Source organism: Diceros bicornis, chromosome 15, assembly GCF_020826845.1.
Source record: "Diceros bicornis minor isolate mBicDic1 chromosome 15, mDicBic1.mat.cur, whole genome shotgun sequence".
NCBI classification, from domain to species: Eukaryota; Metazoa; Chordata; class Mammalia; order Perissodactyla; family Rhinocerotidae; genus Diceros; species Diceros bicornis.
The window spans coordinates 31,014,676-31,085,534 of NC_080754.1; the positions used below are offsets into that span (position 1 = coordinate 31,014,676).

The following is a 70,859-nucleotide window of genomic DNA, read 5'->3' on the forward strand; positions in this document are numbered from 1 at the left end:
GAGGGGAGTCTCAGAGTTACTGGGAGGGGTTTGTAAGCTCATCATGCCTATATGGTCTCTCAATCAGCAGAAAGAAAAGTAAGACTACTATATTTTAAGGGTCTAAGAAGAAAGTTGAAGTTAAGTATAGGAATTACTTGAGGTTGGAACATAGTGACCTACAGGATCTAGCCCTCCTTATCCAGCCTCCCTCCTCCCCCTCTCATCTCCTAATGCTCTGCCTCCCTCCTGTGGTCCAGCCCCGAAGGAGGGTCCAGCTCCAAGTCATGGTGCCCTGACTCTGCCATGCTGTTTCAGGGCTCCGTGCTTTTGAAAACATGTTCCCTCTGCTGGAAGATATCTGCCACCCCCCACCTCCCGTCTTGTCCAACGAATGAACTCCCACCCCTCCTTCAAATTTCAGAGCTGCCACTCCTGTCCCTGCCTCCCACCACGGGGCAAAGCTAAGCTCTCCCTCTCCTGAGGCCTCCCTGTGCCCTGCATTCCTTTCTGTTCTGGTGCCCAGTAACATACCGGCTGTATTTGTTTATGTGCTTTTCTCCCTCCTGGACTGTGAGGCTGTCCCTAAGCTCTGGGCACAGTGACAGGCACAAGGAGGAGACAGAGGCAATATTTGTCAAGTACATTCATTCAATAAATATTTACTAAGCATTAACTTTATTCCAACTGTTACATTGCAGGGGACCCGGGAGTGCATGAAACAATATCCCTGACCCGGGCGTTACAGCCCAGTGGGCGAACAGCTGTGGTGTGAGTGTGGACCGATCTGTACACCATACCTGTGTGTGCATGTGTATCTGTGCCAGCTCAAGGAGATTTCCTAGAACCTTGGGTTCCTCTCAGGAAGCCAAAACACTTCAGAACAAATCAGTCTTTTTCCATGCAGCTTCTTTGTGAATTAAGCAGCATAAATCTCTGATCTATTTAAAAACAGGGAAAGGGAAGTCTGTGGAGGCTAAAATAACTTTCTCAAGGTCGCTGAGTTGCATGGTTGGTCTCCTGGGAGAGAAGTCTTATGCCCTGGACCCAGCTTAGCCTGGGGTGAGGGTGGCTGTGAGCACAGCCTGACTGTTTCCCACCAAGCAGGCCGTTCATCTGGGAGGCAGGGGGTCCCCATGGCTGAGTGTTTGTGAGAGGCAGACTGTGATGGTGCCTGTCACCAGGCAGGGGCCCTTCCCAGGAGCCGATCCAAGGCCACAGAGGCTGAGTAGAAGCCTGCGTGCTGTTTGTGGTGAGGAGGGCTCTGTTCTCAGCGGTTTATTTGTGCAATTCCTGGAGTGTGGAGGAAGACTTACAGCTGGGGCTGAAGTACATACCAAGTCCTGAGGAGCTTGGCAGACGCTAATGCAAATCACGAAGAAAAGAGGAGAGAGATGGAGAGTGGTATGGGGAAGGAGGGAGGCACGAGAGAGATTGAGATATTGAGATTCCCAGGCTGAGCCCTGACATCCAGCCGTGGAGAGGGAGGAAAGATTCTGTTTGTGCTCAGAGTACTGTAAACCAGTCTCCTTCTCTCTCTCTCCACACCCACCACCCCACTATCTCACCCCAATTCATTTCTGCCTTTAAACAATCCTCTCCACCCCAGCTCAGAATTTTTCTCCTTTCATTCGGAGGTTGCAGAACATTGGGCTGCCCTGGGTTCCCCATTCAACCCTCCCTCTTCTTGCCTTCACCACCTCCTTAATTATATATATGAACACTCCTCAGGACAAAGAGGAATGAGGCTAAGATGGGGCCTCTCAAAGGCCAGAGGGAAAGGCAGTGGCTCCCACGGGGGAGGGGTCTGTGGGTGGGGGGGTTGTTAATCTCCAGATCAGGCTGGGGATGTTGGGAGGGCCTTAACCCCAGCAGGAGCTCAGGCCTGCCTGCTCTGTCCGTGGTCTGGGGGGAAGCTTGCCCCATCTCCTCTGAGGTAAGTGTCCTCCAGCTCTGAGCATGGATTAGAGTCCATAACCACCTCTCCCAGTTCAAAGCAAATAAGGAGCCACAGGGAGGGGAAAGAAGGTGGCTTGGAGGTGGCAGAGAAATGCCAGCTGCTGTCGGGTAACCTGAACCCTAAAACCCAGATTACTTAGCTCGCTGCAGCAGGCTTTGCCAGGAGCCTCACTCAATAAGCCCTGGGCCTTCTCTTCCCCTCAACACAAATTCCTTCCGCCACTTTAATCCTCCGCTGGTGGGCTAGGGCCCCCTCCTCGCTTGCTTGTCACAACCACACTCGCCCTTCCGCTTCTTGGGGTCACTTGCTTCCTCTGTGGCCCATTAACACACCCAAATATCCTTGAGTGTAGGGAGGCCAAAGGGACTGAAATGGCTTTAACTGGAGAGAGGAAGGAGGGCTATTCCTGCTAACTGAGGGGAGAGGGATGGTACGAGGGGGAGGGAATCTCGGCTTTCATTTCCACATGCTGAGTCTGAGGTGTGGTAGGAACTCCTGTACAGTAACTCCCCTCTCTCTCCATTCCAGGAAATCTGGACGAAAATCCAGAAAATGGATGGCTGCTGCAGCGGGGCCCTCGCACGGTAGGACAGGGCCTGCCCCAGAGCTGAACATCAGATTCTTGGGACAGCCTGACAGCACAGGAGGGCCTAGTCTCCCGGACCCCTCCCTTTCCACCGAGAAAGTTCACCTCAGAGTGGGTTTCGGATAGACTGTGGTGCCTAATATAGTGCCCAGTACATTGTAGGTGCTAAATGTATTTGTTGAATGAGTGAATGATTAAAACATGAACCAAACAGAGAGGGGAGTAGTGGTAGAAATCAGGAGTGGGCAGAGACTGGCGACAAGGGTGGATAGATGAGAGATTGAAAGGGGTTCTCTGTCCTGGGGCACGTAATGTATACTTGCAACTCATGAATCATAACCATCTAATTGCAACATCTGGCATAAATAGTTCCATAGTTCACCTTATCTGCACATGTTGACACCCAATCAGGGGTAGGCCTATTGGGAGGGCAAATCAGGAGATTCTGGTCTCAAAGTTGGAGGATCCCTGAACCATAGGATCCAACACTCCTATTTTACAGGTAAAGAAACTGGAGTTAAATGAGAACAAGCAACATTGCCAAGGTCACCATGAGTTGGGGCAGGGCCCCGCTCTAGGTCAAGTTCTTCTGTCTTCACCTGGTCCCCTTGAGGGTATTTAAAGAGGCAGCTTTTCCTGGACAATTATTGATTGCTGGCTGTGACTCATTAGCTCCTGAAACCAGTCAGACCTGGCCTTTCTCTGCCCTCCTCCTCGGAATCACACCCAGCCCTGGAGCCTCTTCTAACTTCTTCTCTACTTCTCCCACTGCTCTCACCTACCAGGCTGCCTGGAATCCCCAGCCTTTAAAAAACAAAGCATTCATTTTGCTTGAATCACCGCAGGGGGTCCCTTTTAAAAAATTCTTTATTTATACCTAAATTCCCCAGAGATTGAGAGGCCCATGTCTCATTCATCTGTCTCTCCACAGGGCCAGCGCATAGTAGGTGCTCAGTAAAAGTCTAGTGTTGGGAGGAGGTGGGAAAAGATGGAGACCAGAACTCTAGGCAGCTGGGGAGCCATGAGCTTTATGAGCTTTGTTTGTGAGTTTTCTTAGCAAAGTCTTGGACCCCATGGTCTGGCAAGAAGTGCCCTTATGTGCCTGTTAGATAAGCAAAAAATGTTTGCTAATAGACCTTCATTTATACTCAAACATATGCAAAAGACTGAAGTAGCTCCCAAACCAAATTAAAATCAAGCCAAATCAAATTGATAGACAAGACTTAGGGAATGGGGACTCCAGCTGGAGCAGGCTTGTGAGCCCCTTGCCTTTTAATATTAATTTCCAGAGATGCAAGTGCAAGCTTCCTTCAATAACAATTTATGACTCAGTTCACTTCCAGTCTAATTCTGGAGTTAATATCACACATCCATAAATAGTCAAGAGCAGCTGTCTGACATGCGCTGGCATGTGGACATCATGTGACTTTTGTTTTGATGGCTCTTTTGGAGTGGGATCAGCAAAAATTACATGTTCAGTTACTTAAATGTTTCAACCAAGGGGAAAAAGAAGAACACGAGGAATGGCCTTCCACCATACTTCAAAGATGGTGGCTAAGTTGCTCTTATAAGGTCATAACCAGAGTCAAGGTGGACTTTCGAGAGTGTCAGCCTGGACTTGTTATATCACATGGTGTTTCCTGTAATTTCAAGTGATGTCATAAGTTGTTCAAAATACAATTCAGTATACTACAGCTTAAAATTTTGTGCACACACATCTTGAGTGACACCTGATTATGTGCATTTGCTGTTCATCACTTTCACTAAGAGTTGGCTTGTGAGACGAGAGCAAACAAGAAATCAAGCAACATGCAGGCAACTCCTATCCAAATGTTGTAGGTCACTGGAATTGCCTTTAAAAGAAAAAAGACTTTACAAAATAAAAACTGTCAAATAAGAAAAAATAGTGAACACTTTTGTACAGAGAGGAAAGCTATTATTCAAGGGAAATAATAAACAGAAACAAATCCTGAAAGCTTTCAACGTCTGACTACAATTGTTCCATGGTGTTTAAGAATATTTTGGGAAGTAAAATAACATTATTTTCATTACTTCTTAAGTCACTTGGGCAAGTGCGATGAAGTGGACCAAGCTGGGCCCAGGGTTTGAACTACGTTATATAAAGGGAAAGAAGGCTAAAAGGAGGGGTGGGACTACTTTATGAGGAGTCTTTTAGCCTCCTTCCACAGGAGTTTGAACTTTAGGGGGCAGTGGGAGCTATGGAAGATTTGAAGGGGAGAAGGGAGAAGATGGAGCTGAGCTTTAGCAGAACACATCAGTAGCCTGGGGGAGAGAAACTGGGGGAGGTTAGAGCAAGGCAAAAAGCCCAATTCAGAGAGTGTAGCAATAACTGATGTGCAAAATATTGAGACACTTGAGCTGGGATAAAGATGATGGTATAGATGTGGTGGCATTTAGACGAATTATCTAAGCTCTTGGTGGATGATGATGACAGGTAGCTGTGATGGGAAGGAAGAAATGATAGATAGCTCGGAGCCTGGATATCTGGGAGGACAATGATCATTAGGCCTTCCAGTGCTCTGGCCAGTATGGTAGCCACTGGCCACAGGTGTCTATGGAGCACTTGAAATGTGGCCAGTCTGAATTGAGGTGTGCTGTAGGTATGATACATACACCCATTTCAAAGACCACAAATAGAATGTAAAATATCTCATTAATAATTTTGCATATGGATTACAAGTTGAAATAATATTTTGGATATATTGGGTTAAATAAAATATTAAAATTAACTCCACCTGTTTCTTTTTACTTTTTAAAAATGTGGCTACTGGAAAACTGAAAATTGCACTCAGGGCTCGCAGTTGATCTCTACTGGGCGGCGCTGCTCCAGTGGTTTCCTGGGGCACTTAGATTCAGATCCAAATTCCTCATGATGACAGCCAAGGCCCTACGTGATCTGACCTCCACCAGCCTTTCTAGCCTCCACGTGGGCCCTATTCCCTGTAGTCAGAATGTTTTGGGCCCACTGGCCTTTCTGTTCCCTAGAATGGCAGTTCTCTTCCTGTCTCATGGACTTGCCCTGGCCGTGCCCCCGCCTTAACATTCTCTCCCAAGATCTTGACCCTTTGGGTCCTTCCACCATTCACATGTCATCCAGTGCCGAGGTCATCTTCTGAAGACTTCTCTCACCACTGTTTCTCAAACAGCTCTCTCTCCCTCCCCCAACAACACTCTAACCCATTGCTCTATTTTATTTTCCTCAGAACATGTCATCAGTATAGAAATTACCCTAACTTTTGATTTAATGTTTTATTGTCTATCTCTTCCTGATTATAATCTAAGCTCTGAGAAGGCAGGGACCGTGTCTATCTTAATCCTCCTTATATCCTTAGTGCCTAGCACCATGCATGGCAGATAATGGGTGTTCAATAAATATTTGATGAATGAATGAATTGAGAGATACAGAAACATTGAGAAGCGCAAGATTGGGGGAGTGTCTCTATCGTTAATTGCTGTGTAACTTAGTGGCTTGAGAACTGAAACCAGCTAGTCTCACACTCAGCCTGGACATTGAGAACATAAACCACATCTTATTGTCTATGTTAACATGACTTCATGCTATTTCTCTGTCTTCATTAGCAGAACTTTAATATTCCTCTGTCTTCATTAGTATAACTTTATTTCTCCAAGAGTCCCCTGCCTCCCCTGCCCAGGGAAATGGTTTGATGGTTCATTAAAGGAACTTCCCAACTCTTCCCAACTCTCCGATGGGAAACATCAACAGACAGACAGCAGACAATCTTGTGCCCTAACATTCTTTGAATTCCTCAGCTGGAAATCCTCCTGTTTCTGCCAATCTTGGATTGTTACATGATGACTCTTGCCCAATTCTAATCCCGTCCCCATACTGAAAGACTGCCTTAAATCAAGCTTCCAATTATCAATAAATTCTGACCTTACTTTCTCCCCTTGGAGACACTGACAAAGCTTTGCGAAGTGGTATTCTCCCTTACTGCGGTAGGCAATAAACTCAGTTTTGTCTTATCACCAGGTTGTGTTGGTTTTATTTGGGGGCTAGCTTTGATAAGCTTAAAAGAACAATCATTCTGTTGTCTCTCATCATTCTGTGGGTTGACTAGGCTCAGCTGGGCAACTCTTTTGCTCCACATGTTGTTGGCTGTGCTACAGTCATGTCAAGACTCTACCAGCTGCAACATCCAAGATGGCTCCCAGGCACGTCTGGTACCTTGGTGGTGATGGCTAGAAGGCTGCCCTCAGCTGGGATACTGGGATGGCAGGGCCACTCTCTCTCCATGTAGCCTTGAGGCCTCGCCCTCTCCAAATGGCTGCTCCGCCTGGTCTCATCATCAGTGTAGCTGACTTCTTACACGGCAGCTCAGGGCTCCCCAATGTGCAAAAGCGGACCCTGCCAGCTCTTTTGTAGCTTAGGTCTGGAACTGGCACAGTGGCACCTCTGCTGCCTTCTTTTTGTTAAAACAGTCACAGGGCCTGACCAGATTCAAGAGGAGGAGAAAAAACTCCACCTCTCCGCTGAGGGAATGACAACAAATTTGCCTCCACCTTAATCCACCAGAGAGCTGAATTCAGAGACTTAGACACGTGTTAGCCATTGTGATTGGGAAAGAGAGTGGAGCCAGAGGTCAGGCAGGGCTGAGCAGGAGGGGAGCCTTCTCCTCAGTCCTCAGGCTGAGGCCCTGGGGCTGACTCAATCCTGTTGTACGAGCAAAGGTGCCCAGAAATGTTTTCTGAGCAGCCACAACATGCCAGGCAGGCCCTGGTTGATCCTCCCAGAGGGATGCAGAAAAATCCTCACATCATCTCTGTGTGCCAGTCTAGCAGTGAGGGACCCGACAAAGACACTCAGGACTCAGGAAGATAGTAATTAAATGCTGAGCTGAACTCTACTGACTATTAGTACAGCTGGCGCTCAGAAAAGGGAAATACTTTCTCTAAGCTGTTGTCAAAGACTCATTTTTAAAAATCTAAACATTTCGGCAATAAAAGTAGCATAACCACTTTACAGAGTATTTGGAAAACGGGGGAAGGATAAAAAAGAAACCCCACGCATATTCTCCTTCCTAACACGCCACTCTGACCGTTCCGGGGTGTCCCTCCCGGTCTCACTCTGTAAGTGGGTGCTGTTGGGGTGCTTGGGAAACTGCTAAGGAATGGGTGGCTATGTGGGGCTGACCTGTGCGTACTCACAGGGTTGCAGAGAGGACTTCGCAGTCCTCTGCAAGGGATGCAGTTGGGAGAAATGGGCTCCGTCAGGGCTCTTCCTGGGTCTCCTGTTGCTCACCAAACCAGAATGCCCAGATCCGGTGGCGGGTAAGCGCGGTATGAGCAGTCTCCCGGGCACTTCGTGGGACAGGTCTGGTGGAGCCCTGGTGGGGCAAGCAGGTGCACTGGAGATATGAAAGGGAGAGAGGGAGGGAGGCAAGGAAGAAAGGCGGATGAGCAAAGACAAAGGTTGCCTCTGGGTGCATGGTGGGGGCAGTACACTCCATGTATTTGCCTGTTGGCCTACTTATTCAATAGAACTTTATTGACTCCTACTGTGCGCCAGGCATTGCAAAGCTCCTAAGGATGCAGTGTGACCAGGAAGGACAGCTCCCAGCCCGTGCGATGAGCAGGCTGATGGGGGAAATGCCAATGGCAGCAGAGCACACAGTGAGACCACAGCAGGGGAATTCATGGGGAGGAGGCTCAGCAGGGCTTCTGGGGAGGAAGAGTTTAAGGTGAGACCTGAAGGCTAAATACCAACCAAGTGGACTGGTGAGGGTGGGCTGGGGACAGGGGAAGTTTTTCCAGGTGGAAGTCACAGTAATTACAAAGCTGACAGATTTGAAGAAAAAAAAAAAGAAAGAAAGAAAGAAAAGGAATTGAAACAGAAAAAGCCCAGGACTGGAAGTCTGGAACCCGGGGTTCTAGTTCTGGCTCAGCGGCACCCCAGGTGGGGTCCTGGGATAATGGCTTTCGGCACTTTTCCTCCCAGGTGGTCTCCACACCTGTTCCTCACTAGACTGTGATCTCCTTGAAGGCCTTTCCCATTTTGCTCATCTCTGTGTCCCCCGGGGTTCCCAGCCCACCACCACGCACAGTGCGAAAGCTCAGAGGATGTCAACGGAATGAGCCAATGAATGCAAAGCCGGCCAGGGCCACAGACCCCATTTCTTCACGCAGGAAACAAAGGGATGGAATGAGCTGTCTCTGAATTAGCTTCTACCTTGAATATTTAAAGTGCTTTACAACCGTAGAGAAGTCTGTAGTGATTGTATTATCGTAACAGCAGCAGCAAATGACATTGGCCCTGTTTGTGGCCCTGGGCGCCATGGTCAGCCATTCATAAACCTTGCCCAGGCTGGCGAGGGGTAACAATTTCCGCCTTCACTGATTAGACCAGCAAAATCGGTTTGGGCTTTTTGTTGTACTGGCCTTCACAGCTTCAGGAGTCCCCTCCTCAGTGAGGCCTTCCCTGACCATCCATTCTAAGTTGGACCGCCAGTCTCACTTCGGTTCTCTTCTCTCACAGCACCCTATTTTAGTGTCTTCACAGCATTTACCCTGAGCTGACATTCTCTCCTTTGTTCATTTATTTTCTTTTTTATTGTCTTCTCCTGCGGAATGTGCACCCTCAGAGAGCTGGGGGCCTGCTTGTCTCATTCATCACAGAGACTCTGCTGCCTGGAATGGAACCTGGCATAGAGTAGGCGCTGCACAAAGCCCTGAGGAATGACTGACTAGCCGGCCCCCACCGGGAGCTGTTTCATGGGCCGGTGACCCATGCTGGTGCAGGACGCCCCTCGTTCCAGGTACCGCATCCTGAACTGTAGGTGACCTGACATACTGCTGCATCTCTTCTAAGGAAACCCCTCGGTAATAAATGCTCACGGTGATTTACCACAAAAGGGGAATGCAAAACATTGGCAGTCACAGACAGGAAAGAAAAGCCCAAACAAATTATATCTGGAAAGTCAGCAACCACTTAGTGGCTGGAGGACATTTTGCTTACAGACTGTATTCCTCTTATTGCAAACAGCCGCACTGTATCGGCAGCTTTTCTAGGGGGCCTCACCCATAGCTGGTGCTCTCGAATCATGCATTACACCCTTATATGCTTTTCCCGCTGGTTTCTCTGGGTCAAAGTGTGACTCACTGACCTGTTAAAGGATGACTCTTTTTCAAATCAGCCACACAAATATGATCTTCAAAATCTGATATTTTTCTTACCTCTAAAAGTTTAGGATTTATTTTCCCATTCTCTCTCTATATAATTTCTGATTCTGAAAAATTCCTGGTAATTCATTTGTGCTGAGGATCATTAATCTTTATGTTTAAAAAAACTTGCCTTCAGTTGCATTAATTCTTATGCCCCTTGAGAGATAGGAGGAAGGGAGGAATCTGCAGCTCTCGTGCCCTGAGAGATTTTAGTCATGCGTGTTAAGACAGCAAAGAACGAGTGAGGAGAACAGATTTCCAGCCGCTCCCAATCGGTTCTGGTTATCTACGTGGCAAAAGTGCATGGACCATGGAGACTGAGTCTAGGTTTATTTGCCCTTGGCAGTCAGCAGGGAAGGGTACTCATGCAACCACAGAGATGGGCTTTAGAGAGTGGGGCTCAGTCCTGCCCATTTCTGCAGAGAATGAGGGAAGTCTGGCACTATAGCCAGAAGAGTGGGTTCCAGAGACCCATCTCTGTCACTTTCTAGCTGTCACCTTGGCTAAACTACCTACTCTCTCTGAGACTAATTATCCACATTTGCTATGAGGATAACATTACCAGTCCCAGCTACCTACAGGGATTGCTTTTGGGATCAAATAAGACGGTGTTCATGAAAGCATTTTGTGAACCTTAAAGTATTCAAATGTGAGTTGTTATTTTTATTAATATCCTCCTTCTTACTGTACTAGTAATATATAGCTTCGGGAATGACTTCTGTATGGCAGGCACTGTGCCACAGGCTGGGAGTACAGAAAAAATACATTGTTTTTGCATCCAAAACTTGCAGTCTGGGTTGAGGTGACAGATAAACAGACGTTGTAATCCAGTATCATCAGTGCTGTGTTAGATGCCCCAAGAGGAGGCAAGAGGGATGGACTGGGGTCAGAGCAGGGAACTAGAGGCATGAGGATGGGCTTCCAGAAGCAGGTGAATTGAGCAAAGTCTTGAAGGACACACAATGTAGGAGGCCTCTGGATGGAGAAGTGGAAGAGCGACAGTTCCAGCACAGGGACAATGTGTGCAAAGTGACAGAAGTCAGAGAGAGCATGGAGGGTTCGGGGCACCTCAGTGCAGCTTTGCAGGCAGGCGGACCATGAACGGGATGCAGCTTTCTTGTAGGGAGAGGGCAGGAGAGTAGGTCAGGAGCAAAGCACGAAAGTTTCTCCAGTCGTGGAGGCAATAGGAAGCCTTTGGAAGTTTTCTCACAGAGGCATGATTGTTTGGATATGTGAACTGGAGTGTGACTGACAGACTGATGTATTGGATGGCAAGACTGAAGGTGAGGAGATCAGTCTAGAGGAGGTGAAAGCAAAAAACTAGAAACTCCCGCACAAAGGCAATGACACTAAGGGTTGAGATTCATAAGACAGGGAAGCCTGATGGTTCCTGGCGACCAGTAGGATGCAGGGAGGAGACAGGTGGTGGGGCTGAGGAAAACACATTGAGCCTGGGAAAACAGGGGTAGGGCACTTCCTAGAGATGGGGATGGGGTCACGAAGTGAGTTTAAGATATACTGACTTCCATGTGGAGCTGTCCAGTGGGCAGCTGGGTCCATAATCTGGAGCTCAGGGAAGAACTCTGGATTGAAGATACCAGAATTGGTGGTCTTGTTCATGCAGATGCCGAGCACTGTCATGGCTAGCTGAGTGACAAGAAAAAGAGGACGCAGATCGAATTTTCAGGGACAGCGGGGTGGAGGATGGAGAGAATGGGTGGGTAGAGGGAAAGAACCCCATGGCAGATGTTGAGAAGTCGCCAGAGAGGTTGGAAGAAGTCAGGAGAAAGAGGTGCCACAGGGGCTAAGGGAGGGGGGAACTTCCAGGATGGAGTTTGCACGTGGTCACGACCTCACGAATGTTGACAGAGGAAAGGACAGAAAAGTGACCATCTGGTTTGTTCACTGGGTTTCCCTGACCAGAGCATGTTGGCAGAAAGTGGGATACAGAAGCCTGGCTGCAAGGGCGGCAGAGAGAGAAGTGAGGCAGTGGAGGCTCCGAGCAAGTGAGAAGTCAAGAGAAAGGAAGTCGCAGGGAGAGAGACAGGCACAGCGTTGGAGAAGTTGGCTCTGCAAGATTGTAGAGAAAGAAACGTGTTTATATGCTGAGGAAGAAAGTAAAAAAGGTAAGGGAGGTTGAAAATTCAGGAATAAAAGCAAACGTTTTGTGGGCCACATCTCTGATGAAGGGGCAAGGGGTGAGATCCAGAGCACAGTCCCTGAGAAAGGAGGGAAGGAGGGAGCCAGGTGAAGGTAAGCCGAAGGGGAGAAGTCAGGGGATGGCTAGGCCCAGAAGGCTCAAGAGTGGGAGAGCTGGATGGCCCCAAGCACAGATGTTTAGCTGAGGAATGAGGAGACGGGGTTTGGCAAGGGTATGGGAGGGAGATAAGTGTCCTCACTCCCCAGTCATGCTCCCCTGCCAGCTCACGGCACCCCACTCCCCAGCCAGGTACCCATTCTCTCCATCCTCCACCCTGCTTCCCACCATACTCACACCTGGAGTGGGGAAAACGAAGAGTCATCAATCCAGCAGGCTCAAAAGAAAGGCAGAACCAGGCACGAGCGGGTTCATACCCAGGCTGCAGGTAGAGGGCATTTATTTACAACAGAACAAGTTTCCAGAGAGTGCAGTGGAAGGGCTGAGGAGAGACCCATCGGATGAGGGAAAGCACAGAGCTGAGATCTGGACACCTGGCTGGAGGTTGCATGCTAAACACAAAAACTTGGCTTTTTGAGAATTAAGTTGAATTCAGCTCAACATCAGGTTAGAAACTGATTGCTATATCTCAAGATAATCGATTGTTTGAAATCCAACTTCTATTTGTAAACCAGTGTATGTGTGTAAATATGACGATAGCCTTAGGTTTTTGATGTAGGAGCTGTGAGAATATGCGAGGCAAGAACAACATTGGAAGTTACCCTTTTTGAACGGCTCCCAGCGCTAAACTGTTTCAAAATGTCTCTCCTTTGGATGGACACTCCCTGTTTTGAACTTAAAATGAAATCTCAAAGAGATCCCACTAAAGCAGTTTCAGAGTTTTCTGGAGGATCATATATTAAGCTCCCCCCCAATCTTGGCGCCCCATCCCGCCCCTCCCCCCAAATCCAAAAGAAGAAAACCAAAATAACACAAGTGAGTCTTTAGTTTCAGGTTTTTTAGAGGCTTGTTCTCTGGAAGGCATGAATGGCCAATTCCACCATTACTTTGTTATGTGGAGTTTTAAGGGAAATATCTATCTGATCCTGCAAGATTCTATTGGTATGAAAATAATCATATGGGTCCTAATTATGAAACAAACACAGGAAAGAATAACTTGGTGTGTTCACGAGTATTCGTTCTTCACAAATCTGGGGTGTGGGAAGCCTTCCTTTACGTTTTGTGTCCCATCTCGACCCCAGATACCTACTGGGTGTTCACCAAAAGGATGAAATGCCTTAAGCATCTTTACACTCACTTTTAACCCTAAATGTCATATATGGGAGATGCTTCTGAAACTGACTTGACATTGCATTTGCCCTCTCCTGGCCCTGTTAAGGAATAATATTCTTGTTTTACATTTTGATGCCATGGGACAAATTTTGTGGCTAAGGGGAAAAGCTGATAGAAGAGAAGCTCTGTAGCAGAAAACATGAAGTTTTGGGTGGCAGTGTTTGTCCAATCGCCGTCCGTTTTTCTCTAGGCTGGAGTTTTTTTTTGTCAGCTGGATTTATGAAGTTCAAGTCTCACATTGATGACTAAACTAGCAAAGTTAGTTTAACATGAAAACAGATCACATTTGTGAATAACAAAATATTGTTACAAACAGTGCTCCTTAAATACCATCGCTATCATTAAGGGATACTTGCAATTCTAACTGAAAAAAACACATTCCTGCTTGACTAAAGGCAAATTACAACTGGAAACATATCCAGGCATAGAGAGAATAGCTACAGTAAAGCCTTATTATTAATGTGGATTCCAGTTATTTACTTGGGCTGCAATCATGGCTCTTCTTATTCTTACTATAAAGATTTATCGTATAAATAAAACTGCAAGAGCTATGTTTAACCTGCTTAAGAGAATACATTCTTTAAATGACTTTAATGCATTAGTTTAATGAAAGCAAGTACTTTTGTAAACTATGAATTCCGACTCACTACAAGTATTCGCAAAGTTTATTGCTTTACCTATAGGATATTTAAAACTCAGATTTTTCACTAGTTCAGACTGACATTCTTGTTTAATCAGACTAATTCAGTAAGTTTACTTAATTCAGTAAGCGGACTAGTGTAAAAACTCTAAGGAAATACCTTTCCTAAATGCAAAGAGTCCTGGTAACCAACAGATCACATTTTGTTTTCAGAAAAGAAGTGGGCAACTGGAAAGGGTGGGAAGAATTTCTTTAGGATGGAGAGGGAAAAGTGGCGATATTTTTAACTCTTGTTACTCTGTTTTCCAAGTAAGATAACAAGACATTACAGCAAAGGATAGGGTCTTAGCAGCAGATACGTGAGCAAATCCTGTCAGATGAGGTCTTCCTTTGATGTGTCACGCAGGGAACACGATTCTCACTCACACAGTGGGTCTCGAAGAACCTAATGAGTGTCCTATACTCTTGCCACAGTGGAACTACAATGCCCATCCTTCAGGTCTGTTTCCACATCTTTAACTGCAGATGAAAATACTTGATTGTAAAATCATCCCAGGACCTCGGTTGAGAGGTCTGAAAGACACTCAATATTGAGTCTTATAGCTGCAGAGCCTGTCAAACTGCAGAGGCACATAGGAGCCTGTCGGGGAAAGAGAACCACAGCCCACGAAGTTGCAAAGGACTTTGATGTCCAGTGCAACCTTCTCACCCTGTCAGTGAGGAAACTGAAGCTCAGAGGACTTAAGAGGACTTTCTCAGCATCTCACAGGTAGTGGCCAATTTGGAACCAGGACTCTCTGACTCCCAATCCATTTCCTTGACCACACCAAGGTGACTGTGCTCATTCAGAAGATATTAGTATTGTAAAATGATTAATCTTGAAATTACCGATTTGACAATAACTTTTCTTAGATGGAATTAGACTAGTTATTTGCTGTGCCAACAATTTCTACGGTCACAAAAATTCACATAGATTAATCATAACTTGGAGGACCCAAAAGTTACCTGGTATGACATGTCACATTCTTTTGTACCACCAACGTACATTACTTCTCTTTTATGGCACTTAACGCAGAGTAATTAATTTTTTTTTTTCCCCTATCTGTCTGGCGTACTAGACTGTGAGCTTTATAGCCTCAGAGATCATGTCTTTCTCCTTTCTTTTATTCCCATAGTGCCTGGTTCAATAATTATCAAATGAATACACGAAATTCAGAAACTAAGAAAGAAGCAGTGGTCCTTTCACAAGGGGCCTGGAGCAATTACAAGCAGATCCTGAAACCACTGGGCAGTGGCCAGGGTTGGCTTTCTTTGGTGAACATCCCTCCCTGTGGTTGTTTAGGAATCATAATAGCTGACATGCATTGAGGGCTTATGTGCCAAGCACCATTGTAAATGCTTTACGTGCATTTACTCCTTCCATCCTCACAACCCTATGAAATACTATCCGGTGAGCCCTAAGTTACAAATGAGGCATGGAGAAGTTAAGTAATTTGCCTTGGTCTTACAACCTAAGCAATCTGAAGCCAGATCGCCAACGTTGAACCCCTGGGCTATTCTGCAGTAAGCCAAGGGCTGCGGCAGACAACTTGGCCCTCTTTTCTTTGACCTCTAAGGCAATTTATATATTTGAAAATTTAAATACAACAACCATGGCAAACTTCCTGAAATTTCCCCAAACTGGACCTATATGTTTACCTGTCTCAGCGTCTTCCTTCACCCTCCTATTCCTCTCCCTGTTGACCTCATCTTTCACCTCTCGGCTCCCAGTGCCAACTTTCTGAAAAACTTACTTGGTTTCCTCTCAAAGCAGAATTAATCTCTCTGTTCTCAGGTGCCCTTTGTTTAAACTTCATTTTGGGACTTAGCACATCACGCCGGGGCTGAGTCACTGGAGCGCTTGCCTATCTCCCTAGCTAAACCGAGAGCTCTGGGAGGGCAGGGGCTGTGTGGGAATTAGCGGGATCTTTAGCGCTTGCAGTGGGCTTGCTGGGCACTTAGGCGCTCCGGGGTTTTCGGAAGTGGGATTCATTTTTTAGGAAGGCCAGAGTTGCTGTCTAGTGGCTCTTTTTCGGGAAGCCCAGCCCTGTGGGCTGAGATGCCCTTGCCCCCACCCTGCCCCTGCCCCTCTGCCCACTCCTGCCCTGGGTTGGCCTCACGCTTGGCAGTGCTCTGCAGGCCGCGAGGGCCTCTGGTGCCCTGACACTGGCCTCGGCCCAGTTTCCCCGGCTTCTAAATGCGGCCCGGAGCTACCGGGGGGACTGGAAAAACACTGGCAGGCGGCCCCACCCCCAGGCCCTGGCGGGGCCGGGCGGCCACATTTCTGCGGCTAGGGCCTGCTGCTTGGGAGGCGCTGGGGCCCGGGGCAGGGGAAGCGGGGGAGGCGGCCGGGCGCGGGCGGCTGCCTGCCTGTCAGCGGGAGCGGGCGCGGGCTCGTGTGTCAGCGGCTCCCTGCCCCCTCTCCCCCCGCCGCCGCCCGCCCGCCCGCGCGCCCGCCCGCCGGGCCTCCCGGCCTCCCGCCGCCGCCGCCGCCGCCGCCGCCCGCTCCCCCCGCGGCCTGGCAGGCTGCCGGCTGCACAGGCGGGGGTTCGCGCCGTTCTCACGACCTCTCAGGTTGCCTGAGCTCATCTGGGAGCTATTCATTTCCTGCCAGAAAGCAGCCGGGCCTGCTAAGCAAACCACCTTGGCCGCAGGGCCGCCGGGGCTGGCCCGGCGTGGCCGCCCTGGCCTGCTCCCGCCCGGGCCGCGGGCCGCGGCGGCCTCCCTGGAACCCCCGGGCCGCCCCGGCGGGCGCGCGGCGGGGGCAGCTCGGCCGCCCATCTGGTTGCGCTTAGGAGCCGAGGAGGAAGCTAGCAGCGGGTTGTTACCGGCCAAGGGGTGTGGGAAAAGTTAATTGACTTTAATGACAGGTTTCCCGGGACGGTGGTGACGAGGGGGTCCAGTTTAACCCCTGGGTCCCCACTCTAGGGACACGTGGGGTGGAATGGGGCGCGAGGAGGGAGCGTGCCTTCTGGTCGCGCTTATTCACCACTTAGAGCAGGCTCCCGTCTTGACCGAGGAGAGCCCCCCTTCCAGTTCAGCGCCTTTCCCGCTCCGGATGCTGCTGGGGACGGCGGGGGTCCGGGATCCCTGAGGGTCTCCATTGAGAGGCTAATGCGCACGGCGGCGGAGGCCGACGGCCCGCATCCGGACGTGGAGCTTGGAGCCTTATCTCCTGCAGCCATCGGCACTGCCGCGGGCGGGGGAGAGGGGCTGCTGGGTGTGCTCTGAGGACATATAATTAGGCCAGGCCCGGGGGGATCGGGTAGGGGCTGGGAGTGGGGGGGGGGGGCGCAAGATTGAAGTCGTCTTTGAAGCTTCGCCTCTCCCCCGACTAATTACTCCAGGTACAGCCTGGGTGCAGGAGGACACAAGGTCTTAGAAATAAACCCGCTCATTTTAGGGACTTGGAAATGTCCCAGAGAAGGGAAATGACTCATCCAAAGTGGCACAGTGAGTTTAGTGCATAGCTGGCCCGAGAGCCTGAAAATCCCCATTAGGGCCTAGGGTCTCCCCCTTGTCCCCATATTGTACAGAACAAATGCCTCCTCTAATATAGTCTAAACCCAAGTTTCAGGGAAAAAGATCATTTCAAACTACCAGTTATTTTCAAGTGAACAGATGTTTACTTCCTTTCCATAAATGTATTACTCTCTCCCCCAAGGTATCAATGTACTTTTCATGATATTAATAAAAATTCACCTTTTCAGTTGTTCCCCTTCAGCACAGGGAAAAACAAAGAGATTGAGTTTTAAGTTGGTGTAGAGATTGTACTGGGCTTGTGTGTATGTGTGTGTGAATTTTTAAGAACATGAATGTACTTTTATAAAAATGAGACCTTGATGTCTCCATTATTTCTGCCAGGACAGTTAAGGACTCCTAGTGGGGCCAGAGTACAGGGTTACCAAATGAAGTATTTGAGCTTGGGGTGGGTGTCTTAATAGAGCAATTGTTATTATATTTGTGTTTAAACAAGAGGGAAATCTCAGGAAAATATGATACAAAAGGGTTTGTGTGCATGTGTGTACCTGTGTATATTTCTTTGTGGGGAGGGTGTGTTGGACACCTTTCACATACACAAAATGAGGCAAGTAGGGGCCAAATTTTAAAAAGTATCTTTTAAACCTCTCCCCTCTGGGTCTGAAGCTGGGTCGAAGGTATTTGAGTAGTAAACTGACTGCTGTCTGCGAGATCATTCTTGCAATAGAGCCGCTCTCCACACCGGCCTGTGGGAAAGGACAGAGCTACGCGGGGGAGAGGTAAAGCTTTTGAAACAAGACAGAAAATCGTTGGCTTATCTTTGTTAGGAAGTCTTCAAAGATTGATCTCTCCCGCCTCATCCTTCTCCTCCCAGAAGCCGTTCTAAGAGAAGGGGGGCGAGAGGAGGCCGGCGGGAGGGGCTGGCGCAGGGAGGAGGACTGGCCGGCGGTGAGGGAGGAGGGCGCGCCCGCCAGACCCACAGCGCGGCTGATGTGTCTGGTCTCGCAGGGCTCGTGGTTTTCATTTCCCCAACACCTGGATGCAGTCAAACACCTGGCCAAATCTGACAAAATCTGACAAGCCTTTGTGATGGGATTTGGAAGAAATTCCCTGCAGATCCTGGCACAGTTTAAAGCTGTCCGCTTTGAGTTAGGACTTGTTAAGGAGGGTTATGTGAGCTGAAACCCGAGACAACCCTTTTGCTTCTATCTGGAGCCCACATCTTGCCTGGAAATGGGGCATGACCAAGTGAAGGGGTCGCTTGCTGTTTGTATTAAAAGGGGAAGATGGCCTGTGTGCCTGCCAGCGCAGCCCCCACATGCTTTCTCTATTAGAGCCAAACACAGAAACTTATCAAAAACATATGTCTGGTGTTAATCATCTGGACTCAGGCTCCACTGGGGAGTCTAACTAGCTGTCCCTTGGCAGAAGGAATCTGTTGACCTTCTCAGCTTGCTTGAAGAGGGTGCAGAGAGGCATTTCAAACTTTTGGATGCTGGTACCAGTGAATGTCTAGCTGTACCTAAGGATTGACTAATTAAACAAAGACTCCCAACACTTGAAGGCTTGGAGGTTGCAGTGGTTAAGAGTGTTTTTACTCTGGATGTTGGTGAGCTACCCCAGGGCAGCAGTGCAACAGGAGCCTCCCTTAATGTGCAGTGGGCAGTAGCTCTGGATCCATTAACTTTCTGAATTCAGTCCCCTTCAGCCTTCCTCAGAAGGAGTTAGTGTGAGAACCAGGACTGAATGACTTACCCAACTGCAACTAAAGAAAATTTTGAAATCCTTGAAGAGATGGACCACGAATTGATCAGGGAGCCATATCAGCTGGGTTCTTCCAAATTAAATGGAATTTAGTTCATGGTGGGTTGGTAAAAGGTTTGATGGATTTTAAAAAACGTTTTTTTGATAACAAAAGAGCCAATTCCTGAATTCTCAGATTGCATGTGATTTGAATTCTGCCAAGAGCCTTTTCTTTACATAATCTGAAATAATCAGTTCTAAGACATAAAAGCCGTCCATCTCTTTTCTTTTATTATATTTTCTCAAATAAACTTCCCAAAAGGAAGATATTTTAAGAGCATTTTCAAACATCTTTGGCATCACATAAAAAAGAAATCTCGTGTAAAAAACGAAATGTCATCTGAAGTTTTATCATACAAAGGCGCAATCCAATATGAACATATAAAATATATACAAATATAGTGCATGGTCAGTCACTTAATACAGCTCTCTACAAAACAGTAACTTTTTAGAAATTAAAAAACCCAAAATAACCACTTAATCACAAAAGTCCTCTTCTCTCCCAGCGTCCAAGTTCCTGTTTAGTGTCTTAAGGGGAGAGAGGTGGGTTGGGGAGTTCGGAGAATGGGTGGCCTGAGCCCCTCAGTTCCGCCACGGCCTCCACATGGAGTCCGCCGTGAGCGAGGGGCCGCTGGAAGGCGACACTGCGTTGGGGCCCACGGAGGTCCCGCTGTTGCTGGTGTAGACTGGGATGACCGGACCGCTGTGGGCGAAGGCCCCGTTGGGAATGAGGAAGGCAAACTGGCCGTCAGGAGCCGGCACCACCTGGAAGCCACCGAACACCTTAGCCGCCTCTCCAGCCGGGCTGCCCAGCTTGCAGGGCGCGCCGCCGGGAGGGGGCGCCGCGCCCCCGGGGATGGGCACGAGCGGAGGCGGCGGCGCGAACGGCGCGTGCTGCGGCCCGCCGGGTCCTGGTGGGGGCGGCGGCGGCGCCTGCAAGGCAGGGTGCGGCTGCCCGGGGTAGGTCATGGCGTTGATCTGGGTCATGCAGTTGGCCAGGTGGCCGAGCAGCCGGGTGCGCACCTCGGTGTTAACGCCCTCGCACGTGGACAGGAAGCGGGTCACCTCGTTCATGCACTCGCTGAAGCCGGCGCGGTACTTCCCCAGCACGCTCGGGTCTGTGCTTAGCGCGGCTGCGGGCCAGGAGGAGACAGACGGGTCATCGAACGGCCCTGGCCCCGAGGCCATCGCCTCCGCCCTGGGAGGTCCCCGAGGCAGCGCGCCTCCCTGACTACCGGCCCGCCGAACTGCCTGCGGCTAGGGGGTGTGGGTTTAGAAAAACCCTCCACGGCTCCGCACTAGCCTGGCGACCGAAGCCGAGACGCTCCCTTTCCATTCCCTGTCGCTCCAGCCCCAGATCTGCCCTTCGCCCCACGCGCGCGATGTGACCTTGGGTAATGCCCTTCCCCCCTTCCTCGCCATCTGAGCTTCATTTCCCCTTCGGTAGTAGGGGAGGAGGGAGTGCTAAACCAGATGACCCCTAGGCTCCACGCAGCTCAAAACTGCCACCGTTCTAAGTCCTTTCGCCCCCACCCGCTTCCCCACTGCCAAGCCGCCCGCCGCCCTCGCCGGTACAACCTCTCTCCCTCCCTTTCCGGAACAGTAACAACTTGGAGTTGTGGCTATAAATAAGCCCCAGACCGTGGGAACGCAAGAGTGAGCCAAGGCAGTAAAATGTAGCTGAATGCCTCTCACAACCACGGGCGGAAGTCTGGAAGAAATCACCGCGGGGCGAGAGGGACGCCCGCAGAGGGGGACGCGGCGAGCCGCCCTCACCCGTCATCTGCGCCCGCTGCAGGTTCCGGAGGTGCTTCACTGTCATTTCCAGAATGTCCGCCTTCTCCAGCTTGGAATGCCGCGAGCTCTGCGTAGAAGAGGAGGCAAGGGAGGAAAGTGAGAGCCCCGCCAGCGGCCTCGGAGTGCTGGGGGTCCCTCCCCCCGGCCGCGGCGCCAACATCCCCAGACCCGGGCGACAGGGGCCCGGCCCTCCCGCCTCAAAGAACGCAGTGCAGGCAGGGAAGATCCTGCCGGCAACGAGGTTTCATTCTTAGTACCTGAGAAATAGTATTTCATTTTTTTAATTAAAAAAAAAAAGGCAGCATTACCCACTTACATCTTTCTTAAGAGCATCCAAAATCAGTGTTTTCAGCTGACTCAGGCTTTCATTTATTCTTGCTCTTCGTCTTTTCTCCATGATAGGCTTTGATGACTGTAAAGAAATAAAAGAGCCCTGAGTTCCCGTGGGATCTGCCATTTCACCTCAGGCTTTTAAGGGAGAAAGGAGCCCCCAAACCCGACTTAATTTCTTGGGGCTGCAGACAGGCACTGCCCTTACCTTTCTGTGCTCAGATGCTGTCTTTGGCTTATCCGGTGTTGTGTTGACACTGGCTGGGGTAGCAGCCACCGGGGACGAGGAATTTTTCTCCATTATATCAGCTGGCATTTTCTCTCTCTCTCTTTTTTTTTAATCCCTAGAGAATTTTATTTTTGGAGTCCACACAAAAAAATTTGTTTATGTCCCTTTTATTTGAGACTTTCACAAAAGTACTGAGCAAGTGCTGAGGTTTTATTATAATATCTTATGGCTACTTGGTGATCGGTAGCGCTATTCCAGGACCAAGGAGAGAGGTAGACAGGGGATTCCGCTGTTATCAGCACCAGCTCCGGATCCTGTGTGATCCCCAGACCCTGGCGGCCTCTATATATATCTGGGACTGCACGCGAACGGCTCGTGTGAAACTTCCCAAACTTTCTTTCCCACAGTAACTTTCAGCCAATGGGAGGAGGAGACACGCGGCACCGCTCGTGGACCGCGCCCCCCCATTGGCCGCCAGGCACAAGGCCTGGCGGCCAATGGCGCGCGCCTGAGCCCGGGGCACCGGAGGCTACAACGTCAATCAAAAGGATTTTAACCCTTTGCTACTCGCCCTGCTGGGCTTTGCTTTAGAGAGGATTTTTACGCATTGGTTTTGCTCTAGTCTAGTTTATTTTGGGGAGTTGAGGGGGCTAAGGTCTTTGCTCTTTATTTACTTTCATATGTGTAATAGAGCTGCTTTGACACTAAGAAGTTCGTTTGAAATATATATATTTTTCAAAGGTTTAGAAGGACAAGGATAAAAGATTATACTTGCAGTGGTTAAAAGAAAAGGGAGGAACGTGTGCAAGAGTTTGAGTTACCGAAACATCTAAGTGATTTCCCGCTCAGACTCTATACATTGGGAGGGGGCGGGTGAAAATCGATCACGTAGAAAAAGGACAAAAAAAAAAAATTCCTTTTTGGATGCAGAAAAAGGAGAAAATGCCTTCCACCTTACATTTGCAGGTTTTTCAGAGTGAAGTGGTTTTTGATCCCCGCCTCTCCCCCTGTCCCCTCGCCTACCCCTCATTTCTCTTCTGGAGTTGGGGCCTTGGACCCCGCGCTTCCCCAGGAAACAATCAGAATAATTTCCAACTGGGCAGAAAGGAAATGGAATTTCAAATGAAAGATGAATAAGAGGGGCTTTGATGGCAATGCCTCAGGGATGCGCGCGCACCCTCGCCACCCTTTCCCTTTCTACCCGCAGGCTCTCGGTTCTGCTGCACGTTGCGGTGGCGGGCCAGGCAGCAGCCTCTCCCCTCCTTCTCGCCCCGCGGGCGGCCTGGGCAGCCTCGGCACCCAGCGCGCGCGGGCCCTTTAAGAGCTACACCAGCCGAGCTGCAGTTTGACATCAGCCGGCCGGCGAGGGCGCGCCTGGAGCCGGAGCACGTGCCAGGATGTTTTATTGCCGCCGCGGCTGCGGCCAGGCCGGGAGGATGTGTGTGTGCGTGCGTGTGTGAGTGTGTGTGCGCGCGCCCCGGGGGCAGGGAGGCGGGGGGCGGCGGCGGGCGGCGGAGCGCGGGGGCTGGTTCCTGGTCCCCGGGAGAAGCCAAGAAGGTAAATAGCAGCTGCTGTGCTCGAGCCTGGGAAAACCCCGCCCCCTGCGCCTGGCCGGGGCTCATTGGCGCGCGCTGCGTGTGGGGTGTGTGTGTGTGTCCGGGGCCCCCTCCTCCGGCCCCCGCCGGGCCAGGAATCCGAGGGGGCGGAGGGCTGGGAGCCGAGGCCCGGCGCTTACCCACCACCGCCTCCCTCTCGCCTCCCCCCGGCCAAGGTCAGCCCTTCCGGGCGGGGAGCGCACGCCCCAGGGTGGAGAGTGGGGAATTATTCCAGTGCCCACTCCACCCCTGATTTCGGGCTTGGGGTTTTAACTCGACCGAAAGCCTCACTAGCGACAGCCCAGGGGAAGGGGGGGGCCTTCTTGTTTGCTCCTTGCCCCGGCCCTCCCTCCCTCCTCCCGCGGGGCCCCCGGCGCCCGCCGCGGTCACGAGATGCCTGACCGCACTTAGGAAGCGGCCGGGTCAGCCTCCTGCCTCCGCTCGGCGGCTGCGGTTAAAGCGGCTTCGCGCCGCCCGCCCCGTCTCGGGGTCCAGGGCGGCCAGGCAGCTCCCCCGCGCTGCGCCCGGGAGGCCGCCGGCGGGCGGCCGGGAGGAGGCGGGCGGCGCGGGCGGCTGCGTGCTGCCGGCTGGCCGGGCCGCGCGCCGGGAGGAGCCGCCGCCGCCGCCGCCGGGTGCCACGTGGCGGGCGCCGGGCCGGGAGCGCCAGGGCTCTGGCGGCGGCCTCCCTGGGGGATTTGCCGCTCGGGGCGGGCGACGCGCACTGCCCCGGCCGGCCGGCCGCCGCCGCCTCCCGACCGCCCGCCCGCCTGTCCGGGTCGCCGGCCCCCGCGCCCCCACCCCCACCGCCCAAGAGCTCTGCGCGCTGCTGCTCGGGCGGCTCGGGGCAGCCCAGGAGCCGAGCGTCTTGTTTGATGTCGGTCCCCCCGCCCTCCCAGCCTTTCCCTAGGCTTGGAGGCCACCGGAGGCCTGGCACACATTTCTCAGACACTTCATTCCTTCCTTCCTCCGAGCTCCCCACTGAGATAATGTTGTAAATGATTTCACCAGATCTCGGATGAGATTCAGTGGTTCCTGACTCTGAGTGACCCTGGGCGAGCCCCTCTCTTTCTTTCATTATGGAACGCACGCTCTGTGCCAGACAGTGTGTTAAACCCTGGGATTATCACGATGAGAGATACAGTGGCAGCCTGCAAGGAGTTTACAGTCAACTCTGGAAGCAGACAGACCCTGAGTTTTTGATTGATGACCGGGCATTCCTCTATTATTCCTTTCTCTTAGGGCTTAGATGACGGCCTGAAAGAGCAAGAGAACCTCAAAGAAACACTAAACCACACCTGTATGGGCAATACTATTGCTAGTCTACAGGGGATACAGGGATGAAAAAAATAGTTATTGCCCTCAGGAAACCTTCAGCTTACAGATACTTTACTGGTGAGTTCAGCTAATACCTATCTATTTCCTGTATAGTCCTCTGGTAGGTTCTAAGTTTAAGAGAGACAGTTATGTGTCTAGATAGAAGTAAAATGCCGTGAAGGTTTAGGATAATTAAATTACTCGTAAGTTGGAGTACCCAGGAAAACTTCCTGGAGGAAGTGGACTGTGCTTTGTGTCTTGAAAAATAGGTAGGATTGGGGCATTGGAATTGTGGTGAGTCATGGGGCAGGGGAGGATGGACGTACCCGTGACATTAAAGGCCTAGACTCTGGGGCTTGAGGTCCCAGAGTCTTATTCAGGGAACATGGGTCTGGAGCCCAGGGTGGGTGGCAGGCAGGAGTATAAGAAGGAACCGAAGGAGGAGGCTTGAGGCCATGTCACAAGACCCTTAACCATGTCGCTAAAGGACTTTGGACTTATCTGTAGACAGTGGAGAGCTGTGAAATGCTCTTGAGCAGAGAAGGGACATCAAGGTTCTCCTTTAGAAAGATGGCTCTGGCAAAGGTGTGGAAAGTGGATTGGAGGCAGAGAGTCCAGTGAGGAGGTTCAAGGCAGTAAAGGAGGTTCCTAAGTGACAGGTGTAGACTGACACTTACCTGGAAACACCTGCCTAGAACCAGCTCACCTGGGCGTTGACTGCACACTGTCCAGTGTTCCAAGTTCAGGAGAAACCTGCCTACCGTTTAATGCAGTTCCCCCACGACCTGGAGTCTAGCTAAGGAATTGTTGTGACTCTGACTGCATTTAGCTTCCAAGCCTCATTTCCAACTTCCAGGACAGCCCTCAAGTCTGCAGCCAAACCTTTACATCATTGCAGGCTTGGCTTACTCACTCTTGCCCCTCAGGCAACTCTCTGGGATTTTTTTTGTGTTTTCTTAACACGCTGCAGAGTGGGCTGTGCCCTATCATGTTCTGAAGAAATGATGAACAATGCCTCCTTTGTTGACCTGCAACCTGGGCCAATGGGGTAGTCTTATTTTAAACAGACAGAAAAGTGGTGATGACAGAAAATTGTCTGTTGCTTTTGAAAAAAGTGGAGTTTTCCTGTGTGCCTGAAATCCTCTTGGAGAAAGCTGAGCCTGTGACGTTACCCTCCTTTCTGCCATGCACACTTTGCAAGCTTCTTAAAATGCTTCTGCTCAGTATCTGACTTTTAAAAAACTGCATAAATCCACTGACCCAGATTCTTCCAGGAAACTAAACTCTTCCCAGGGAAGCATGTTAACCTTTTCTAGGTTCCCCCACAAAGCCATCAGAGCCAGTGACTTGCTCCACTATGCTCTGCTATCACATTGACTGCTGTCTGCTCCTGGGCCCTAATTAACTAGCCAGGTATGCCCCTTCTAGCCTGAGAGCCTTTTTTGTCTCTGACTCTGTCATCTCCTCAGGATTTGGCCCCCTGAAGGTGCGTGGAGAATGTTGCATATAGTCAAGTTAGGGTCTCACTGAACTACCTAAAGCAGCCTCATTGGTCAAATAGTTAATCAGCAACTCGTTTATTGCCACTATAGGAGTGCTTAGACTGGTAGAATGCACAAATAACTTACACATACACACACACACGTTTTTAGATAGAGAGACGGAGGGGTCAGTCAAGTAACCGAAAATTTGGCATGAATTTGAGTCTGGGCCAAACAAACCAAAATATCAACCCAGGAAATCTCTGGCCCTCCACCCTCATCGTTCAAGAAGAAAGTTTCTTTGCAAATGTGCTCATCGACTACTTTTCAGTATCCTTATCCTGGGCAGTGAAAATATCATCAGTGGACACTCTCTCCACCCCTTCTCACATGGGGAACTGAGCTCCTAAACTCAGGAGAAGACTTTTGGATTTGGAAGGCTCTTCTGGGACAGAAACCGCCTTTATTTTTCAGTCATGCTCCCTCCCTCCCGAAGCAAAGAGAAAATTGAATCCTGTTCATCAGCAGAAGTCACATCTCTGATCCCATTGTATCGTGCCCCATAAATACAACCGTGTCTCCTTCCCCCCTTCTGCCCCGCGAAGGGTGATTTTTCTGTCTTATTGCATCACCTGTTTGCTTTAAACCATAAATACCTGCCTCTGGTGAGATTCTCCTTTGTCCTTAGGTATCGGAATGGTTTGTGGGTTTGGTTGAAAGCTATGGAAAGGAGAGAGAGTGAGAGAAGAAGAAAAAAAGGTATTTTGCCTGAGGACTTGAAGCTTTTTTTCCCTTTTCCTCCGCTTCACTGACTTTCTCACACTCAGATTCCCTGCAGCCTGCCAGAGACGTGGTGGCTGCCCTGCCAAGAACTATCCTGGGAGGGCTATTGAAAAAGCCTCGCGTAAGCACACACTGGGCAGATTTGCTCCTCCTCTCAGGACCTGCTGCGCACCTGTACAGGGAGCAGTCCCACACGTATCACCTGATCGCAGCCCTTTCAGAGACTGTGAGAAAAATAAAGTCCAGGAGAGAAGAGATGTTTGCCGTCTCTCCAGGGCTGCAGCCAGCTCCCTGTAGTCTGAGCGCCCAGAAACAGCACATTCCCTGCCGGTGGTGCACTCGTGGCAGCCCTAGCGCATGCTGGGAGGGGGCACCGGGAAGGGAAGGCGGAGGTCACCTGCATAGTGACTGCCTCTCTGCCTCTGTTTTCTGGCATCCGCCTGACTGGTAGTTTCATGATCCTTTACTAGAATCATTATTATGGTCCTTCTAGATAAGAGTCTATATATGCCTGTCACAGCAGAATTCATAACCAGGATTTCTTACCTTAAGGTTCACGGATGAACCCCCAGGGAGCCTATAAAGCCCCTGAAATGGAGCTCAAAATTATGTCTCTACATGCATATTGAGCAGGACCTTAAAAAATACTTTTTGAATGAATGAACGAATACATCATTTTTTCCCAAGGAGAGCGTCCAGAACTTTCAGCAGAATCTCAAAGCTTTTGGTGACCCAGAAATGTTGAGGAAACTGAGCCAGGCAGTCTCGCTTACAAGTGGGTACTCTAAGCCCCAGAGAGGGCAAGGGACTGGCTCAAGGGCCTACAGCGCCCTACGGCCAGAGTGGGGGATCAGAAGCCGGCTTGGAGCTCCTCCCACCACACTGCAGTGCTGTAGTCTTTGGTAAATTTAGGATGGGGTTTATAGAGTTGTGATCACCACCGGAGCTTGAATTTAAAATAGACACATTAATAAAGATACTTTGAATTTCCAGAACTTTTTTTTTTTCTTAATTCTGAAGCACTTGAGCTGCTCTGCACCCAATTTTTGGATGGAGGAAGGGATAGGCCAGAAAGCCAAGTGTCTACGAAGAGAAGATTCAGGAATGCTTGGAGCAAGAGTCCTTGTTGCCATGCAGAGGCATTACACACAACTGCAACTCTGCATTCCATCTTTGATAAAAATAAGTTGCTGCTTCTGAACAAAACTGCCTTATTGGTTTCTGTCCGAGCTGGGACCTTGAAGGGCAAACTGGGGATGGTGGCGGAAAACAGAAGCTTTCAACATTGGCTCATAGCAGCCTGTAATGCTTTCTGCCACCCCCATTGCTCCCTTGGAAAACTTGACCAGAGCCAGGGAGACCAAGGGAACGTGCACTTTTCTAATGGGCTCTGAAAGAGGATAGTTGCCAAGAAAGCCTTTCCCAGTGCAGTGGGGGCAGGGCACTCTGGAATGGTTTGACTCCCACATTTGGCTCGGCCACAGCAGAAGCAGTGGGAAGGTTCTGAATGTGCTCGTAGCTAACCTTGTCCCCTCTGAGCAGGGCTGCAGTGAAGCAAGCCTGTAAGCTCCGGGATGAAGGAGGGCATTCCTGAGGGATGGCAGGGATGCTAATTTGCACCCTTGGGTGTGAAAGGCTCAGAACTGCACTGGGGCTGGTGCCTGTGGGGGCCCCTGGAAGTCTCAGGAAGGTGGGGTGAAGCCTAGCCCCTTGAAACCCAGGACATGCATGTGTTTGGCTTGCTGATAGCTGCTCCAATTGTGACATGAGATAAAATTTCTCAAAAAAATCAAAAACAAAAACAAAAAGCTCCGCTAGCCGGGAAAACCTTTTGGGTAAAACTTAGGGCCTGAAAGTGATGTGAGATGAATGTGTACAACAGATTTTTAAATTAAAATCGCCGTCATTATTATCTTTGCATTGTCTGTTAGCTTGTAGAAACAGGCTGGGGGAAGGAGGTGAAGGGACCAAAGAGGGGACTGAATGGGTCCATTCATTGATTGCATGGGAAAACTGAGCCCGGGAAGAAGTGACTTGCCCAGGGTCAGACAGCCTCCCCAGAGAGGGAATAGCAAAGCCAGAATTAGGCTCAGGTTTCCTGCCCACCAGTCCAGAAACCCTTCTCTTTATGAGAAGAACATTTTGAAATATCATCTACAGGAAGTGACTAACATTACTAGCAAAGATGGATTTTCCAGTTGAGGACCTCAGCTACCTGCGGGTGAGTGATTTGGACAGTGTTGCAGAATATGCCCAGCACAGAGCATGGTTAAATTCCAGGCTTGCTGCACTGTGAGTCTGTCTCCGATTTGCTCATCACTCTACAACCTCTGGAAAAGAAGAGATCTTGATTTCTGAGTTCCAGGAGATAGGAAGCCACTCACAGGGGCCACACAGAATTGTCAGCCTGCCTCTCAGTCAACCAAGCCAAGTCACATGTCATCCCTTCTTTCTTATAATTTTCAACCTGTTTCTCTTATTTGTTCTCTAAAAGGAAGATTGGGAGAGAGAATATTTCCAGTCCTGGAATCTGCTCCATCAATACTAGGTTTTTATCACAACCAGAGAAGGTGTGATGCTAGGAATATAGTAAAGGCATTGGAGCACAAAGACATTGAGCTGCTGGCTGACTTCACATTTAGCAGAGGGAGAGGTGAGAAAAATAAAGGATTTTGCAAGTGGTTGGTAAATGCTATTTGCATGTGAAATATATATTTTCCTTTTAGATGTCAGGCTTAGGGAACAAGAGAAGATGGTCCAGGTAGCTACCACAACTGCAGCTTAAGACTCTGATGGGTTCTAGGAGAGTTGGGACCTTCTGGTCTCTCCCACAGTGTTGGAGGTGCCTATCCCCCAGTCTTGTCGTACTTGACAGTTGACCAGGCACTTTCTAGTCCGTTAACAGCATTTTGCCCTCATATATAGCCTTAGGATCTAGACCAAACGGACTTTGGTGGAAGGCCCACAGAGGGAGAGAGAGGATTCAAGTGGTCAGTGCAGGAGAAATTTGGCTGGGCCATGGGCTGTTGGGGGCACAGGACGTAGAATAGACAAACTTTCTGGAAAATAGTACCTCTAGAGAGAAAAGGCAGGGCAGGGAGCTTAGAGGGCAGGAGAGAACCAACTTTTCTTTCTCAGCCATAGGCAAGAATAAGATTTCCAGAAGCTAGAACAGAGGAGACAAGGGAGATGTCTGTCAATTTGGTATAGAATGTCAGTGATCCAGAGGGCACATCTTTGGAGCAAGGAGGAAAGGTCCTTTCTCATAGAGTGAAGCCAGGAAGGAGGGAGAAGTGAGGGGAAGGAATCCTACTTAGCAGGAAGATGACTGAGCACGTTCTGGAAAGGATATGGGAAGGTGATGACCATGCTCTCCAGTGGCCTGAGGCTAGAGCTGCTTAGTTCAGCAACCAATGCCTCTGAGAGGCTTCCTGGGAAGAGTTCAGAAAGAGAGCCCAGGTCTGTGACTGAGGGGCCGTGTAGAATACTGGAAACTGCATCACTTCTCTTTACTTGTTAGTTTTGTTCTATGCTGTCTGTATTGCCATTGGAATAACATAAAATCCTGTAGACTGGAAACGGTTGTGGGATTGTTTGGGGGTGATGGCAGGCAGTGGGGGCAGCAGGGAGACTGCATCCTGTTCTGTAGCCAGTCTGAGGGTGGCAGTCCCAGAGAGGAGGTGGCAGGGTGAGGGTGCTCAGGGCAAAGGGGGAGGCAGGCGCATCGAATCCTTGTAGTGCCAGGGAAGGGACCAAGGACCCAGGGTTCATCTCTGGCTCCCTGACCACTGTGGGCAACCACCCACATAATGCAGTGCATTCTGGGTCCCCTCAGCCCCGCTCTGCATGAGACATATGTGAGGTCAGGAAAAGGAACCTCTCCTTTTGCGGGGTTGGGCTTCCACAGGCCAGCCCTGACTGAAATCTGAGAGGAGCCAGGGAGGGTGGGCTCTGTTGTAACATGCTGGTGTGTGGCAGGCTTGCCTGACCCAGGGAGAGCTCTTGATAAAGTCCTAGAGCGTTGCTGGGTCCTGGAAGAGGTTGCCAAGCTGTGCGTGTATCATACACATATCCAGCTGTGGTCTTTATCTTGATAGGCTCCCACAGTCACGGAGCGACTCAATACTCAAGTTCGAGTATTTGATCTCCTTGTCCTGGGCGGCTATTCAACCCTCTACACCCTCCTCACTTGCCCACAAAGTGGGCAGGTCTGCCCTGAGGCAGACCTAGACGTGGTGTCTAGAACTACCTGTCATCTGGACCGAGGGGTGGGGTGCCAGCTTGTTTTCTTTGTGTCAAGTGAACCTGTATGGATGGTAGTCAGACAATACAGTCATGGGTTAAAACCATCCAATTTCCAATTGCCTTAACTTACCTTGAGTTAGTTCAGTTCAATGAATGTTTTTGAGCACCTAGTATGTAGAAGGAAGAATTACACGCCGATTTTGCCGGTTACTTGTGTCCCTGCCTGCTATTCCTACGCTATTCATCTGTGCAATGGTGACATCCCCGGTTTATATTATAAAAATGTACCCTTTACTTCCCACATTCTTCATCTCTACTGCTTCTCTCATAAAGAGGCTACAAAACTCCTTATGGTGTCTGGTATAATACCTTTCACAGAGTAGGCACCCCTGAATATTTGGAGAATAAATGCATGAATGAACTTGGACTTAAGGGAATATGTTTGATTGATGAGTCAATGGAACCCTCAGAGGGTCACCATATTTTTCCAATTTTTCTTTGGTTCCTGAATCAAAGGAGTGGGTTTACTTTGACCATTCCTGGTGACCACCTCTGGGCAGCCGGGCTACCCCTGCAGACAGCTCTGCTCTGCTGCAATCAGGTGAATTTAGAGGAGTCTGTGGCTGTCCGTGTTTTCCCAGGCGTATCTTTATTGATGGTTATTAAAGACACACCACCACATGGCAATCTGAAAGTACAAAGCAATTCCCAGGGTAAGGTACGTGGGAAGAAGTGAGATACTGGGCTCCCAAACGATTCTACTGTAATCGCAGTCTGCCATATCTATGTATAGTTAATAAGTAAGATTTAAGCAGGCAGGTTCCACCACTGGGCAGCAGATGGAAAGAAAAAAGAGGCCAGTGGGGAGATCACTGGTCCTTCTGGAAAACTGGCAAAAAAAATAAGGACACCTGGGAAAGGTGAGTCTGGTGGGCAGTCCCCCAGGTGGTCCTGGAGCCAGCAAATGGTCCTGAGGAAGGACCACTGCTTGCCTCCCCTCACTCTCTCTCTTCATGCTAACCCCTCATGGAAGATTCTGTATAACCAAGAAATACATAGCAGTTGTGCCCAGACACTGGGTTAAATAAACGTAAATACAGCACACAAAAACACCTGTTTTTTACAGAGCACCCCAACACACCTGTTGTTTTATGATGCTGAGCGATATTGATAAAGGAGGCTATAAAGTCGAGTGAAATGGCCTCTTATATTTAAATAGCACCTTCCTCTGTGAACTTCAAGTGTTTTACAGCTGAGATTTGACTGACCCGGTGATTATTTCTGTTAGGAATGTCAAACACATATCTCTGTATATGTTCAGGAAAAACTATAGTAGGTGGCTAAAAAGCAAAGATTCTAGAGCCAGACTGTCTGGGTTCATGTTCCAGCTTGTTCGCCTTCTAGCTATGTGACATACCCATTCTGTACCTCAATTTACTTACCTGGGAAATGGGGAGATAGTCATGGTACTTATCTTATAAGACTGTTATGAGGACTAATTTATGTAATGTGCTTAGAATAGGGCCTGTCATATTGTAAATACAATATAAGTTGTCGGCTGCTTTTGTCATTGCTGTATATGTATCTCTGACGTGTAAGACAGGTACCCGCATGCATTTAAAAAAAAATCACAAGATGTTAATATTCTCAAAGAAATGTATGGACAACCACTGTGGTAAGTTGGTCCCCAACTATCCGACAGAGCAAAAGCTTCAGACAGTCTTTTATGAATCACAGGATGTGGGACCAGGAGAGACCTAAAAAATTATCTGGCTGCTTCTCCTTTTCCAAGGAGGAAGGTCTCTACTACCCGAGTACTGTGGTTGTGGCCTTTTTTGTGGATGGATGCAGACCTTGGTATAGTCCTGCCCTGAATAATTGGAATGAGCCCCAGGCCCACGGAAAGGAGAGTTCTGGATGGAGGCAAGGGCATGAGCAGGGGCCTGGTACACAGGATGTGTGGGCGAACCCCCACCTCCCACAGGAAGGAATGGGAAGGGCTGCAGTGACACTTAATCCAGAAGAATAAACATGGGCAGGCCTTCCCTGGATCCCAGTCTCACTTGTCCGAGATAAGATTGGTGGGAAAGATAAATGTCTGAGACCTTTCCTGCTCTGGCATTCCTGTAGATGACCATATAATTTATGGTCCAAACAGGGACACCTTTGAGAATGAAAGGTAGTGCTGTTAACAGTTATGTCAGGGCAACTGGCATAGACTGGGCCACATGACCATCCTAGTTCTGTGGGCCCACGACGGCATGTGCTAGATTGCTCATCTGTCTAATCAGCAGTCTTTTCGTCAGAGATGCTTCCTAAGAGAAAGTGAGAAGAAGTATTATTTTTAAGTCACTAATGTTTTAGCACTTCTATGTCTGTGGAAGGTGATACCACTGATCTACCTTCCATAGAGGGGGGAGCCCCGTTTTTGAACCTAGAGGACCTTCCTCAGTGTATATAGGAGAAGGGAGGGGCAGAGGAGGCCCCATGGTGGTTGGATGGTTGTGCTCAAGGTGTGTTTGACATGACTTGGTTTCTTCTTTGATAGAGCAGGTGTGATCTGAACCTCCCCACCACCTGTTAATTTGCACACAGGTTGTGGTTACAGCCCGGCAATGCTGCCATGGACTCTTGCACCTACCAACCATGGCTGAGAACATCCATTTTTCTTGGGCATGTGAATGTGGAAAAAGCAAGTGCTATAATTTGAAATCCAGGCCATTGTTCGATGGCTAAAGGAAGACCCCAAAGGACGGAGCATTTTCCCACCTGAAATATCAGCCCTTTTAGCCTTGAATTCAACTAAGTTTTTAATGGTTAAAAACACAAACAAACAAAAAAACCCCCAAAACACCTTTTTTCTGAATAGGTCAAAGTCAAGGTTTGCTCTTTGTTAATTTCCTTAAAAAAAAAAAAGACAAGAAAGGAAAGAAAAATGGCTCCCTTGCCTGAGTGTTCTTATATGTGCCTCTTTAATGATTAATAATATCTTGTGGGCTATTGTTTGATGTGGCCTCTGCTGGTTTGAACAGGAGAATACTGATTCACTCTTAAGGCATTTATGAATCACAAGTGTTTACCCTGAGACAATAAATGAAAGGGGGCGATTGAAAAAAAAACACAACCAAATATGCTGAGTTCTTTGAGTGAAAACTGGAGATAACGTGGGATCTCAGTCTTTGATACCCTGTGTGGGGCCCACTGCCGTCTCTCACAGAGTAAAGATTGTGTAGAATGACCAAGACTGGGGCTTTTGAGTTTTATAGATTTTTCCTTTCACTTGCTGATAGGTTTGAGGCAACTTTTCCCTTCGGTTTCCATGTCGCATGCATTGCTTTTCTTCCCACCTATCTGGTCACCCCAACTCAGTCATTTGCAAGCGACTCTCTTTATGCATCTTTAGGGGCACTGTTTCCTTGAGTCTCACTTGCTGCCCTCTTTGGTTTTCCCCTAAACCAAGGCTGGGCTCCGGCAGGAACCCAGAGGGTAAGTTGGAGACCTGCCTTAATTAAAGTGGGGCTGGTGGGCTGGAGAGAATGGATTCAAGAGGTTAAGAGATTGGTGACTGACTGGACCATGATGGGGAAGGAGGAGTCAAAAGATGATGCCCAGGTTGTGGCTTGAGCAACTAACTGCATAGACCCTTCGTCCACAAGTCCACTTTTAATAGAAACTCCTAGACTTATTTTCCCATCTTTCTGCCCTGAAGTCTAGAGTTTAGCAAAAAAGTCTGCCAAATTTGCCCCTGATGATCCTTTTTTTTTTTTTGTGAAGAGATCAGCCCTATGCTAACATCTGCCAATCCTCTTTTTTTTTTTTTTTTTGCTGAGGAAGACTGGCCCTGGGCTAACATCCATGCCCATCTTCCTCCACTTTATATGGGACGCCGCCAGAGCGTGGCTTGCCAAGCAGTGTGTTGGTGCGCGCCTGGGATCCAAACCAGCGAACCCCAGGCCGCTGCAGCTGAGCGCGTGCACTTAACCGCTTGCGCCACCAGGCCGGCCCCCCTGATGATCCTTTTAAAAAAAGATTTTAGGGACTGGCCCAGTGGTGTCGTGGTTAAATTCAGCGCACTCTGCTTCAGCGTCCGGGGATTTGCGGGTTCGAATCCTGGGGTGGACCTGCACCGCACATCAAGCCACACTGTGGCAGCGACCCACATATAAAATAGAGGAAGACTGGCACAGATGTTAGCTCAGGGCCAGTCTTGCTCAAGCAAAAAAACAAAGGGAGATTGGCAACAGATGTTAGCTTAGGGCCAATTTTCCTCACCAAGAGAAAAAAGTTTTTTTTAGACCTACTGGAAAGATAATTTTAGACCTACAGTAAAGTTGCAAAAATAGTAGAGAGCTCTCTTATACCCTTAACCAGCTTTCCTTATGTTGCCATCTTATATAACCATCATCAAAACTAAGAAAACGATCTTGGTGCAATACTATAACCTACAGACTTGTTTCTGATTTCACCATTTTTTTTTTTAACATTTTATTTATTTATTTATTTTTTTGTGAGGAAGATCGGCCCTGAGCTAACATCCATGCTAATCCTCCTCTTTTTGCTGAGGAAGACCGGGTCTGAGGTATCATCTATTGCCAATCCTCCTCCTTTTTTTCCCCCCAAAGCCCCTGTAGATAGTTGTGTGTCATAGTTGCACATCCTTCTAGTTGCTGTATGTGGGACGTGGCCTCAGCATGGCCGGAGAAGTCGGTGCGCGGCTGGGGTCTGAACCCGGGCCGCCAGTAGTGGAGCGCGCGCACTTAACCGCTAAGCCACGGGGCCGGCCCCTCACCATTTTTTTTCTATTAATTTTTTTTCCCTTCTGTTTCAGGACCTCATCCAGGAATACAGTGCATTTAGTTGTCTTGTCTCCTTCGTCTCCTTCACTCTGTGACAGTTCCTCAGTCTTTCCTTGTCTTTCACGACACTTGTAAGAGTACTAGTCAGTTTTGTAGCATGTCTTCCACTAGAGTCTGTCTGAGGTTTTCTCATGATTATATTGAGGAGCTGTGTTATTGGGAAGAACACCCAGAGGGGCTGTGCCCTTCCCAGGGCAGCAAGTCAGGGGCTACGTGATGTTGCTCTACAGTCATGCTTTGCTTAATGACGGAGATACGTTCTGAGAAATGTGTGTTAGTTGATTTCGTCGCTGTGCAAACATCATAGAGTGCACTTACACAAACCTAGATGGTATAGCCTGCTACACACCTAGGCTATATGGTACTAGTCTTATGGGACCACCATCGTATAAGCTGTCTGTCATTGACTGAAATGTTGTTATGTGGCTTGTGACTGTATATCACTGCTGTTGTTAACCATGATCGCAAGGATAAGATGATTTCTGCCAGGATTGGCCGCTGTAAAGTTAAGATTTTTTTCCGTTTGTATTTCCTAAATGTTTTGGGGGCAATACTTTAAGACTATGCAAATATGTTGTTTCTGCTTATACTTCTTTGTTTGCTGAGGAATATTCACCCTGAGCTAACATCTGTGCCAATCTTCCTCTTTTTGTATGTGAACCGCCGCTACAGCATGGCCACTGACAGATGAGTGTAGGTCCACGCCCGGGAACCGAACTCAGGCTGCCGAAGTGGAGCGTGCTGATCTTAACCACTAGGCCATGAGGCTGGCCCTCTCCTTACACTTCTGCCTGCTAAATTTAGTTATCAACGCACCTGTGACAATGAATACTGTGGTAATCTAATAGTGAATTTCGATTTCCCTCATTCCTTCCACTCTTATTAATTAGAACTCTTCTTAAGGAGGAGTTGCATGATGTTATAGTGTAATAAAGAAGAAATAAAAAAATCATGCTCTTTTGGAGCCTAAATTCTAGATGGAAAGATAGACAAGCAAAATAAGTCAATGCGTTAGATAGTATATTAAAGGGTGACAAATACTATAGAGAGAAATCAAGTCGTAGCGGGGAGGAAGGAAGTGCTGGGAGGCGCAGGTTTAAATTGTGTGGTCAGGGTAGGCCTCAGAGAGAAGACTTGACGCAGGGGAGGGAGCCAGCATGTGAATATCTGGTGGGGGACGCTTTCTAAAGAGGAGAAACAGCAGGTGCCAAGGTTCTGAGGCAGGACCACCCCTTTGTGCTCTAGGAAAGCCAGGAGGCCAGAGTGAGGAAAGGGGAGCGAGAGGGAGGGGAAGCAAAGAGTGACAAGGCCAGATGGTGCCAGCTTGGGGCCATTCTAATGACCTGACTATTGCTCTGAGGGAGGCAGGAGCCACTGCAAGGTTTTGAGCAAAGGGGTCACACGATGCACTTCCTATTATTAAAAGATCTCTTGGGCTGCTCTGTGGTGGCAAGGGTGGAGGCAAGGAGACCATGCTTAGGAAGCTGTGACATTCATCCAGGTAAGAGATGAAGGTAGCTTGGACCAAAATGGTCGCAGAGAGGTGATTGGACTTTGGATGTATTTTGAAGGTAGAACTAACCCTGCTAAGAAAGTCTCCCTTGTGGCCAGCAGCCTCAGGCCACCTCCTGAGCCCCCGGGGCATGTGTCCTCCCCCCTCTGCCTTGAAGTGGGGCTTCAGGAACAAGTTTGAGAAGCACTGGCTGGCCATGTGGACTGTAAGCTCTGCCACCCCTCATCGGAGCCTTCTATTATCTGGGTCCACCTTCCTTCTCTCTGCATGCGCCACCCACTTCTTCTCTGCCCCGTTCTGCTCAAGCCAACCCACCACCAACATTTGCTCATAGTCTCCCACCCCTCAGGGCTCTCTGCTAATCAAGATCCTTCCCATCCTCTCTGGCGCAGCTCCACCACCCCAGCCCCGCTCGCTGAACTTCTCCTATCTTGGCTGGGGACACTAACTACGCTGTGCTTCACGTGTGCAGCCCCTGGAGACAGATATGGCCTCCAACACCCCTGTAGCCTCAGGGCCCCTTAAACACGAGAACAGGCACCAAGTGCTTCATCAGCCCAGTGGTTGGTTTGTTGGTATATGGCATATGGTAAGGATGAAGATATTATATTTCCTCTTAATCATCCAAGTACATTTGCATTATATTCCACATACATTCCTATTTCTTTTAATATAAAAATAATATTTCTGCCTCTCCCTCTGCCCAACCCTTCAAGTAAAATTGAAATTCCAACATTTCTCTTGTTAGGCCACTCTGTGCCCCTGGGGGGCCTGTGTACCCCAGCTTGAGAAGTCAGATGAGGGATATAGGGAGAAGCAGGCATCACTGAGGGTTCATTTACTGCCAATGGATTTCTGTCTCTTTATCTATTGATTGCTTTGACTTGAAAATGCAAATGGTTAAAAATTTCAAGCAGTACAAAAGGGTAGATCCTGAGAAGTAACCCTTCCAGCTGTGGCCTCATCCCCCAAGCCATGTCCCAGAAGCGGTCAGTCTTATCCATCCCTTATATACCCATCCAGCGATTGCTAATGGACAGTCAATGGCTGCCAATTGAAGGTAAACTGAGGCACAGTGAAAACCAGCCCCCAGCACTGCACCTCCCAGGGCTAAAGCTGCTCCCGTGCAGAAGGGCCGGCTGCAGCACAGCCAACCTGCCATGTTTATTGTTGTCTTTGGCTCAGACCCCATGGGGTGAGTTTGCAAAGACTCCACACTCCAGTGGAATTGGGGAATTTGGTACCACCCTCTGGCTCTGGGTCTGTGCCCTCACAGGGAGAGTCGTTGTCATCGAGATTTCCCAGGTTGGCTGCTGTCTCTCCCTCCAAGTCAGCCAGCCAGGGAGAAGGAGCACAGCCAAAAGCTACATCAGAAAGGAAGGCCGGTAGGAGAAGGGGTGGAGGAAGCCAGCCCCTAAGCTGCAATGGCAGCAACGCCCGGGAGATGACAACGAGGTGCGGGGGGGCGCGGGGAGGGGAGCTTTAGCCTTCCTCCCCACTCCTCCTTGTGGCTCCGAGGCTCACCTGAAAGGCAGTCCTCTCCCCCTACCTTTCCCGTGGGAATTCAGCACAGCCAACAGAACCCCTGAACTCTGCTGGGCCGCTGCCAGCAACTTTCAAGTCGTTCCCCCTGCCGATTACAGTGACATGATGTCGTTTTTATTGAGGCAGGATTAGATTTTTTTTTTTAAGTTTTCAAAAGTGTGGTTCACATGATCTCTAGTACTTTTCCTATTGCTTGAAGACCACAGAGCTGCCAATTTCAATTTGCTTCAGCTTTTATCACTAGAAGAAGCTTGAAAGAATAAAGAAAGGGGGAGAAAGGCTGGATGAAAATATTCCCCTTGGCCCTGGCGGTTAGCGTGAGGGTGGCAGGGGACACACGTGCCGCCCGCTCCCTTTCGTGTGACTGGTGTAATGGGAAGACGCCAGGAGACTGAAGTTGGGAGTGGCTGCTGGGTGACATACACTGTCCACTAGACTGAAGGGCTTTATGCCAGAGCCACAGGTGGAACATGCAACCTGCAGTCATTCACAGGAGTCGGGAAAGTATTAGAGAGGATGCTGATCTATTGCGTGATGGGTAAAATGAAGTCATAGAAAAGTTGTCCTTCCTCTTAATTCTAATTTTACTAATTCTCCTCTTTGGAGGCAAGATTTCCCATTCATTCATTCATTCATTCAGCATGTTTATTGAGTACCTACTGTGTGCCTGGCTCTGCTGGGAATGGAGAGTGAATAAGGCAAGGTTCATGCCATTCACCATTGTTAAGAAAATTGAAGAATGCCTATTTGTATGGATCATAGTTTTTCAAGTGCCAACTCAGCCGTCAAAATGGGTGGTGTGATGGCAGATCGTGAAAAATATGAGGTCTAATCACATTGTTTTGGCATAAAATCAGAGAATGAGGTCTGGAAGAGTAAAGGACGTGCTAAGGAAATAAATGTCTCCCACTCCGTGGGCGTCTTAGAGTAGAAACAACATTCAAATATCACCAATCGATGAGCCACTCTCAGATTCCTAACAGTCTGATCCTCACAACAGCCTGTGCAGTAGGGAGGGGCAAAATTTACCCCCTCTACACCTCATCTGGCACATGAGAGGTGCACAGGGAGTGTTTGTTGAATGAATATTGAGTAAACCTCCAATTTACAGGGGCAAGGTAGGTGCAAGAGTAATCAAGAGATTGGTCCCAAGTCACCTGGCAGTAAGTAGCAGAGCCCGGACTTGAACACAGAGGTCTTGAATACACATGTCAAGGCCTGTCATCACTCCTAGAGGCATCGCTCTTTGGAGAGTTCTCTAAACTGCTGCCCTTTCTTTGACTGGCAGGAAAGTGACTCTGGAGTCAACCTCCTCGAAGGTGACAGTGAGTCTTGAAGAGTAATTTCAATGGATGCAGGCCAAACTGACTTCAGATGTGGACGAGACACCTCATGAGGACATGTCCTTGGAAGGTTCTCCCAGGGTTGGGTCCCTTGAGCTAGGAAACCTGGGCTTCGGGTGTTGTTTTTTGCGTGTGGATTTCTAAAGTGTCCCAAACCGAGTTGGAAATCTCCTTTTGGAAGCCCATGCATCTCCCCAACTCCTTCTGTCTCTGTCAGTTATGTGGATCAGAAAAAGCTGGATTCAGAGCAAACTTGTGGAGAAATGACTCCTTGTCTGTGTCTTGTAAGCCTTGACTTTTCTCCTCCACAGAGGGATGGGGGCCGTCGTGGGAGTAGGGTAAGTCCCAGGGAGTTTAAAGGCTTCCTCAGCTTGGGGCAAGGCAGCCTCATTGCAGCTGCACTATCTGGGCTGGAAGAGACCCAGAGAGTCACCAAGCCCCTTCCCCTGCCTCCAGGGGAAGAGGAGTAGAGTTCAGCCCGGGGCCAGAGCTGGGTATGTCCCTGCCAGGCAATGCTATGTGGGGACAAGGAGGAGGCTGCAGGAAAGGGGAGTCTGTCTGGATGAAAAGGGAAACCAAAGGGTGTGAAACTCCCTCTTCTCATCCACTTTACCCTGAGAACATGAGGTAGTGCAGAAAACTTTGAACAGGAAGTCAGAGAAGGATCTGAGTTCTAGTCCTGCCTCCACTGTAGACTCATGTGTATATCCCTGAAGAAGACATTCATTGCCACCTCCCTGGGCCTCAGTTTCCCCATCAGTAGTCTAATGGTTTCCAACCAATGCTTGAGGAGGAGATCCCCCCCAGGGAGTGCAGGGTCAGAGCCTGGAGGAGGTGCTGAGCAAGGCGCTCTTGTAAGTTCTCTCATCATTCTACTAGAACGAATGGGCTCTTGCCTGCTCACACATTGCATGTGCTCATAAGATTTTGTTCAAAGAAAGTGTTCCGTTGTTTTTTATGTTTAAGTTTGAAAACCACCAACTAAGATGCTCTCAAAAATCCTCTCCAACTCTGAAATCTTATGATTTTTCCCTATGCCTCCCTGGCTTTTGGACTTTGTCTCCTCTAACCTGCAGCATATTGTTCTTTAACCACTTGTATGCTTATTTTTCTCTTCTCAAAGGCTCCTTGCAGCCCAATTCCACAAATGATTATGAATATGTGGACCTGTTGCAAAGGCTGCCTGGGGCAGAGTACCTGCCCCTAAACTGCTTGAACAAAGTTGAACCAAAGTTCAAAGAACAAAAGTTGAACAAAGAATTACAAAGCTACCCAGTGTCTTACTTCTAATATCCTTCACCAATAGCTGGGTCCTTGTCTCATCTCTCTCACCCGCAGCCAGCACATGTAGGACACTTAGTAGGTGCTTTGTGAATATTTACTGAAAGGATTGATGAATGAATGGCTTGTTCCCCTCTTTGGGAGGAATCACAGATGTATCTGTAGCTCAGGGCCTTCCCAGGACTGGCTGGAGCTATGTGGATGCTATGGGCTCTGGATTTTCCTTTTAGGAGCTGGGCTGATTACAGTTGTTGGTGGTCGTCACCTGTTATGGGTTGAATTGTGTCCCCTAAAAAAATATGTTGAAGTCCTAACCCCCAGTACCTTAGAAGGTGACCTTATTTAGAAATAAGAGTTGTTAGAGGGTTATTGCTGATGTAATTAGCTGAAATGAGGTCACGCTGGAGTAGGATGGAGAAGAGACACAGAGACAGAGACACACAGGGAGAGGATGGCCATGCGACGATGGAGGCAGAGGTTGGGGTGATACATCTGCAAACCAAGGAACACTAAAGAATGCTGGCAACCACCAGAAGCTAGCAGAGGCAAGCAAGGATTCTCCCCTCTAGGTTTCAGAGGGAGCACAGTCCTGCTGACTCCTTCATTTGAGACTTCTGGCCTCCAGAACTGTGAGACAATAAATTTCTGTTATTTTAAGCCACCCGGTTTGTGGTACTTTGTTATGGCAGCCCTAGGAAACTAATGCATCATCCCACCCTCAATATTATGCTTACAAGGAAAATCTAGAACCTCTTTTCCTTTAATTTCTATGATATGTTCACAGAAAAATCTGTTTGGCTTGAACTTATTTTTTTGAAGCATTAATTATAGTTTCTCATCAAAATATTTCATGTGTTTAAAGCTCTAAAAGCTATGTATGTTGGGTTATATGTATGGCGTATATTAGATAGTAAAATAAACAAATCAAAAAGCAAACAACCTTCCCCCAGACAAATAAAAAAAGCCCCACCCTTAGCCCTCATCTTTTTACAGGCAAATTTGCTGAGAATTGGCTGCTTTGTTTGACCTGAGAGTCTGCACACTGTTCAGTCTGAGAGCGACTTTTACTCTCCCCTCTAGGAGCGGAGCCGGGTTGTCTGGGTTCAGTGGGATGCAGAATCATTGTCTATCTCTCCGCAAAAATGATGCCACTTGCTTCTGAATATCTTTCTCGTGTTTTGTTTCGTCAATCCATTCTCCCCCGGGGGCAGATTTCCAGCTCTGGCTTCTCCTCTGGTGCCCTTGATTAAGAAAGCATGGCCCTTCCCCCTCAATCCCCAAGGAGATTCAGGAATTTGTAGGACCCACCTCATTTCTGGTTATTGAATAACTGGCAGGGCATCGAATGTCAGGGCTAAGAAAACAGGCCGGCCTACCTGTGAAATCAAATGACATCATAGCCCCGGCTGTTCTCAGGGTGTCAGCTTGCCTTGTCTGTCAGCAACTCTTTTATCACAAGCCCCACTTACATCATAGTGTTCTAAACACCTAACCTGATCATTGTCACTGTGCCTACAACACGGGTGAATGACAACAGCTTAAGGTTCTGATTAAGCCTACGGCAATCTTGCGTCAGGGGGAAGGGGTGTTTTTTTCAGCCTTAAGAATGGAGGATGTCAATGGGGGAGGAATGAGGGGCTTATTGTGTTTTAATTCAAAATTCACCATTAACCTTCCAACCTGGATTTCCAGCCCATGGCTTCCCTCAGCAGTAGAGGTGGAGAAGAGCAAACCGTCAGCCCCCCATCCTGCCCCAAATCTGATCTGGCTTACTAGGGCTTTCCTGTAGGGAAGAGAAGGTTCTGGCACCATTTCTCCAGCATGGGTACCACAGCAGCAACACTTGTGGACATCTTTGATCCAGAATCTTTGATGTGGAAAGTGATATTCTCTGGGCTTTTGGGGATGATCAGATGGCCTCCCTTAGATTGTATGTGTGGAACTGCTTTTCACCCCTGGTACTGGCTTCCCAGTCTCTGAAAGATTACCACAAAGACAAGGAGAACGAAAAATGATCTTGAAGAGCAAGTCATGATTTCCTCACGTTAGAGTTGGAAGAAGTGAGAGGAAACTGAAAGGGAGGTCATTATTCTGTGGTGATGTTAAGTTCATTCATTTGCTCACTCATTCATTCACTTATTCATTCATTCAACAGACATTTTCTGAATGCCTGCTATAGGCCATGCACTGTGTGATGTGCTGGGGAAATAAGGACAATGTCACAGTTTAATGATGCCGCTGTGACTTGTGCCTAGGGAGATGTCTGTCCAGGGGGTTGAGAGAGTCATGGGGAAGAAGAGAGCTCAACCAGTGGCCTGGGGAAGCAGAGAGGGGAGTTTTATCCAAGGACTAGAAGAGCAATTTTCAAAGCATAGACCTTAGACATCAGAATTACTTGGAGGAGTTTGTTAAAATGCAGATTCCAGGCTCCCACTCCAAACCTACTGAGTCAGAGTCTCTGGGATGTGTCCTGGGAATCCGCATGTTGATTCTGGAGAATGTCTGCTTTAGGATGCTTTACGCTGCCACATCACAAAGGATGTTTCCAGTGAGAGCTGGAGCCAGTGAATGCACAAGTGAGTAAGGAAGTCCGGCCTTGCGGGAGAGGCGCAGAGCTCCCTATATTTATAAATTCACTTGTAACTGAGACCTTGGCTGATGTAGAGCTGAGCAAGGGACAGCCTATGACATCTTTTTGCGAAAGTGAGGATAGAGCTCTACATCCCATAACTGATTTTATCTCAAACCTTCAGTGATCTTTCTTTTGCTGTTTCCACTTGTCTTTTCTAAGGAAATCGTTTGTATGAGAGATTTGAAGACATACATATGATTCCAAGGACCTCACTGGGGTGAATTGTTTCTGTTGCCTGATGCCGGGCCGCCTGCTTGGGGAGGATTAACATTTTCCTTTGAGGCTCCTTTTGTGGAGGACCTGCTATGGCTCTTGCTTAAGTCTCCAGGTAATCTTCAGCTGAAGAGAGAAAGCCCCCACCATTTCCCGAGAGTTCTTCTTAGCTCTCAATAGAAAACAAGAGAAAGGGCAGTAAAGGTAGGCTGCATACCACCACATGTAATGTGCCATTTTGTTCAGTGAGTAATCACAGCTGGAGGAAATGGAAACTGAAAATGGGGTTTCCTTACTATCCCTTTATTCCTTTGACAGAAATCTGTTGAGTTGGTGTTGTGTGAGTTGCTGGAGTTTGGGGTGAATAAGACAGATACAACCCCTGCTCTCATGGTGTTTATGACCTCTAAGGGAAGAGAAACAAGGAAACGATGGATTGCCATGAAGCGTGGTGGGAGTTAGGCTGATTCTCCTGTGGGTCCTCCATGGCAGCAGAGACTGCCCCTGACCAGGGCTGGATGGCTCGTTGGTACTCAGATATCCTTGTCCTGCCTTCATTTGTTCCTTCATTCGCAAACATTGGCTGAACCCCTAATATGTGTCATGTTGAGTGAATTATGTCCCGGACTCTGTACTAATAACCTTAGAGGCAGATTTAAAAAATGAACGAAATGTAAAGCCTTGTCCCAAGTTGCTCAGAGTCAAGTGAGGGAGTCAGACAAGTAAACAAATTGCATCGAGCATGGGATAATGGCTAAAGTGTACAGTCGGGGTCTGTACAAGGCCACAGGGGAATGTGGGCTGGGGTGGGTGCAGCAAGGGCAGAGTGGTTGGGCAGGGACCACTGAGCTGGACCTGGAAACACATGTAGGAGTTTTTTCATTCTTTCAGTACAGTCGTGCTCCACATAACGGCGTTTCAGTCAATGATGGACCACATATATGACAGTGGTCCCATAAGATTAGTACCATATAGCCTAGGTGTGTAGGAGGCTACACCATCTAGGTTTGTGTACGTATACTCTATGATGTTCACACAGTGACGAAATCACCTGACGACACATTTTTCAGAATGTGTCCCTGTTGTTAAGTGACGCATCACTGTACTTCCCAGTCAAGAAGTTAACTGATATCTATTTCATCATTCAATCATTTAGTAACTATGGTTAGCTATGGTGTTCTTAGTGAGCCAGCTAGACAAATCATTAGATCAATCAATCAAACCAACAACTCGTTGGTCTCCTGGCAGGTGACGAGCTGTAGTCAAGCACTGGGAGCTAAATAGAAGAGGTGGAAGACTCTGTCTCTTGCCCTCAGAGAGCCAACAGCTGACCTGAGGTGGCCAGATGTCTCCGGTCACCTCCAAAGCTCCTAGTTTAGAAAAAGGTAGGTCCTGCCCACTAGCAACAGCAGGTTTCCTTGTGGGTGGAAGTGAGGTGCCCCCATAGCTCTGTGAGGCAGTAAGTACAGCTCTTAATTTTTGTAACAGAATGCCAGCTCTGTTGTCTGCCAGGCTGGTATCTAAAGTATGAGGATCTATGGACAGTTGATATATATATATATAGTATATATATATATATATACAATAAGGTTCATTTTATTTTATTTCTAATTGTAGCCTGATATATACTCATTAACAAAATAGAAAAATACAGAAAAGGTGAAAGAGGATAGCCACCCTCATTATTTGGTATTTTTCTTCTTTTTATCTCATGATTTTACATGGTTATGATCATTGTACATATACAATTTTATTCGCTTTTTTCTATTTAACATGATAGCAACATAAACTTCATCTCATATGCCTGCATAATCTTTCATCATTCATGTACTATGATTTACTTAATACATTTAAGCATATAACTTTTTAAAAATTTATTTCTCTTAAGATAAATTCCCAGAAGTGGAATTGCTAAAGAGAGGAACATTATTAAGACTTGCAATACATACTGCCAAATTGTTTTCCAAAAGGTCATACCAGTTTTTATTTCCACAGAATATGAGAGTGCATGAGTTTAGTTCTAAATTGTCTGCTATTTATTCTTGCCAAAAACATGATTGAGACAATGAATTAAGCCCTGTCCTGGTATGTGATTGGGCCAACACACAGAAATACGTTTGAATTGCATTAGTTTAGTTCCTTTACATTGAATTATAAATTAATACTGTGCCCTTAACTTTTATTGTAGGTTGTTACAAAACAAAAAAGACGCTTTTGGCATCTTCTGCTAAACCATTAATGATGACTCCATCCATTGGACTACTCAAGGTCCCTTTTATCAAGACACATTCCTCTTTAACTTCAGCCATATTTCCATTTTTTATCAAATAATGATACCTTGGCTATCAAGAAGCTCAGAGTTCACATTCGTGTTTGCTGGAAGTAAGGACTCTAAAACCTTCTCTCCTCCTCTTTCAGATGATTGGGAATAGGCTCCAGGACCACTAGCCAAATGCACATCAGAGTATTAGCTTAATTGATGATGAGGTAAGCTTCCCAAACTGCAAGTTGTCTTTTAACTTCTGTATGCGGAATGGGGTGGGACCTCCTACTCCTTCCCTGAGCTAGACTTTGGGACCTGCATGTTCTCACCCAGCAGATGCTGAGTCTACTTATTAAGCTACTGCAAGGAAAAGATCATGGGTCTGCTTCTAGAAAGCCAGTGGAGTAGGAGCATCAGGAGAATGGCGACCGTCCTGCTTGGGGCAGGGGTCGGAGAGGGGCAGTGAGGGGTGTTTCCATGGGCAAGTGGCCTATCATAGAAAGCCAAGGAGGACAGGGAGCAGGAGCCTGTTCTACTCTGATGAGACCAAGGAGCACAAGGCAGTGACTGCATCACAGTGCCCCTGACTCAGTGACCCCCTCCTGACACCCATCTCATTAGCTACTCTTCTTCCCCAGGAGGAGAGAGATGGGAAAGTTCCACCCAACCCTCCCAACTAGAAGGCTGGGGAGTACATATTTTTCCTCTACAAAAAGGTGAAGAAGAGAAAATGCGGATTATCCCCAAGGGTACTTAACTGCAGTAGCCGGCTTAACCTGGATGTCTACTATAATTGTCCTTTTCCTCCTGCAGTGATGTTTCTGATTTTTCTCTCCGTTTGTATCTTGAGCTTTGCTGTTATAAATGTATTTATATTTTAATCGTAAGCAACCTGAATTTTTGTATCATATTATACACAAGTAAATAGTCATAATCTTGGAGTTCTAAGGCTATGTGCAAGACACAATGAACAAATCAAGACATGGGATGAGTGAGGCCTAAGAAGCTGGAAGCAGTGGGAACTCGCGTTATCAGGCCTGATATCTGTGGGTGGCAGAGCTTGAGCTGGGTCTGACTGGGTAGAAGAGTCTTGAGATCAAAGGCAGTGCTAGAGGAGGGAATGATCATGACTAGAGATGAACGACTGGCCTTTCTTTTGCCCTTTACAGTTTGGAAAGTTCTTTAACATCCATTATACCACTTAATCCTCACACCAACCCTACGAGGTGGATATTATTATCATCCGCATTTTATCCGTGGGGAACTAGGCTCAGCCAGGTCAAGTGGCAGATCTGGGACTCACATCCAGGTCTTCTGGCTCCAAATTTCATCTTCACCCCACCCCCCACCCCCGTCCTAGTCCTACACTGTCTGAGCTGGGTGAGGGGATCAACTTGACTAAGGGGAAAGGAGTGCTCTGGAGAGCAGTGGGAAACTAGGGTGTTGAGTTAAGGCCAAGCCAGACCGAGGAGGTCCCTGAGAGCCAGGCAGTGCAGACTTCATGCAGAGGAAATAGGCTTTTGAGCAGGAGCGTCACATGATACAAGTGGTGAGATCCATCAGTCTGATAGCAAGTGTGCACAGAGGATTGGGAAGTGGGAGTTTGGGAATAGAGATGCTAGTGAGGGGGCTTCTGGAAGAAGCCTGGGTCTCCAGATTATATCGTTAATACCCAGGATATTATTGGCTTCTTTTTTGGGATTCATCACTGTGCCAAGAAACTGGAATTAGACACAACCGAAATATTCTGTCCCTTTCATTCACTATCTTTATTAGTGAGCCAGTGTCTCTGACATTTGGTCCACGTTATTGTCAGCATTTCTGCTTTACCCCACCACAGGGCCCTCTCTTTAAGCAAAGTTGTGATTAAAACAATGCACAAACATGACTTAAGAGTTGGAGCAAACAGTGGCTTGACTTTTATTATATTTAATGAATATTTACTGAGAACCAACTACGTGCTGAGCACTGTGCAAAGTTCCTCTGCTGGGGAGACGGACAGAATGGGTGGCAGAGAAGCTCGTTCAAGTGGCTCATGGGCTGTGGGGTGGGGGTGGGGCTGGAAGAGAGGGTGTCGGGGCGGGGAAGGGGTAGGAGGGTAGACAAGAAGACAAAGAAAGCGGGAGAGGGCTACGGAGCCTGGCTCCTTTTCACACCAGGAGGCCAGGATTAGGTGTGGATCCACCCGCAGCAGTGAATGTCCCACTCTGAGGTTGCCTTTGTCATGTGATCAAAGGATGTCTCCAGACGCCAACAACCCCAGCCCCAGCTAACCGCTGCTTTCTGCTCTGCTGGGGCCAGCCCTCTGAAACTGGCTGATCCAGAAGAGCGAGTTGGGAGTCTGTCCCTCCCCCCCCCTTATCTGCTCCCCTGGGGCTGCAGTGGAGAGCCCCACCCTCCAAGGGGAAGTCTGTGCTGTGAGGTGTAGCAGGACACCTGAGTCCAGCCACCCTGACTCACTGTGTGCCCTTGGGCAAGTTATTTCCTCTCTGGTTCCTTCCTCTTTCAGAATTCGAGCAGCTCCTTGTAGCTCTAAAGATTTGATGGTGATTACTGCAGAATTGCAATGTGTGTGTGTGTGTGTGTGTGTGTGTGTGTGTGACTTGCTGTTTAATAGGGTGCTAAGACAGCAGGGGGGCCGTCCTTCCAGCCCCCCAGCCCCACACGTGTGGCTCTCATTACTGTCAGGAGGCCTTAAGTCGGCCCCATGGAGATGAGAACAGACCCTTTAATTAGGCACGGTTCCCAGAGCGAGAGAGGGACCAGCCTGGGCCTGGCTGCCCTGGCGTCGCGGGGAGCCCAGCCTGCGGGGCTGGAGGGGGTTGGGAGGGGGAGGCTGCGGCCGGGCATCTGAAGGACTCAACAAGTTTACACTTCGCTAACCCGATGGATGAATGGGGCCCTGTCCACCCACATGGGGGCCTGGAATCTTCAATTACGGCAATTACATCAACAGGTCGGAAGGGCAGCACTTTCCGCTGAAGAGGCTCAGGGCCTAAAAGAAAAATCCGAAAGCCACTGTTTTTTTCCTTTCTTTTAAAGGGATTGGGTTGATGGAAGAAGACCCCCATCTGCAGTCTAATTGGGCTGTGGGTAGAAAACAAAGATATGGCACATTTTTGGGGTAAAATCTGGCTGGCACACGCTCACCCGCCTCTGGACTCCTGGCTCTTCTCTCAGTCCACTTGGTGTTATAGGTCCTGGTGTGCATGCATCTCCCCCGTCGTCTTCCCGAGGATGGGACGCGGTGCCTTCATCTCTGAATTCTCCCGGCACGCAGTACAATGGGTGGCAGTCAAGGCAGCACTGAAGTCGGAAGGGCTGCATTAGACCCTGGAGAAGTCACTTAGTCTCTCCGATCCTCAGTTTCCATATCTGTAAAATGGGCATAAGGCTTTCTACCCTTCCTGCTTCCTAAGATTTTAAGGAAGACTCTAGTTCCTGCTACCTATGCAAGCTAATTGGGTATTTTCTCTTTCTCAGCCACCTTGTTAGGTCAGTAAGACTAGAGTGAGACTTGGCCCAGCAGCATAGCTGTCACTTAGGAGCTTGTTAGAAATGCAGAATCTCCAGCCCCACCCAGATCTGCTGAATCAGAATCTGCATTTTACCAAGTTCCCCAGGAACTTCGTGTGCACATTAAGGTGTGAGAAGCTCTGCTCTAGACTGAAACTTGCACGCAATAAACGTCAGTTAAGTGAGTGAACGAGAGCAAGGCTTGTGGCCCTATTCTCGTCTATAAAATAAGGACAATAATGTTTGTTCTTTCCTATATGAGGGATGCTGTGAGATCAAATAAAGAAGCGCTTTATAGTTGTAAAGGTATTTTATTCAGCCACTCACTAAGCCATTCAATAAACATTTGCTGAGCAGCTACTCTAAGGTGGTTTTATAAAATATATTCTCTGCTTAGGAACCATTTGAAGTATTCTACAAGTCTGGTTTTTAGAAGAACTAAGTACAATAAAACGTGGTAAGTGCTGTGAAAATAGTGCTCAAAATAGGAGGTGGAGGGGAGCAATCAATTCTGATCGAAGTTCGGGGCTGGCTAGGGTAGGAGAGGCCTCGCTGAGGGGGTACATTGAGCTTATGCAGGCATGAGCCAGATGGAGAAGCAAAAGGTCTTTCTACATGGAGGCTTTGAGGTCTGAGAGAGGGTGGGGGATTCGGGGGTGGCCGTTAGTCCCAAGGTCACAAGAAGACGTAAAGTGACAGTGTATTTGCAGATGGTGCCATGACTTGATTGGTAAGTCTGGACAGGAGAGGTCCTGCTGCCTGTTTAGTTTCCTTGGGGGCCCATCGTCTGGTTTATTTTAGGTTCCGGTCCTGCATTGGGGCCATCAGCCTGAAAGTTATTGTCCGGCCTGCACTGTCAACTGCCCAAGAGGAAGACACTGCTTTTTGTGATTTTGTTTGTTTGTTTTTCTTTTTCTTCCTCATCTGCTCTAATGGGTGGGGTTTATTGCCAACACCCATGTCCTACTTCCTAAGACTTGTAACATAACACTGAGTAGCGGGGTTTGGTTAAGGAAGAAAAGTAGATTTTCAGATATGTCATTTAGTTGTACCACCTAGTTGGAAAGGCAAGTTGGCATCCGTGGTAACTGAGAATTGAGATGTCAGCATGTTTAGGAAATGGCCAAAGCCCTCCTCCAGCACCACTGAGGTCTGTCACCTGCTGCCCCACTGCCGCCCCACTGTGTCCACAGCAACAGTGGTCACAAGGCTCAGGGCGACGTGTCTCCGGGCTCTGCCTGGTCACAGCAGGTGAGACCAGGAGTGAGAGTGGGTGACATGGTATGGGCGAATACAGAAGCAGGCACAGAGCAGAGCGGGCAGAGGGTGCAAACTGAGTTCTCCTGCAGGTCAGGAGACTTCCAGCTTGATGTGAGGGCTGAGCTGTCTCTTGCTTGTCTAGGCCCTGGATGCACGTATGCCCGACTACAACTCCGTGATGGGGAGGGGAAGGGCCCCGTGTTGGGGGCTCCTCAGTGGGGGAGGGAAGTGCCGTGCTGGATACTCAGGATCCTTTTGCTCAGCTCCAAGCTCCGAAGCTAAAGGCAAGGACTTTGTCTTGCTTGTATGGGACAGCGCCCTGGGGTGCTAAGTTAATATTCAGCCAAACTTGCAAAAAAGGGTTATCTGTTTGTCTCTGGCAAGGACATTGGAGCAAATGGCTTTCTGCACCACTGCCCTTGGTATTGGTATTTATTCTCTTTGGGCAAAAGAAAGAGATAGAACCATTCCCTTATCACTGGTCCCTTTTAGTTCTCTGTTGTTGTAGGTGGCCAACTTTTTTTAAAAAGTGACCCCAGGGGGTTGTTGCTCTGGATAGGTCTTCACTAGAAGCTTGGGAAGCAGCACAGAGCAGAGAAATAACCTGAGATTTGCAGCCAGGTAGGACTAGATTCAAATCTAGGCTCCTCCACTTATGAATTGTGGTACTTAGGAAAGTCCCTTCATGCTTCACGCCTCCATTTCCCCATCAGGAGTGACCTGCCCTCCTTGCTGGATTGTGAGGACTGAAGGACGGCACAGTGACAGCTGCTATGCTTGCTGGTTTGCTCAGAATCTGGGTGTGACCCAGCCCCCTGTGGTCTAGAGATGGAGAATCAGGAGGCTTTCGGTGCGTGAAGCCCATTTTAGCGTTAGAGCTGGGGCAAGCAGAGGAATCTAGTGTCAACCCTGCATCAGCCAGAAAAGGAAACTGCAGCCAGGAACGCCCCACCCTGCAGGGCCCCTGTGGCCACCACGCCTGTCCTCAGACCCACACAAACACCACAGGAGGGGACCCCCAGCACCCTCAGGTTTCCTGGACCTATTCTTGGCACCCACCCTCCCTCCACCTGACCTGGCGTTTGCTCTCCCATCTTCAGTTGCCCTACTTTTGGACCTGACCCTTGCCGGTTCCTTGCTATGGCCTTGAATCCCCTCAAAAGGGACTCTGATGGCACCCCCGGTGCATTACTTCTGTTGCCTCTGGTGCACACACCTCCCTTTCAGGGGCCGGGAGCTCAGTGCTTCAGAAGATTGCTCTCCCCTCTCCCCTCTTCTCCTGGGTGCTGTGTTGGCTTCCGGGGTGGCATTTCCTCTCTTTCTCTTTCTCTTTTATTTTTTATAGCTGTGGGGAGTAGTCTTTGAGGATTTTTTTGGGTGAACACACCATGTGCCTGCTTCATCAAGCAGAAGGAATCAGCAGGAGGAAAAAGCTTGTCCTTAAAGTGATGTGAAGAAATCAAAGGAGCTCTCAGCCTCCCCTTCAGAGGGCAGAGGGAGAATCCTGAGCAAGCTCTTCAGTGATGGAACCTACCTCCTCTAGAGGCTACAGAGTGTCCTAAAACATTCATCTCCCTGCTCTGAGGCTTAGTTTCCTTTTCTGTAAAATGGGGACAATAATGATTCCAATCTAGGCAACTTCATCAAGTCGCTATCTAGACCACTGCTGATACTGGCTGTGAATGTTCTCGGTAAGTTACACGACCTCGTGCACACTACAGGGGCTGCCCATGTCAGTTCTCAGCCCTGTTCTGAGTTGAAGTCTGTGTATCCTCAGTCCTGGAGGGCTAAGCAGACCCCTGCAAAGGCCCCTCAGTTTCCAGGACTGGGGAACAGCAGGTCTGAGTTGCATCTCATCCCTGTCCTCAGGCTCTTCTCCCAGATGGAGTGTGCCTTGTGGGTGGTGAGGAGCCTCAGGGAATTCTCAAGGGTTACTTTGCTGGATCTCCTATGGCAAACACTCCTGAACTGAGGACCCCAACTCCCATCACCCCCAGTTAGAGGAGGCAGAGTGGTGTCTAGGGAGACGTGTGGGGCCGAATGGGTGACATTGCATCTCCAAGTAGGCAGGAAAAAAATGTCATAAAGGGTAGCCATCCCTACAGCCTAGGCAGTAACCGGCCACCAGTGGCATCTATATAAGGCATTTACACTCCCCGTAAAGGAACCAGGAGAAAGCAGCAGTAGTCTGGAAGTATGTGCTAGTTCATTCATTTGTTCAGACACTTGTTTGTGTATTTCTTCAATCATGACATATTTATCAAGCACTGATTACGTATCAAAGCCGTGCTAAAGGTCCTACACAAATTATGTCTTATATTAGTCAGGATAGATTAGATAATGCTGTGGTAACAAACAATCCCAAAATCTCAGTAGTTGGAAGCAAGGCAAGTTTATTTCTTACTGATGTGACATTCTCAGTACAGCTCTTTGGGAGGGGGCTGCCTACAGTTGCCAACATGATGGGGGCTCCACCATCTTCTGATGTCACCATTTCAGCATGAGCCCTCAGGATTCACGTGGCAGGGGAAGAGGCCATGGGGAATTGTGCACCAGCTGCTACATGGCTCTGCCTGGAAGTGACACGCACCACTTCTGCTCACATTTCGTTGGCCAGAGGATGTCATACTGCCCCCCCTAACTTCAAGCAGTGGGTAGAGGAGTGTAATCCTTCTCTGGGCCTTAAAGAAAGGAAATATGAAAATAATATGAACTCTGTTAATTTCTCCCACATTGCTAACCCCCACAACACCTTGGATGTAGCTATTATTCTGATTTTACACATGAAGACACCGAGGATAAGAAGGGTACATTTGCACAGCTAGTAAGAGGGAGACGTGGGATTTGAACTTGGGACAGTCTGACGGCAAAGTCTTTGCTGGTCCCTATATATCACCCTGTCATGTACACAAAATGGCTCTGTCACAAGGTAGAAAACAGCAGCAGGTCAGCCACAGAAGGATGGGTAATGTGCTATGTAGTTTTAGAAGAGGGAGAGAGCCTTTCCAGTTGGAGAAATCCAGGAAGCCTTCCTTGAGGAGGTGGCTTTTGCTACCAGGTCTTGAAGAATGGCCAGATTTGGACATTCAAAAATGTTTATTCTTTCAATCAGCCAGTTAGTCATTTGGTGTGCTATGTGGGTGGCTTCTCACATCTGGTGAATTTTATAAAATCCATTTAGTTCACAGTCTTAGCTTAGTTCACACTCTTCTCTCACAAAAGAAGTCCTAGAGTGATGGGGATGGGAGCGGAAGGAATTCTGAACTGGGTTTGACTAGGGAACTTTCCTGGAACAGGCTCTAGGGAGAGATCTGATACAGTGGGTCAATTAAGAACTGGATTTTATTGCAAATTTATTGCAGCCTTCCTTCCTTCCTCCCTCCCTTCTTCGCTCCTTCCCTCCCTCTCTCCCTCGTGTCCTCAGGGCCTACTATCGGTGCTGAGTGCTGGGGAAGGGGAGGAGGGAGCCCACTCTGACACAGTTTTTGGCCCCCTGGGAGTCTCAGTGTTTAATGAAGGGAGGGATAAGGTTGCAGGGCCCCAGGATCTCAGTGTTTGCCTAGAAACTCAAGAAGAAGCCCTCGGTGTGGGGCAGAGTGACCCCGTTGAGGGGTGTGGGTAACCCGTGTAAAAGAAAATAAGCTAGCCATGCAGAGAGGGGGGAGAAGCGTGCAGGGCAGCCAGAGGGGAAGTCCCAGGCCTGCTGTTGCCCAGGCCTGCTGTTTCGAGGGGCTGAGTGAGCAGGACGAGGCAGTGCTGCTCCCCGACTCTGGCGGCAGCTGGGCCCTCTGGGCTCACCCAGCGGCCGCCTGACTGCACCTGGCTTTGCCCACAGCTGTGCTCCCGCGAGCGGCCCACGCCAGCAGCCAGCTTTCATCAGAGCAGCCAGAGCAGAACTTGGCTGCTTCATCGATTTTCTTCTGCCTCTCACTCCCGCTCGGCGAGAACTTGAGTTTCGAGGACGGAACTCTGCGTACATCAGGGATGGTTCGGGTAAACCAAGGAGGAGAGGCTGGAAGACATCCTGGTACACACACTGAGGCCTGGCAGCCCGCATTTCCCTCCCAAGATTCGCGGGCTGCCCGCAAAGCGCCTGAGGGTTCTACTCTGGCGAAACTGTCGTCAGGTTCATTCCTGGGGTGCACGGCATGAACGTGTGACCTTTCACCGAATCTGCATACCTCTAGGTCTCTTTTCCCAATCACACCATCAAAAGCTCTCCGTGCTGGAAGGACCTCAGAGGGTATCTAAGCCAGACGTTGCTAAACTGACTGATGATCATCTGGGAAGGAAGCTTTTAAGAATACACTTTGCCAGACTCCACGCGCCGACATTCTGACTCAGTAGATTTGGGGCTGGTCTCTGTCCAGTCATTGATTCTGCAGGTCTCACGCTCAGAGGGGTGGCCCCCTGGGCCTGGCGAGGCCGGAGAGCACTTCCCTTGCTTGTGCTTGGCAACCAGCCTTTTCTTGTGAATTTATCGTTCTCATTAAGGGAATAGCTCTCGGAACCTGCTGAGAGGACCAACACTATTGTGCTCCTGAAAGCAGGGCCCACCGGCCAGGAGGGGGTTTCTGCACTGGCTCGGTTCCATTTCATCAAGGAGAAGGAGCCCTTCCCTGGGGTGGGGAGCATTGTCTGTGTCAGTCACAGTTGCCTTGAGAAGCTTCTCCTGAGCCGTGGGGATTGCTGATCAGCCAGAAACATCCTCACCAAGGCTCGGGTCTGCCCGGCCAAAAGGACGGGCTGTGGAGACACACAGCGTACCCCCCACCCCCAGCCCCCCCGAGTCCCGGCCACACACACACCCCAGGCCTTGCTGAAGAGCAGGCTGTCTTCTGGAGGAATTGAGACCCTGGGCAAGTCTCTGGGAAAACACTTTAATTTTCATTTCTTAGTTCCAAGAAGGTCTTAGCAAGAAGATAAGAGTGATTCTGCTCCAGGTGCCCAAGATCTGCTCATGCGGGCTTTCATGTTCTCCTTGTGGCTGCCCTGGGAGGAGCCAGCAGTTATCTTCCCAGGCAGGACCCCAGCAAGCTGAGCGCGGAAAGGGCGTGGGGTTCCCAGGTGTTTGTCATAAAGGGCCATGATGTATGTAAGTGTCCCTCAAATTGTTCTGAAAGAAATTCTGTGTATGTGTGTGTGTGTGTGTGTGTATATAGAGAGAGAGAGAAAGAGAGAGAGAGAGAGGAAGAGAGAGAGAGAGAACAACTGATAAAACAAATGGGGTAAAATGTTAACAGTAGTGAATCATCTGGGTAAAAACATATTAAAAAAACATAGTACATAGTTTTTGTACTAATTTTATCTTTACACTTTTTTGAAATTTAAAATTTATTTTCAAATAAAAAATTTCTTTAAAAAGGGGATGTGGTTCATTCAAGGACACAGAGCAAGTTAATAATGGGACTCCTGTTCAGGTAGGGCCCACTTGTCACATCTTGTCATCTCTATATTTGTCTATTTCTTAGACTCAACTTGAATGCCAGTCCCTGAGCAAACCTCCCAGGCCTCCCAGACTAGATCATGTGCCCGGGTTTCATGCACTTTTCCTTCCACTTATCACAACCGGTAAGAGTGAATTATTTTTAATTTAATGCCTGTTTCTCCCACTGGATGGTAAGCCGCGTGAGGGGAGGGCCTCATTTGTGTTGTTCCTGTTGCATCCCAAGGGTATAGTGCAGTGACTGGACTACAGTAGATGCCCAACTAATATTTGTGGAAAGGATGAGTGAACGAGCAGATGAATGAACAAGCAAACGAATGCCAGAGTGCGGACCACAGATGTGCACAGGTGAACACACACGTGTGAAAACATGCCCGCGCTCTATTTTCTTAGGTTCCATTGCTCTGTGTCATGTGCGGGCTGGAGATGCTAGGATTTAGAGGGCACCTGGTAGAATAGCATCCTCTAGAAATGACATCTGGGAATGAATGACATCCTTTGGGAAGAGGGGATGATGCCCCTTCCCAGCCAGCGCCTCCACCCCTCAAGCCCAGAGGCTCTTCCGGGGGAGAAATGATGCTCTTGCAGCAGGTGGTGAAGGGAGCCCAGAGACGGCAGGCTGTGAGAGGGGGGCAGGGATGCTGCGTGGAAACCGCTGCCTTTCTGGAAACAAAAGAGCCCTTTAAAGTCACTTGATATCATGTCTTCCTGCCCCGGGCCTCTGCCAAGCCTCCCTCTTCCTATTGTGGAGCAGCAGGAACAGCAGAGACCTGTATTTGCTCCTCCCGATGCACTGCCATGGGGAACGGGGACAAGGGCTGTGCCGGGCAGCCCTCAGGTGCCCAAAGTGTGCCCATTGACTGGGGAGTTTTGATTTTAGTTTTTGAATAAGTAATACATCCACATATTTCAAAATTCAGAAACTGTAACATACATGAAGTGAAAGGCCCCCTCCCAACCCTGCCTTCCATCCATCCCGTTCTCCCTGAAAACTGATGTTTTCAGTTTTTATGAATCCTACAGGTAGTTTATGCATACACAACCAAATACATACATTCCCTGAAGTGGTAGGATTCCATATACAGTAGTGCCCCCTTACCAGGGAGGATATGTTCCAAGGCCCCCAGTGGATGCCTGAAACCACGAATAGTACTGAACCTTGTGTATACTATGTTTTTTCCTATACATACATACCTATGATAAAGTTTAATTTATAAATTGGGCACCATAGGAGATTAACAGCAATAACTAATCATGAAATAGAACAATTATAACAATATACTATAGTAAAAGTTATGTGAATGTGGTCTCTCTCTCTCAAAATATCTTATTGTACTGTATTATTGGACCGTGGTTGATCATGGGTAATTGAAACTGTGGAAAGCAAAACTGCAGATAAGGGGGGACTACTGTACATTGTATCTTGTGTTTTTCACTTAATGATGTATCTTGGCGCTCCTTTCATATGAATCCATAAAAGAATATCTTTAGGTTTTTTTTCTTGGCTACATAGTATTCCACAGTGTCAGTGCACTGGGGAAAATGCCCAATATATCTAAGGAGCCTTCCCCTGCCATGCTGTGTGCATGAATGTCACACTTCTGTTCCTGGATTTGCACACTTCTGTTCCTGGATTGTGTTGAGTACTGAGGAGTTTTAGAGATGGGAGGGACCTTACACCTGTGCTGTGCAGTACAGTAACCACTAGCCTCATGTGGCTATTGAGCATTTAACATATGGCTAGCCAAATTGAGATGTACTGTAAATGTCAACTACTCACTGGATTTTGAAGATTTAATTAAAAAATGTAAAATATCTTGTTAATTAATATTTTTTAATATTTATTACAAATTGAAATTATAATTTTTGAATATATTGGTTAAATAAAATATATCATTACAGTAAATTTTACCTTAAAAATTTTTTTTTAGTATGGCTGCTAACATTTTAAAATTATATACGTGGCTTGCATTTGTGGCCAGCATATTTCTGTTGGACTAGGCTTCCCTGGAGACTTGGAGCCCAGGGAGAGAGCTGGGGATGGGAAGGAACTAAATAGAGCAGAAGGAGAGAAACAGATGGATGGCAGCAGCCTGGTGAAAGCTCCTGGGCTGGGGGTCAGGAAGACTGGTCCCCACCTGTCTCACAGTGACTTTCTGGGAGACCCCATGACCAGCCTCCTCCCTTCTCCATCTCAGTTTCCTCCTGTGAGCAGGATGATGACTAAGATTCGAGAAGCTTGCCTCCAGGAGGGCGGGGATTCCTCTATGCTTTGTTCTCCGCTCATTCCCTAGAGCTAGAATCGTGCCTGGCACAGACTGGGTGCTTGCTGAATGAATGAATGTAAGTGGGAAGTGAAATGGCAGATTTGAGTTTTCCTTCTAGGTGAGCGTTAGATTCATCAAGGTATCAGGACTGGAGGCCTCTAGAGATGGTAGAATGCCTCGGACTGCGAAGCCAAGACTCAGAACGCAGGAATGACTTGCCCGAGGTCTCCCTGGGGTGTTGATGGCAGAACCAGGACCACCTCCAGTTTCTTCACTCCTATAACCAAAGAACCATCCAGAAAAAAGCTGTTACAAATTAGTATCCGCTGTCGGTAATGTCTGCTGCAATGTATCACGGCCCCGGCACCCTCGTTCTTCCCCTCGACCCGTCTTCAGGGTGTGGGGTGACATTTCCTGCTCCCCTGAGGCAGAAGGCCTGAGGAAGAATGGGATCAAGAGGAACGCACTCAGAACCAAGGGCTCAGCGTTTTCCAACGACCTTCAGTCAGAGGCCTTGCTCCAGCACGAGTCCCCAGGCGGAGGCCCTGTCATCTCCCCTGGCCTCCCGGCCCCAGGCCGCCGGCCTAGAGAAGTTGGAGTCCTGCCTGGAGATGGTGAGGAACCAGCAGGCTGCAATCAGCAGCCGGAGAGCAGCCTCTAAATCTTTCCTGCCCGGGTGTGAGGGGCCTGCGAGGCAGCGGAGGGGATTTTCATAGATTATATTGAAAGAATGACAATGGCGAGGGAAAGGAGCCGAGTTCCCACAGTGTCCGGTCACTCCTGCGGGGGGCTGTGGGAGCCAGGCCCGGCTGCCTCTTTCTCTCTGAGCAGCAGCACACACAGTTTTTAATAATTAAGTAACTTTAATTGTCCTGGGAAAGCCGAGCTCGCCTTGGGGCACGCTGCACAAACTCATAATTAATGTTACCAAGAGAGATTAGCAAAGAACTGAGAAATGATTCACTTTTTAAAAAGCGCCTCACTGTTAAGCCTTATTATCCTAAGTTTAGAACCTCATTTATCCGCTTTGAGGGGGGAAAAAAAAAAAAGGACCCGGGACCCAGAAATGAATGCATGTGAAGTGAAAACTCCATGTCTTTGTAATCTGGCTTGAAAACGTCAGACGGGAGAATGTTGCCGTTTCTTGATTCCATTCTGGTGACTGAGGGAAAATTTAAGACAGAGGAATATAATTAGTAAATAATAATGCATTAGTAAAAACTCAACATTTTACTGCTATCCCTGTTCCTTAGAAATGACTTCATTTCAGGATTTTTTGGAACAGCTTTTTTCCTCTCTGGCTCTCTGTGAAAGACATACCAAATTCTGTGTAATTTTTCAAATATTATTCATATGAAATGATCCTAGTGGAGTGTTTGGCATATCAGTGTTTGGTACATATTTGAAGAATTAATGAATGGGTGAGCACGTTAATGAAAGATGGGAAGACCCCAAAAAGGAAAGCTCTGTCCATGCACGGACATCCCTGGTCAGTAGGAAGGGCAAGTCCAGCCCACAACTGGGGAAGAGGTTTGTGATGGTCATGAAGGGAGGGAGGACAGAGAAAGAGGGGAAAATATGGCAGCGATGATACAGCTGGGGTGAGGGGTGGCGGGAGTGTAAAAATTAGGGGTGGGTGTAAGAGTAAGGACGGAGAATGAAGTAAAGTAGAGAACTCGGGGCCTCCTTATGCGTAATCAGTAGTCCATGAATAGTCCATGATGGAGGGCCCTAAGCTAGTGCGTGTGAGTCCTTACGAAGTCCTAGTGTCTCCACAGCACTGCCCTGCTTTCTTCTTCCGTTCAGACAACACATATCTGTATTCTAAACGATGGGGGTCTCACTCTTTCCATGTGCCATCTTCGGTTTTTCTTCCGTTTAGTCAACTAACATTGACTGAGTCCCTACTATGTCCCATTTTACATGGACATAGATGGAAACAACTGGAATACAGGCAGGAGACTGGCTCTAAATCTATATATATGATTCCCTCTTCTCTCTGAGCCTCAGTGTCCTCATCCACAAGATGGGAACGATGGTACGGGCTTCCCTAAGACTCTAGGGATGTGGCTCGAGAGCCTGGATGGCAGCTCCTTGAGGGGTGGGAAGATGATCCTAGGAATTCCTGGAGCCACTTTTCCAGGTAACTGTGGAGGAGTTTTCCTGACGGGTGCTTCTTTCCTTCTGGCTTCTCCGCAGCCTCGGTCCTACCCCGGGGTACTGTTCCCGTCGCATGCCTACGGATAGGGCTCGGATGGCCCCTCCTCTTTTGTCCTAGAGTGGGAGCTGCGGGTGATTGTCCCATGCGGCCACCTGTGACGGCGCTCGGGCCTTTCCTAAGAGCTCTGCTGTCCCCTGGACGTCAGGTAATCCCTATCGAGCGGCTGGTGGGTAAATAATGAGGTGGTGGCTGATTCGTCTCAAGGTATCTACATGTGACCAGAGAACTTACAAAAAATGAAAGTTTTTCAGATATGAATGAATGAAGCCATTCTCTTCCTGGTGCTGTCCCTTTGTGACCTCAAGCAAATTGTGTTTGGGCCTTTGTTGCCTGAGGGGAATGGCTAGAAAGGACATCAAGGAGGCCCCCCTCAGATCATGTAGAAACTGAGGCACTGGGCGCTGAGGTGGTAGGGGCTGGGAGGAGCATTCAGACCTGTAGGTGGAGAGGAGGGGTGGAGGGGAAACAGGGCTTGCCAGGCTCAGTGGCCATGAATAGCAGTCATTCTCGGAAACTTGACTAATTAAGGGCACTGGTACACACTCTGAAAATAACCAGTATTTCTAGTGATAAGCACAGTCCCTCAACCTGTTCCGAACATTAGATATTATGACCTCCTTCCCCATTCTCATCTCTTTTGATCCACGCAAAAATTCCAGGAAGGAGATATGACTGTTCCCATTTTGCAGATGAGAAAACTGAGGCTTCTGAGGTTTTAGTTGACCAAGGACTTGAGTCCAAGTTCTCAGACTCCTACCACTCTGCCCAAAGAGAAGCTGCCATGATATTCCTAATACTTCCTTCTGACTCTTAAGTACTATGACTTATGTTCCTGGTCTTTTCCAAATTGTGATGCGATATATTTAATTATTACCTTGGAGCTCAGGAAAACACAGACAAATTTTTGTTCATTTGTTCATCTTCCAATCATCAATCCATTGTTTATTCAGCTTCTATTTCTTGAGAACCTACTACATGTTGTAGCTAATCAGGATCCCTGCCTCCCGGTCTTGGGCTGGGTGTAATTTTTAGATTTTACAGAGGTTGCAAAGGTCCAGGTTAAACTATCCAAGTTGTAAGAGAAAAGAGTAAAAAGTAAGCTCTTATTGTTGATTCGCTGTCTCTCAGGGCTTCTCCTGACACAACCACGGTTGCCAGTTTCCTGTGCATCCTTCAGAGGTGGTCTGTGCGTGTGCCAGCACACACACATGTGTGTATATGTGTGTGTGTGTTTCCCTTCTTCCAAAATGCAGTGCACTATATATACTGTTTCTACATCTTGTTTTCTTGCTTATGAAACTGTATCAGGGAGATAGCTCCATATCAGAACACAGGGAGCCATGCCAAGCTTTCTAAATGGTGGATTAGTATTTCATTTTATTTAACTGACATTTTGTTTTTTAAACTGTGTACTTGCCTACTGATGGACATTTGGGTGGTTTTCATTATTTTGCCATTCACGTGTTTCCTTAACATCCAAGCCTTCACATTATCTTGGAGTAATTTGGTGCAGGGGAAATTGCTGAGGACGGAGAATTGAGAGATGAGAGTTCTGTCCTAAGTCTGTATTAATTAGCTGTTTGACTTTGGGCAAGTCCACTGTCTTCCTGGGCCTCAGTTTCACCATCTGTCAAATGGGGACATTGGGCTCTAGCTGGTATCTAGCATCCTTCCCAGCCTGTCTGACTCTGAACCTTTGAGTCTCCCCAACTCCAGAAGCAGCAGAGTGTCCCACAGAGGGTCAGCCCCAGCGGTGGCTGTGGGTGGGGTCCGTGGGGCCTGGTGACCTGGGGAGCCTTCCCGTCGCTGATCTTGGTGATGCAATGTTGAACTTGGGCAAGTTTGGCCTTGTTCTCCCCTGGTTCCAGCATGATTCAGGGCCTGTAGCGTGGCTTCCTCACCAGCAAATGAGCTGCGAGACACCTTTCTTGGCAATGGGCTTAACGAGGGCTCTGGGAATGTCTGATTACTCATCTGTTACAGCAGCAAACTCCCGGCTGAACAGAGGAGGCAACAGTGTGGCTTCCTTCCTGAATTAGTGACTTAAGCGTTATAGATGACTAACCAGTTCATCGCCGAGCAGAACTGGGGGGTCGAGTTGGGGCTGGGGGTGGCAGCGAGGCAGAGGGTGCGGGTGATGAGTGGGTTTTAGCGTCTCCCGCTGTCCACTAGAATGCCTTTGGGTCTCCATGCTCTCCTTCTACAGGGTAGAACTGGGGTCAGACTGCCTACCCAGACGCCAGTCTCCACTGTTTCCTAGAGCCTGTCTACTTGAGACACTGTCACTATTAGCCGATAGCAAACTTCCCCTCAGCTTTGGTCTAGCAGAGGGAAAGCTAAATGCTTACAGAGACACCCAGTAGTGAAATCCAAAATGGATCACTTGTGTACACAGTAGATGTACACTACTGTGTACAGGAGGGATTTTTTTTTTTTTTTGCAGGGGAAGATTTGCCCTAAGCTAACATCTATTGCCAATCTTCCTCCCTTTTTCTTCCTTTCTCCCCACCAAAGCCCCAGTACATAGTTATGCACAGTTGTCTGTTCTTCTGGTTCTTCTATGTGAGCTGCCGCCACAGCATGGCTACTGACGGATGAGTGATGTGGTTCCACGCCAGGAACTGAACCCGGCCCCTGAAGCAGAGCGCGCCAAATTTAAACTGCGAGGCCATCAGGGCTGGCTTGGGATGTTTGGGGTTTTTTTTTTTGAAATTAACCTGTTACTGGGAGAAGGCATGAAGGTGATGGGGAGCGTGCTTTTGGCCACACTTGTGGGACAAGAACCCCAAATGGGGAAATTTTTCCCTGGCTGGTTCCCTGGCCTCTCTCATCTCAGGCAGCCTATTGTAGGTTCTAGGATTAGTGGGGACACGAGGGAATATTTCTCCTTTAAAGCGAGGTCTCCAGCTCTGCAGTCCACCCCCCTTTCCTTCTTGAAGTTTCTCTGTCAGGCCTGCCCTGGCCCAGCCCTCTGCTTTCCAGCAGCAATTAGGCGACTGCCATTTGCGGTGGCCTGAGGGCATGCCTGGACTGTCGCTGTGCAGCACAAGTCCCGAGAGGGACCTCCTGCCCCGGCCTCACCTAGTTCCATCCAGAAGTGCTGACACAAGCTCCTTCGGTCTGGGCACTGGATCTTTTGCGGATTCTCCCTCCTCTTCTCCCAGGCCAGGCTGAGCTCTCTCCATCAGCCCCCTGACTCCTTGGAGAAGAGGGGTCCTGTCCTTCTGGCTCCTCCCATTTGGCTTTACTTTGAAACTGCTCTCCTGACTGACAAACAAGACGTGTGGCCCCAGCCTGTGCCATTTTGCGCTCAGGCCACAGGAAATCTCTGAGCATCCTGTGTGTCGGGCCACCTGTCTCCAACAACACGTGCTGGGCCCTGTCTCTGGGGTTTGTATTGGGATGCTTTTCCCTGCCCTTCCACAGTCAACCAACTCATTGGGGGTTCTCTAAACTTCCTGTTCTTCCTACTAGCTCTTCTTTCCAGGGCTGGGTGGGCCAACATGCCCTCTTGAGGTTGAAGAGAATCACCATTTAACACAGAGCTCTGCCCAACGCAGATGCTCAACTGTTGAGTGAATGGACGGGTGGATGGCTCTTATCCTGGGCAATGACACATTTCCATCACCTTTGCTACATCTACTGGGACCAAGCGCTCAGTGCCCCATCACTTTCTTGGGTACAACTCCACCTTCCTTGGAACAACAGCATCAAAGTTCATCCTGTCGGAGGGGCCCTGTTGCTTACAAGTCCATCAGCTTCCCAACTGGAGTGAGAGGAGTTGGCCTTTGTGGAAACATCTTCAGCTAAAATCTAATCATTTAGGACGAGTCACCCTACTTGGCCTTTTTCTAGAAATCCCCCCATAAATTCACTTTATATGCTCAGAGTAGGCCAGGGAGGACCTCCTCCAGAGGGAGGCACATCCCTGAGAAGTAGGACTTCCCAAATGTGAGGTGAAATTTATCTTTTCTCTCCCCAATTTACAGCCTTTTATCATCTGGATAAGCCGGATGTTAAAAGTCTCAGTGTAAAATGTCACCAGGAGTGCTCCCTGTCCCTCTATCCTCTGCCAGTGCCTATGGGCTCTGGGCCTTAGGTTTCTGCCCCTTCCCCCATGGACTACTCTTCCATCCCCATCCTCTTTCCAGACTGTTCCTCAGCGAAGAGGTAATGCCTAACGATGAAATACACACCCACGTGGAGAAGAGGCAGAAACCAACGTGTGTATTTCCTGAGACCAGAGACGAAAGTTCATGCGTTGCCTACTTTAAGGTTAACAAGCTGTTTGACTAAAGAGATTTTTTTCTTTTTGTTCTTCACCCCATCCCCTTCCTTTCGGGTGCTTTTCACCCCGAGACACTGAGATCACAGGGTATGGGCGGTATTTTTCTCTTTAGAAATCCTTTTTCAGGCAGCTATGTCAAGAATGTTTTCATACTTTGGGTTGGATGGGGAGGGAGGGGGAAAAAAAGGCTTAATCTCCCCCAGATGGGTATTTCTCTGAAAACAGACATGCAAATGTTGGACTTGTCAAACCCTAAAATGTTTTCTTTATTCTTGAGAATTATGGCGTACTGCCTGCTGCGCCGGGGAGATCTGACAAGGGAAGGAGGGAGCCCTGGTGACGGAGCAAGCAGAGTGTGGGAAAGGGCTGGCAGCAGAGGCACGCGCCAGATAAGCGGGGACAACGAGAGACAACCGCCCTGCACATCAGGCCATCCCTCCCCGGGCCCTCAGGCTCTGATAGGTTGGAGCTTGCCTTCTAGGAACTGGAGACGGGGACACGGGGAAAAGCCAGATGCACACTCGCAGACATCCTCATGCTTGCTCTGCAGGTGAGGGGTCAGTCTAGATGTTCCGCCAGCTGCCTGAAGCTCAGATCTGCCCACCTGAGTGTCACAACAGAGGCTTAGAGAGAAATTGTCATGCCTAAGGTAGCCACCTGAGGCTTCTAGTGAGGAATCTCTCTAGATTCTCCTCCCTCAAGAGACCTGGGGATGGGAGGGAGGCGGGTTTAGCAAATGCTTCCTGTGGGCACCGAAATAACTGCAGAGCACCTCGGGAGGCTTTGCTGTCCTTTGGTGATGAGTTCACAGCTCTGTGGGAGAGAGAGACACGCAAACACCATGCTAAAGCAAGGCAGCCCGGCCGAATGCAAAAGAGAGGTGTGACCCCTTCCCCCACCTCCACCCCAGTAGGGAAACGCATTTACACCACGTGAGAAAATGGCTTTAAAATATTTCACTGCATCTATAGCTCTAGAGAAGAGCCATTCCAATTTTTTTTTTAGGTTTTGGTTTCTTACTTCCCAACCCTTTGCCTAATGAGAGTATGGAGACAGGGCATGAGGTGGCCTGCTCTGCAGGGTTAGAGGTGCTTGGGGTGGGCATGGGTCTCACTGAGGCTGCAAGAAGAACCGTGGAGTGGGCTGCCGTCCGATCCACCTCCCTGGGTTATTGTTTTGAGGATTAAATATGGTATTGGTCCTTATTACATTTTGTATATTCTAAGTCAGTAAATAACTAAAAAGTAGTATTATTTCCCTGAGAATGACAGCTCTGAAAGCGCTAATGATACCTAAAATTTATTGAGCATCCACTGTGTTCTAGCCACTGTCTAGGGACTTACCATATGTTTCTGCCAATAGAATGTAAGTGTGATGAGGGGCAGGACGTGGGCTTGTTCTCTGCTATAGTCCTAGGGCCTAGAGGAGCCCTGGGCGCATAGTAATTCTTCAACAGATACTTTTTAGAGGTTTAAAAAGTGATTTCTAGTCCTGACAGCCCCCTAGGGCATTGGCCATGTTCTACAGATGGGGATATGGAGGGTTGGAAAGGTTGAGTGGCCTGCTCTAGGTCCCATTGCTAGTTAATTACTGAGTGGGGACTGGAGCTCAGTCCATCTGACTGTGGAGGTCAGGCCCTTTCCACAATGCCCAGGCCTGCCTGGGGCCTTGGGTCACCTGTCTCCTGATTTTATTGGGCTTAATTGTCCGTGGCAAAGCAGGATGCTGTGCCATGAAGACGTGAGATCCCAGGGACAACTTCAGGGATTGGCAGGCTCTCCTCTCCTAGATCTCAGGACCATGGAGAAAGTCTGTCCCAATAATCTTCATAAATGCCCCAAGCTCTTCTTTTTAGAAAGAGGCAGAACAGTATCCGTGGTAGGCAGAAAAATGGTCCCCCAAGGATGCCCATAACCTAATCTTTGGAACCTGTGAATATTTTATGTTGCATGTCAAAGGGGAATTAAGGTTGCCAACCAGCTGACCTTGAGATGCAGAAATTGTCCTGGCTCATCCAGGTTGACCCAATGTAATCACGGAGAGGGGGGTCCATATAATGCGGAAGAGGGAGGTAGGAGAGTCAGTATCAGAATGATGTGATGTGAGAAAGCCTGGCCATTGCTGGCTTCGAAGATGGAGGAGGGGCCCACAAACAAAGGAGTACAGATACCTTCTAGAAGCTGGAAAAAGCAAGGAAACAGATTCTCTTCTAGAGCTTCCAGAAAGGAAACAGCCTGGCCAACCCCTTGGTTTTAGCCCAGTGAGACCCATTTGGGACTTCTGAGCTCCAGTGCTGTCAGGTAATGCGTTTGCGTTGTTCTGCGGCACTAAGTTTGTGGTGATTTGTTACAGCAGCAACAGGAAACTCACACAGCATCTTAGCAAGGAGCAGGCCTCAAGCGGGCTTAGCATTTGCTTTGGACTCCAGAGACAGACACAGGAGAAGCAGACACAGCTCTCTGAGGCTTTCCAGAAGACTGCTCTTCAGGTCCACTCTTACTCCAGCCATGGTGTGGCACCCAGGGGCTCGCAGGCTTTGAGCAGCTTCATGGAGGTGCTCCTGCTGCGCCTCAGCCTGGGCCACCTCACATCCCTCTCCCTTCCTGTCCTGGACTCTCTGCTGCGTGGCATTGACACCAACCAATGTGCATCCTGGAAGCACGGGCCCACCCCTGACCAACAGCGGACAGGAACCTATGGTCAATGCGTCCCCCTTTCCACTTTCAGGTGGGCAGTTCTGAGATGCTTGCCCCAGAGCTCTTCAGGAGTTCCCAAGGAACCGACTTGTTTCCCCGGTGGAAGCTGCCTCAGTAATGCCTCCTTTTATTGGCTCTCCCCTCTTCCTCGTTTCCCTCTCAACTGGACCTCACTTCTGCCCCCTGGGATCAGAATGAAGACCTGTATGGGAACCTTTGTTTCCAGCTCTGCTTTTGGAGAAAACTGCTAAGACAATATGCCTGAACAGAATGGCTGCTCGTCTGGCATTTGCTCAGGAGTACATCCCCTGCACCGTCTCCCAGAGCTGTGGGGAGCTCGTGAGGGTGAGGGGTAGGGGGTGGTAGCGAGCCCTGGGACTTGTAGAGAGCAGCACAGCTGTGGATGAGCCCGTCCTGTGGTCTTGGCTGAGGATGCGTCCTGGTCTACTTAGAGATAGATGAAGTCTGGAGGGAGAGTTTCCAGGCTCTGGGGGACATCAAGGGCCCTGCTGGTTTAGCCACCCAAGTCCTTTGACTCTGGTGGGCTTCCCTCAGAGCACACCCACTGTGCCTGTCATTCAGAGCAGATGTTTTTCTGATGAACTTAATTGCATCATTAGCAACTGAGCTACAAGATGAGTGATTTGAGAGTGATTGGGAAGCTGGGAGTCTCCTGGCCCCACAGCTGGGCAGCTGTTCCCAGGGCTGGCTGAGCATGCCTTTGCAGTGGGCTCCTTCCCTACCCCAACCCGAGGCTGCCTCTGTCACGCTGATCGGCCAAGCTGCCCTCTTGGATCCCCAGGCTTTCCCACCAGCCATGTCCAGAACAGGTGGAAATGGAGCTTTCGGGCATCTCCAGCTGATTCAGATTTCACAGCAGGCGGAAGAGAGTGTGGGGGGGCAGACAACCGAGCCCCTTCCCACAGCCATTTGGGAGGCCACACTGGTTGTTCAGCTGTCCACTCTCACTCCTTGTGAAAACAGTGGGGCTTGAAATTGGGGGATCCATTTCAGTGGAGGTGAGTCTAGAAGCTAGGAATACAAAATAACCCAGTTCCTTATGGTATTAAATCTGAGCTTCAAGGAACCATGGAGGGTGGGGACCCCTTACCATCACTGCTTCAGCCAGAGCAGAGTTTCTTTCCAGCATCACGGGATAGCACCATTGCATAAAAGGCTAGATTAGTTGCTAGTCCCCAAATGCCCCCCGCCCCCCCTTCCTGCCTTGGAGCCTGTGCTCCTTGCTGCCACCCAATCTCCTTTCTGCACAAGCACATCCACCTTACTCTAGACCTAGCTCAGATGCCACTTTCTCCAGGAGGCATTGCCTCCTGTCTCCCTGCCCCCTCAATTTTAGCAGTAACCCATCCCTCTTTCCTCTGAAGTCTCCAAGGCTCCACCTGCATCACTCAAATTAAACTGATGACTTTATGCCTGGGATCGTAATTACTTCTGTATTTGGTCATTTCTCCTACTGGACTGAATCTTCTTCAGAGCAGGGAATGGCTCTTTCTTGGCTCCGTAGTCCCCAGGGGAGATACTTGGTAAAAAGTCTTTTTTGTTTTGTTTTGTTTTTATTTTTAATGAGTGCATGTGAAAAAGCTGGTGTCAAAAGCTGCTTTTCTCAAAGACCCTGTCTTATTCTGATCTGGCTGCTATAACAAAATACCATAGACCTGGTGGCTTAAACAATAAACATTTATGTCTCACAGTTCTGAAGGCTGGGGAATCCAAGATCAAGGTGCCAGCAGATTCAGTGTCTGGTGAGACCCCTCTTCCTAGTGTGCAGGCTGCCACCTTCTTGATTTGCTCACGCGGTGGAGAGAAAGAGAGGGCTCTGGTCTCTTCCTCTTATAATGATGCTAATCCCATCATGGGGGCCCTACTCTCATGACCTCATCTCCAAAGGCCCCACCTCCAAATACCGTCACACTGGGGATTAGGGCTTCAACATATGATTTCAGGGTGGAAGAGGGCTGACACACAAACATTTAGTCCACAGCCTATCTTGTACTAACGGCCTCTGAATTAAATATTGGGAATTCTGTTCACAATAACCCTCTTTTGAGAATCTGCTGGGATAGGCGTTGGGCTGGGAGTTGGAAGGAGGTATTCAATGGTAGCTGAGACCTAGTCCCTGCCCTCCAGTCCAGTGGAGTTGCCACTGCACATTCAGATAACCGTGCATGTTGTCATCAGTGCTAGGATGGCCGGGAGTAGAGAGGTGGGGTGGGGGGGTCAGTGCGTGCCAGGGGCCTGGGAGGGGGAAGAGACATCCTGGTGGGTCATGCTACCTGACAGCTGTCTCAGGGTGGGCTCCGCCACCATCTCTGGCCAGGTTCTAATGGACTTTGAAAATACAGTCCCCGGTAGACGCCAAATGAGAGTTATGAAGCCTCTTTCTCCTTTTAGTTGGTTTGTTTATTCTCTTATTTAGGTTTTTCAAGGCTGTACAAGTCCCCAGATACTTGAAGTTTTGCAATGTTTTTGGATGATGGAGATGAGTATAGAGTTGTGCTGTCCAATGTAGTAGCTACCAGATACCTATGGCTATTTCAATTTATTTAA

At 48.8% G+C, this 70,859-nt stretch overlaps 1 protein-coding gene and 1 long non-coding RNA gene across 2 annotated transcripts; one reads left to right on the forward strand and one right to left on the reverse strand.

Annotated features, from left to right (window-relative positions):
* Positions 1-19,386: 19,386 nt before the first annotated feature.
* Positions 19,387-21,866, reverse strand: HES1 (hes family bHLH transcription factor 1). Its single transcript, XM_058556099.1, has 4 exons — positions 21,513-21,866; positions 21,291-21,386; positions 20,954-21,041; positions 19,387-20,310 (listed from the first exon to the last, which is right to left on the reverse strand). Exons 1-4 carry the CDS (start codon positions 21,618-21,620, stop codon positions 19,760-19,762), a joined length of 843 nt encoding a protein of 280 aa, XP_058412082.1. The 5' UTR covers positions 21,621-21,866; the 3' UTR covers positions 19,387-19,759.
* Positions 21,867-23,990: 2,124 nt separating this feature from the next.
* LOC131414857 (uncharacterized) lies at positions 23,991-47,601 on the forward strand. Its single transcript, XR_009222246.1, has 3 exons — positions 23,991-24,520; positions 46,523-46,821; positions 47,236-47,601. It is a non-coding gene; the product is annotated as an uncharacterized LOC131414857 (long non-coding RNA).
* The last annotated feature ends 23,258 nt before the right edge of the window (positions 47,602-70,859 follow it).

Coding starts and splice junctions, on each gene's coding strand:
- HES1 (XM_058556099.1), bottom strand. CDS start 21,620: ATGCCAGCTGATATAATGGAGAAAAATTCCTCGTCCCCGGTGGCTGCT. Junction 21,387..21,512: donor CAGCATCTGAGCACAGAAAG/GTAAGGGCAGTG, acceptor ATTTCTTTACAG/TCATCAAAGCCTATCATGGA. Junction 21,042..21,290: donor TGGATGCTCTTAAGAAAGAT/GTAAGTGGGTAA, acceptor TCTTCTACGCAG/AGCTCGCGGCATTCCAAGCT.